Below are 69,770 nucleotides of genomic sequence, written 5' to 3' on the forward strand. Positions count from 1 at the left end.
TTTTGTGGTCACATGTGGATGGGAAATTAAAAAGGGGCGGGTGGGGCCCCCTAGTTGGTGGGGAAGACACTCTTTGTTCTGGGGGAAGGCCTGGCCCCCCCTGGTGCCCCTGCTGTGTAGGTTAGGGCCCCACAGTTACCCAGATGTAAAGCCAGGCCTGTCCACTGCTCCCAAAGCTGGGAGAGGCCCGAGGGTGCCAAGTAGCTGGCCACTGAGAGTGTGCACCAGTGACCCAGCCCTCCCGACACGGAGCCCGAAGTGCAGACTGGGGGTGTGACAGAGGCCCCCGGGTTCAAGCCACACTGTCCATCCAGCTTTGCCAGCCACTGAGCCCACACCCAGATACTTCTCATGGGTCATTTTGAAGTCTAGGGTGGGAAGAGGGAGGAACTCAGAAACCCACGCATTACGGAAGCACCTCGAAGGCCTGTGACTCGAGACGGCACCCACGGTCAGGGCGGCTGTGGGTGCTGCAGAGCGGGCTGCCCGGCCTGGCAACGGGGGTGCTCTGGGACAGATTGTCCTTTGTTGTGGGGCAGACCCGTGTACCCCTGCCCTCTACCCACTGGACCCCAGAACCCTCCCCCCAGTGGGACAAGCACAGGTGGGTCCAGGCACTGCCAAAGGCTGAGGGCCACTGCTCTCCAGGCAGTGAAGTCTGCCTGGTGTGGAAGTGAGCAGAAACTCCTCCAGGCTGAGCCTGGCTCATGGCTGCCTTCCCTGGGTGGCCAAAGGCTGTGATCAGGAAGACATCCACACTGCGACTGGGATTTGATAACAGTGGCAGGGTATGGGGGTGCTCCGACCTCTCTTGCCTTCAGCATAGGGAGAGTTCTGGGGATGGGAGGCTTGGTGAGGGGCCACTCTGCACTCACCTCTGTGGTCGGCCAGGCCTGGTGCTGGGCAGGCTGTGGCAGAGGGGGCTTGGCCTAAGGGCTGCAGGGCACGGAGCAGAGAAAGGCCCAGAAGCCAGTGGCCCAGATGACCCAGAGAGCAGGCTGAGGCTAAGGGGCCGGCTGGTCATGCTCTGGTCAGTAGTGCGGTGAAGGGGGGGCCCCCTCATCCATCAGACAGTTTAAAGCAGAAAATCAGACAGGATATGAATAACTTCCAAAATTCATCAAATTCATAGGCACATGAAAATCTATCCCACAGAAAAACTCATTTCAAATCCCTTAAATTTTAACTGTCACACTCAGTGAATTTCCAGGAAACTAAACACTGAATGTCAATAGCACTTCTAGTGTGAGCCATCCAATCTTAATTAAATCTGTACCACCCTGAATTACTTTAGCTATGATTTTCCTGCAGAAAGTATTGTGGAAAATCTATTCTCTCCTTGTTTTAATCAGATTTCACAATTTTCCAGGGGATGTGCTGGTGGAAAGGTTCTGCTTGCTCGGACATGGGGCAGGGGGCTGGGGCGTTCCAAGGCCCTCCCCGGTCCAGGAAAGGAAGGCAGGCCGTCTCTAACAAGACCCAGTCCGGTCTGCGGGTTAGCAAGGGAGCGGTAAGCCAGCGGAGAAGACGGGGCCGCACCTCATGGCAAAGCACACAGAGCAGAGCAGTAGCACATCGCCAGACAGCCCAACAGGAAAATGGGCGAAGCACTTGAACAGATGCTTCCCAAGGGAGCAGGTCCAGTGGTTAATACGTGACGAGGGATCTCTCTGGTATCAAAGAAGTGCAAGCTGCAGGAGCTGCTGCCGTATGCTGCAGCCCAGATCCTGGTTTCTGACCCCTGGCTGCAGCCCACGCTGGCCCATGGCTCAGAGCTGCCTCTCTGCTGGAGAACCTCCGGAGGGCAGGCAGAAGCCACCTCACCCCCAGCGGCTGAGGGCAGTGGTTGGCTGTAGGGAAGGGCGGCCCTCGCTGGCCCAAGGTGGAGCTGACTCTGGGATGTGGTTCACACTCCAGGGCCCCCTGTGGGGTCAGGCAGGGGCTGATTACTGCTGAGACCACCTCCTGAAAACCACGAGATTCACAGAAGGCTCTGCTTCCAGGACACCTGCCCTACCACACACATAAAAGCAGCATGTCCGTGAGGATGGCCAGTGTCAAAATGACAGAAACAAGTGTTGTGAGGCTGTGGAGAGACTGAGGGACCCTTGTGCACTGTTCAGTGCATCTGCTGTCCGGTTGGTTCCCAAAAGTTAACCATGGAACTACCATATTATGCAGTATTCCCCTTCTGAATATATACCCCCAAAAGTGGAGGCAGGTCTGGGACAGGTACTTGCTCACCACGCTCACCGCAGCACTAGGCACAACAGCCCAGAGGTGGAAGCAGTTCTGGTGCCCACCGACAGAAGGACGGGTGAGCACGATGTGGCCCGCCCACGCAATGGGGGCCACACAGCCCCCGAAGGGAGGAGATTCTGACCCGGGTGACAGTGGGCGAAACTTGAGGGTGTTATGCTGATGGAATGGGCCAGGCAGGGGACACACGCTGTGTGACCCCACGGATCTGAGGCCCGTGGAGTCGCCGGAGCGTAGAGACAGAGAGAGTAGCATGGTAGGGACCAGGGCTGGGCGGGCAGAGAATGGGGGGCCAGTGTTTAAAGAGCACAGAGCTTCAGTTTGGGAGGATGGAGAGGTTCTGGAGGTGTGGGGATGGCTGCCCAACAGCATGAGTGCCCAGGGCGCCCATCTGTTCTGACGGCAGGCCCCTCGGGGGCAGCACCAGCTCTTGCATCCTTGGCCTGCAGACCGTGAGCTCCTGGGGTCGCTCCTGTTGTCACCTCCGGAGAACGTCCCGGACACGCCAGCCACCGGGAGTGCCTTGACTCTACGCCCACACGTTGCTGGCAGGAACCCCGGGGCACAGCTGTCAGGAAGACCATCTCTGTTATGAAGTGGAAAGGTCTAGAAATGCCCCCAGGAAACAGACACCAGGCCGCAAACAAACGTAGGAAGATGTTCAACGCCGCATGATTTATAACAGTGGAAACGTGGAAATGTCTTGCGTATTTAATACTCCCCTCACCCTGTAATTGAAAAAAATAAGTAAACAAAATCAGTAAGGACATAGAGGACCTGAGCATCGCCACCGAACACGTGACTCAGCTGACATTCTGGGAACCCTCCCCCACAAGCAGCAGAACACACATTCTTTCCAAGTGCACTTTTGAACCGAGATTAGACCATATGAAGGACTGTAAACTGACGCTTTGTAAGTTTAAAAAGATTCAAGGAATACAGAATTATGTTCCCTAACAAAAATGGAGTTAAAATAGAATCAATAGCAGAAGGATATCTGGAAAAGTCACAATAATTTGGGAACGAGAAAGCACATGTTTCAATGACCTGTGGTTCAAAGAGAAAATCAGAAAGGAAATCAGCAAATTATTCGAGCTAAATAAAAAACAAAAATACACTGTGTCAAAACTTGTAGGATGCCTTTATAGCACTAAATGCTCTTTTAGAGGAAGGGCTCACACCGTTGACCTCAGCTTCCATCTTAAAAGACTAGAAAACAAAGAGGAACTGACCCAATGTTAGTAGCAGAAAGGGGAGAATCACGGTTAGAGTGAAAACCAATGACACAGAAAAAAAGGAAAAAATCTAGGAAATCCATGAAACCAAAAGCCAGTTCTTGGAGTAGATCAATAAAAGTGATAAATCCCTGGTCAGACTGATGAGAAAAAAAGGGAGAAGACACAAATCACCAATATCAGGAACTAGAGGTGACATCATGACAGATTCTACAGATATTAAAAAGGAATATTATGAACAAATTTATGCTAGTAAATCCTTAGATGAACCTTAGATGAAACACACAAATTCCTTGAAATTACCAAAGCTCATGCAAGCAGAAACACGTCTTAATAACCACATATCTATTAAATGAGTTGAATTTGCGGTTAAAAGCCTCCCCATCAATAAAACTCCAGGTCCGATTGGTTCACTGATGGGTTCAACCGAACATGAAAGGAAGAAATGAAACCCCCCTCAAGCTCCTCCAGCACACCAAAGGGGGGCGCGCTTCCCAGCACCCAGGAAGCCACGTCCCCTTGCTGCCAAAGCCAGAGACGTTATGGGAAAATGACAGGTCGTTGTCTCTTAACCAAACTTTATCCAGGCCGACCCGATGCTATAACAAAAAAAGTAATTCGGATGACTAACTGTAGCTTATACCAGGCCTGTTAGGTTGACTTAACACTCAAAAATTTATATTAAATGAAATGTTTTGTAAAAGATCATCTTAGTAGGTGCTAAAAATGCCTGTGACAAAACCCAACATCCATTCTTGATTAAAAAACAAAGCAAAACAAGCAGCCTCTGAGCAAATTACTAATAAAACAAAGTGTCCCAGCCTGGTGGAGGGCGCCAACGGGACGCAGACGTCATCTCGAGCGGTGAGGGGCACAGAGAGAGGCCTGTGCTCACCGCCTCTGTTCAAGGCCCAGCGGTGCAGTACGTCAGAGGAGAAACTAAAGGGTCTAGATTGGGAAAGAACGTGAACTGCGCTTAGGTAACCTGATCGTCCACGTGAGAACCCCACGTGTGCACACACAAGTCCCCGGAGCTACCAGTGGAGTCTAGCACAGTTGCAGGGCGCCAGACCAACCTATCAAAATAAACTATTTTTATATCCTGGAAACACACAATTGGAAGTTGACATTTAAAGAATAGCATTTACAATAGTACAAAAAACACAAAATATTTAGGAACAAATCTTTCGGGGGTACAAAACCTGTGCTCTGAAAACCATGGAAGTGACATTTCAAACTCATGGGCCAGAAGACTCGATGTGGTTGGAACACCAGCTCCCCACACTGTGATGGATATTGTCTGTGCATTCCCAGTCCGAAGCCCCAGGAGGGTCTTGAGGAAAATAACAAATCGATCCTAACATCCATACGGATTGTAAAGGACCTAGAATAGCCAAAACAACTTTAAAAAGATGGACAAGTTGGAGGACTAACACAATCTGGTTTCAGAACTTATTATAAAGCTTCAGTAACCAGGATGGTGTGATACTGGCACACAGACAGATTCAGTGAAACAGACCCACACATATATGGACAACTGACTCCACAAGGTGCAAAGACAATTCAGTGGTGAAAGGAAAGTTTTCAAAAGCAATCCCGGAACAATCGGGTAGCCACTTGGAAAAATATCTACACCCAGCAGTGGGGGAGGCAGGAAAGGTTGCAGGGTCACTAGCAGCCCCAGGTAACTTTTAGCAGTGACGGATATGGGCCATGTCTTGATTGTCATGACAGTTTTAGGAGTTACATATGTATCAAAAATGATCAAGTTGTACCCTTTGCTTATGCGCAGTTCACTGTGTCAAAAATTGTCTTAAAGACGTTATGTGGTCGGTCCTCATTTACCCTTTGACCTTGACTCCTTCAGCTGACCCTTGCACAGTCCTCCTGACCATGGAGGATGCTTCTGTTTCTTGGCCATGTACCTGCCCCAGGGCCTTTGCACACGCTGGTCCCTGTGCCTGGAATGCTTTTCTCCAGCACCTGCTTGGCTCACTCTCTCACCACCACAGCCCTCAGGTCCTGGCCCACATGTGACCACCCAGAGGCTTTCCCCAACCGCCCTATTTAGAATCAGCCCCCTCCCCTACCCCCAGTGCTCGCAGGCATGGACGCCCTCACACTGCGTTCAGTCGCCTGCGCACACCGACCCCGGGACGTGCCTTCACTCAGCAGGATGTTGTGCAGCTTCTGAGAAGGGGCCGCATGGGCTCACTCATATTGCTGTCCCCTCAGGCTTTATTCTAACAGCCTCTCCTGGGCTCTGCTGCCGGTTCTTGGTGGCCTCATCCCAAGGAGGCCTCTGGACATCCCACCACAGGCCAGACGCGTCTCCACCTGCAGCTCCCCCTCTGCGCCTGGCCCCCGAGCTCCCGGCCATGCCTCTTCCCCGAGTGATGGAGGAGTGGGCACCCCCCTTTTCCCCCCTCGTCCCTCGGCTCCCCAAACCTGATCCATCAGAAATGGAGGAGGTGAGGAGAAGTGGGAAGGGGCCAAATTACTATTATTTCCAACCCCACTGATTTTTTTAGAAAATTGAGGCAGGATTTTTTTTTTAAATTAAAATTGTTTTTTTATTTATAAGTAATATGATCAGGAAATAAAAGCGACTTGATTATGGTAAAAAAAAAAAAAGAAAATTGAGGCAGAAAAGTTTAACAAGTCAGAAATTATTCTGGCTTATTGTGTTTTGAGTCAAACTGAACTCTGAACATTAGGAAGAAGTGAAATCTAAAGAAAAAGTTCCCACAATTAGTAAAATCAGTTAAAATCCAGTCCCTTAATTTTTATTTCAACTCCAAGTTGAGTTAGTGCTAAAATGGAACCTTAAGACCTATGTCTCTGCGCATAGAAAGATGTCCAAGGCACAGCAGGTAAATCAAACAGGTCATAGAACAAATCCGGGGAGGATCTCAGAAATATCAAATAAACTACACATACGCAAAAGAGCATGTTGACGCCTGTTAACGGGGCTTCGCCAGATGGGGCGGGAGGCAGACCGGCACTTTTTTACGTCAGACACTTCAGTGAAGTTTGAATATTGCTCCTTAAGCGTGCATTTATCCTCACTGAATGATACCTGATGACACCTGTGCTTGCATTTGGTTATTTTGGTGGGGGCGGGGGCAGGGGATGCACACAAAACGGAGGAAGGAAGCATTTGTCATTATTCTGGGCATTCTAAATATTTCAAGTAGGCTACTTAAGAAGTTAAAGAACTAGAAAATTCTTAGTGTTTTTCCCTTCAGTGACGTGGGCTTCCCTTCAGGCTTGGGGATCGGGAGGGAGCAGGCGATGTGCTCTGTCTTCACTTTAGGAAGCCTTTTATTTCTGTCCTGTGTGACAAATTCATCAATAATCTGAGAAAATAAAATGTTGGACACAACTTTGCGATTGGACTGCCGCCTCACCACTGTGGCGTGGAGGTCAAGGGTACGAGGCTCCGCCTCCACCATGGTCGGCTGTGTGATGTGAAGCCTCTTGTTTTTGTGTCTAGCACCTCTTTGTTATTTTGGAATGCTTGAAAATATGTATTGCGGTCATCCCAGTTTCCCCTAAACCTCCCATTTGATATGCATTCTCTTCCTCCTGGCAAATGCCAGGGGACAAGTGTGTGGATCAAAGTTAAGCCTGGGATCAGAAAGAAAGCCTGTTTTCTCCCCACTGAGAGCCCAGCAGGGAAGGGTGAGGGTGCCAGAGATGGTGGAGGGCACCTCTCTGCGTCTGTGGCAGGAACGCTTCGTTAGTGGAAGCTGCCCCTGTAGGTGCAGCCTGCCCCAGGGGGCAGAGGGCACGAGGCCGTGGACTGTGCTGTGGCGGGAACTTCTGGGAACCCCATGAACCTAAACACTTCCATGGCGGTGGGGGGTGGCGGCGCCTGAAATCTGCCACAGAAGCCTCCCTGGGCAACAATAAAACGCTGTCCCAGAAGGCCTAGAACTCAGCTGCCAAAGCCTGATCAGCCTGTTTCCTGGAGCCATGGGTGCCCAGGGAGTAGTTTGAAGCCATGGGCACTGCTCCACCACGACACCTGCAGGAATGTGGCCCGTGTGGGACAGCCGTGGGAACTGCTCGGCACCCTGGGGCCAGCCGGGCTCCACGGGCAGGGCTGGAGGTGGGGGCAGGGCGGGCTCACCCTTCCGAGGTTCCAGAACCTGAAGGACCTCAGGTTTCTGGCCCAGCCCACTGTCTGCCTGCCTTCCTGTTAATGCTCAAAAAACAGTTCAACAGCAATGGTTGGCTCCCCTGTTTGTAAAATGAAGTCAGTCCCCCAGCTGGCACACTCAGGTTTCTGGCCTCACGGCTGTCCCTGGGACCCCCTGCCCTCAGTTCCTGGTTTGCTGGCAGGTGTCAAATGCTACCTGCTCCTGCTGACCAGAAACACCCCTTTACTCAAACCTACCTCTCCGTGTGTCGCACCCTTGCATGATTCCCTTGCCTTGGCTGTGCGTGGAGCTCAGCCCACACAGGGTGGCAGAGCCGACGGGGTCACTGATCCTTTGACTGTGGGCATGGAAGACTCAGGTCTCAGCAGACCGGGGTGAGAGTCTCCCACTGGGCCTTGAAGCAGCTGCTGTGGACCCTTCAGCCACAGGAAATGAATTATGCCAACAACCTACATGAGGTGGAAGGAAATCCTTCCCTAGTCAGGCCTCCAGATGAGAACACAGCCTGGCTGATACGTGGTGAGGCCTGATGAGACCTGAGCAGAGAATGCAGCCAGGCTGGGGCTGGATCGGTGACCCACAGGCATGGTGAGTGGGGTCTCCTTGAGCTGCTGCATTTGTGGTGATTCATTAGGCTGCCGAGAAAACCAGTGGGGGCCACCCACCCATCGGGCTGTTAGTGCTCAGACCCCCAGGAGCACAACCCCCGCATCAGTGTCCCCAGTGCTGGGCACACAGGGGAACTTCAGTGAGGTCCTCACCAACCAACATGCTGCATGAGGCAGACCCTGGCAGAAGGGTACAGCACGGTGGTGGTGGGGGGCACAAAGTAATACACATTTAAGATGCAAAGAGATGGCAGAAGATTCAGCACGGATGATGCCAGCAATAGGAGAATGGCCTCATCGTCCTCAGATGAAAGTTTTCATCTGAAAGAGAACTCATGTCTGATTCTATGGCCCTCAGACCTCAGAACACCCCCCGGGTCTCCATGAAGGCAAGTGGGGTCGAGCAGCTGAGTGTGGAACGCACAGGACACACGCCTGCCGCGGGTTCCCTTTGTGGAGTGATTTAGTATTTCATGCCCAATTAATAGCATAGTTTTCTTTTAAAAACCCAAGTGAAGCACCGGTATTTGATTCACACGGCACAGTTAAAGAAATTACTACCCAAAACCAGGCCAGGAACCAAAAGGCAATTTGATCATAGTTGAGTCTTTCATCTTTTAACCAAAACTGAGTGCATGAAAATATGTGAATAACGGAATCACCTTTTTCACAATTAACTTGGTCATATAAACACCTTCTGCATCAGGCTTAAAAATCAAATTCTCAATTGACTCGATAATGTTGACTTAATAAAGCAGCAAAATACATCTCAATTTAATAAACAGCCCTGGAATCACATCGTTAACCACTCGCCACCTGAGACTAAAGAAAACTAAGCATTCAGCCTCTTCAGAAAATCTAATCTCCCAGCATTTCTACTCGGAGCAGATAAAAATCCACGGCTCCCAGCAGGCACGGCTCCCAGCAGCGCCTGGCACAGAGGCAGCTTGTCTGCGTGGCTGCTGCCTACGGGCTCCTCTGGGAATCAGAGCTGGATTCCGGGGAGGGTGGAATGTCCTGCACATGAGACGAAGGTGTGGCTGGGGGTGTCCGGGCTGACCCTACTGGTCTCTCACCTGCTCGGCGAGTTCAAATCCCAAATCCCAGGTGCCCAGGGCCTCAGGACACCATATGGTGTCCCACCTGGCCAGTGCACTTTTTGAAGTAAAAGAGGGACGCTTAATAGTCATGCCAGGGCCACGGACACTCACAGGCTGCCTTGGGAGTCGGGGTGCACAGTCACCATTCCCATGCCGATGAAGGGCGTGCACCCCGTGTCCTCCCTGTGCCCGCCAGTCACACCGGCTCCTGGCAGGCGCTGGGCTCGAGCTGGAGCAGAGGCGGAGGAAGGCAGAGTGAGTGGAGACCCCCCTACGGTCAGCCCTGGTCCCTGTACTTGCCAGGCAGGGGCCCCCAGGCTGATGTTTCCTTGATCGCAAGACAGAGCCCCGAGTTTCCAGGCCGCCCTGCCAAACACCTGTGTTTACAGGTGGGCATTCCAGGCCAGACTCTAGATGAGGGGGCCTCAGGCTCTGGGACAGTGTTGGTGACCCAGCTCCCAGGCAGGATGACCCGGGTCCTCTGACACCGATGCTGGGTGGGCTCGTGACCAGGGAGCATGCGAGTCTCTCCAGGGTGTGAAGTGACCTAGGAGATCAGCCACGTTTGAGCCTGGAGGTCATGTGGGGTCACCACCAGCAGGTCTGGTCACAGCCGTGTCCTAAGGCCAGACACCAAGCTCGGGGTGGGGCGGTGGGCCTCAGGAGGAGAGAGAGCAGACACTGGAGAGGGGAGGACGGGGGGCGGGCGGCAGCCTCTGGTAGCCTTCCAGGGCCCCCCGCGGGCTGAGTCCTGCTACAGGTTCCTGCGGCCCTCCGGAGGCTCTGGCTGCCTTCAGTGGCTGTCCTGGCACCCACGCTCCTCTGAGGGTCTCTCACTCTTGCAGGTAGCACCCAGTTCCTCTTTGTCCTGCTGCAGACTGCTGTTTCTAAGGGGCACACAGCACGCTAGGCCTCTCTGATCCTCCCACCTGGGTGCAGGTGAGGGCAGGCAGCCTGCCCGAGTCCCGTCACTGACACACGGAGGAGCCAGAACTCCGACTCGGACTCGGGCCACGTGCTCCAGGGAGCCCATGCCCCTCCACGCGTGACTCTGCCCTGCCAGCCCGCCCTTGACAGACCCCAGCAGGGTCAGCTTCCAGGGTGCCCCACGCTGGGCCACGGACTCTCGGGGCCCCGCCTGCCACGTGGACCACGCCCGGGAGCCCACACTGGGAGAGGCTGTGTCCCAGCCTCTGCTGGCTGGTGCGGTCTGAGGTCAAAGCCGCACACTGAGAAAGCAGGAGATGCTCCCTGGGATTTAGGGGCACTAGTTCTGAAGCGCTGATTCGAGGCCTCATTGATCTCATGCCCATTGATTGGAATCTGGCTTCCTGAAGAGATGTGTACCCGAGACACCCCCTAGGGTGACCTGGCAGGGAGCAGCCCCTTCCACAGACCCTCCCTCCTGCAGATTTATGGCATCTGCTACCCACCGGCCTGGGGCAAGGAAAACAGCTTCACGGTGACAGCATTTGTCGCACTTGGGGCAGCTGGGGGGTCGTTCCCTCAAGTCCACACTGCCCATTGGCGGCCCTGGATTGCAGGGCTGAGCTCTAAAATGCATGCCCGGTGCAGAGGGCATCACAGATGGCTCCTGGTGGAGCAGGATGGCTCAGCCAGGGCAGCCAAGGCCCCTGGAGTGCCAGGCCAGCCCCTGGCCACAGGTGGGACACAGCAGTCCCTGAAACTGGCCCCTCACCAACCCTCCATGCCTCCCACCCTGGTGTTGGGGCTCAGCCTGCTTGCCGATCCCACTTGGTGGCCACCACCCTCCCCGTGCCTGCCCAGGGAGCTGCCCGGAGTCCTGTAGTAGACATGGGCTTGGATGAAGGTTGGGTGCAGGCTGTGCCCCAGCCGTGCCCTCAGAACAAGATGCGCAGTGGTGAGGACGGTCCCACAGGAGCCACCCCATCAGGACACTAATGTTGGGTCACTACTGCCACTCGAACCTCTGACTGTTAAACTTGCTGCCATCCCCAAATGTCCCTACAGCCAAAACCATGTGTCCATTCAGCTGTCAGGCCTCCTGAGCCTCCTTCCACCAGGCAGGGCTTCCCATTGTCCCTTGGCTGTGCTGACCTCTCTCCAGGCCTGCAGGCAGGTCATTTTGTGGCCTGTGGATGTTCCCCCCTGGACCTCGAATCCAGGTGCCCGCACGGGGGCAGGCATCTCACAGTGGGACCCGGCCTTCCTGCTGTGTCCTGTCCACTGGCACATGGTGCTGGGTGCCCGTCGCTGATGGGATTCACCTTGATCGCCTAAGTTGGTGTCCACAGGCTTCTAAACTGTAGTTACTGTGTTATTACGTAACTGTAAAGTGTCATGTAATTAACACACATTTTGCGGAGGTTTTTTGAAACTGTGTGGGCATCCATCTGTCATCAGACTTACCGTGAGCTCACCTATTCAGGTCCGTGTGACTCGGTTTCCTGCCTCTCCACGACCCTCACCCACGGCTGCTCACTTGGGTGCCGAGCGCTTCCAGGCTTGGCCGGGTGGCCAGGGCCGGCTTCACGGAGGAGAAGGCTTGAGTCGCCTCTTGAAGAAGAAGCGCCTTCTGGGCCGAGTCCCCCTCAGCCAGCTCGGAGAATGCTGCACGCCTGAGGGGGGTACAGCCCCTAAACGCAGGGGCTCCCCCGGGCACAGGAGGGGCATCGATCTCCCGAGACTGCTACACACAGGCGGGGGGCTGAGAGCGACCAGAAAACATTCTCCTGCAGTTCTGAGGCCAGAGTCCAAGGCCGACGTGTTGGAAAGACCCTGCTCCCCCCGGAGGCTCTGGGGCGGGTCCTTCCACCTCTCCCACCTTCAGATGGCGCCGGGCATCCTGTGGCATGTGGCCACATGTCTCCAACCTGCCTCCGTCTCCACATGGACCTCCCTCTGGGTATCCTTGTCTAAATGTCCTTCTTCTTGAAAGGACAGCAGTCATATTGCATTGGCCCCCCCCCATCTCCTGGTAGCCCCATCTTACCCTGACTAATTACATCTGTAATGACCCTATTCCCAAAATAAAGCCCTGGACTAGGAGCTGCGGAGCTGGGGTCCAGCGTATCATGCTGGGGACACCACTCAACCCTAAGCGGGAGGCGCTGTCTTCTGCCCCATGCTCGACCCTTTGTTCCTGCAGAGGCCTCTGGGGCACGGTCACTCACGGGTCGGGCAGGTGCTTGGTCTGGCAGCAGAACGAGGCTCAGCATCCCGCCCTCTGCACCAGGGCCTGCACAGGGCCTTACCCTCCAAGGCTGACCTCCTCCCTTAAAAATCCTGCTGTCCTGACCCCAGGCCCTTTCCTCTGCTGCCCCTTCCCACAGCTGTGCCCAGAAGGCTCTGCCTCTGTGGCTCTGACCTGCAGTGGCCATCTCCGCAGACCCCCTCCTGTCTCTGGCGTCCACTCCCTCTCTGCTCTGAGGCTCTTCCAGGGCCCAGCCTCGGCCCTCACCAGCCCCGATGACCCCACCCCCATTCCTGGTTCTGCGGGTGACCACCTGTGACTCACATCAAAACTGCTGCGTACAGCCCCGGGGTGGGCCGAGGGTGCTGACGGCAGCTGGGCATGGAACCTCCTGCCATGGGTGACCCCGGCCCCAGGCCCCCTTCTCCAGCCCTGCCTGGTGACTCCAGGAGGAAAGCCAGTCTCAGGCTTCATCAAGAATGAGGCCATCAGTCACCATGCCACCCGCTAGGCAATTCACCAGAAATCAATTCCCTGAAAGCCAGTTTGCTGAGGCCCAGTGAGCCATCTCCGAAGGCCACCCAAGACCCCCGCGGGAGGCAGGACACCTGTCAAAGGGGGACAAAGAGCAGCGAGGAGCGCAGGAGGGGGCTGCACACAGCATGTAGGTGGGAAGCAGCTCTGTCACCCTGAGCTGGGGCTGGGGGCTGGCTCGCGGGGCAGTGCCTGGGTCCCTCTGCCTGGCTCAGTGGGGCCCTTGACTTGCTCTGTGCCTGAGGACAGGGCCCAGTGACGAGGACACTCCGGTGTCACTACACAGAAGAATCAACTGATGCAGGGAGGCTGGGCTCTTCTTGAGGGGACAGGCGGGACGGTGTGTGTGTGTGTGTGTGTGTGTGTGTGTGTGTGTGTGTGTGTGCGTGCATAGGTATGTACATAGGTGTGTACATGAGTATGTCTGCTCAAGAGCGTGTGTGCGAATATATGCACAAGTGTGTGTAAGTGCAGTCATGAATTTGAGCATGTGTGTACACATGTGTTCGCGTGTGTGCATTTGTGTGTGTGTATGTGATTGTGTGTGCAAGTACACACACACTCTAGGCAAGGACAGTGGGGGGCAGGCTGATTCCCTGCAGCACACTTCCAGCCTTGGCCATTGAGGACCCTCCTTTCCCTGCGCACCTGAACCTTGCTCCAGAAGATTCTATCATCTGAGGATACATTGGTGGCTGGTTCCGTGGGTCCTCCCCTGATCCTCCAGAGCCTGCCCACGTGCTCGGCCCATAGGTATGGCTGCTGCAGGCTCACCCTTCCCGTCAAAGAGGAAGAAATGTCCCCTGCCCTGGCTGAGCACACATGCAACGTCTCTGTTGCCCCCCGTGGCCCAGGCGCTGAAGTCCTACTTCTGGTGTACTTGTGGCACCCTGAGGCTCTGTCTCCTAAGAAGCCTGGACTCTGCAGTCACTCCAATGTGAGGGACACCTCGTGTGCCCTGGGGTCAGCGTGCCCATCTCAAGGGGGCCCAGAGCGCCAGCCCTGGTGCTCAGACTGCCCCCCCTTTCCTCCTGCCTGCCTGCGGCCTTGTCCTCACTGTGGTCCATCACTCACTCCACACTGCCGTGGGCAAGCCAGGCCCGGGCCTGTTCCCACAGGGCTGACCTTTTGGGGGCAGACAGTGGCCAAACCCCCTGGAGGAACAGTGTAAAGAGAGGCTGAGCAGCGCAGAAGGTGAGGATGAAGACAGACAGCACCCAGCTGCCTGCAGGGGCCGCCTTGGCCAGAGGAGGCAGGTGTGGGCAGCCACCCTGGGCCGGGGGACGGCTGGCAAAGCTGGAGGGTGGCAAGGACGTGTGGCCACGCAACCTGAGGTCACCAGTCATAACCAGTTTTATTGCCAAGGGACCTGTGCACATTTATGGGTCCTAGCGCCCCAGCAGCCGCAAACAAGCCCTGACAGGCAGAAGCACGTATTCATGAGGCGGGAGATGCCACTGTGGTTTCTGCAGACTGGCAGCCAGGCCCTCCCGAGCCGGGGTGCCCCTGAGGTCATGGATGCCCACTGCATGTGAACTGAGCAAAAGACGGCATGACTTCAATAGAAATGCAACGTGTGATAAACAATTTCTTACCAAAAAAGTCACAAATTAGACCAAAGTACTTTACAGCATTTACTACAGACACCATGAAAACTGCCTTCACTGACGCTCTTCCTGTGTGCACTGAGCCTTGGGGTGTTTTCAGGCACAACGGGGCTCCTGGTGCAGATGCACACAGATTAGTGTCTCCAAATAACCCCCAGCACGTGCCACCAGCCTCCCCAAGACCCCATGGTGGCCCCGAAACCCTGGTCGGTTTTGGGGTCCTGGGCCATCCACCCCCTGACCCCTGGACCAGACACATGGTCAGTTCTGTGCTTGAGAGACTGGTGGGTCTGGTGAGCCTGGGAGGCACCGAGGGAGGGGAGAGGCAGGCAGGGCAGAGGTTTGGGGTTCTATCCCAGACCCTCACGTGTGGAGAGATTCAGGGTGAGGATGGGTGTTTGTCAGATTGGTGGGAGGCACTAGGGGAAAGCGAGGTGCTCTCCAGGCTACAGGCTCTGTGTGGGGTTGGGGCAGGAGGGACAAGAGCCACTGGATTTGCAGGACATTCTGGAGGCCGACTCCGGGACTCAGCATAAGTGCCTCTCCTAAGACACCTGCACTGGGGTCCCCAGGGTGGATCATGTGACGTGTGGCCTGACCAGTGACCCCACGGCACCTTGTGCACCCTCTCTCGTCTGCAGCCGCCAGACTGACTGGGCTGATGTGTGGGGTAGGCCAGGTGCGGTGCTGGGACGGCCGTGTGCCCATGGAGCTTCAGACAGGGGCCCCTGCCTTTGGAGTCCCATGATGAGTTTGCTCCGTGTGTCTGTCCTGTGGACCCAAGGCCTCTACAGCTCTATCCTGCCCTCTCCCAGTGGAGAAGGAAGTGGGTGGCGGGTGTCTGAGCACCGAGTGCACCAGTCAGTGGCCTGCGGGCTGGGAACCAGGAATGCCGGAGCTGACATGCAGTCCAAGTCCCCAGCCTGAGAAGCAGGTGACTGGTGACCGAGGGCGGAGCCGGGGGCTGCCCCAGCCAGCAGGGTGCAGATGCTCCTGGGTGCACCTTCCTGCTCTGGGGGCCCCCACGGAGGGCATGCCACCCCCACCTGCGTTACTCAGCCCAGCTATCTCCTCTGAGGCATGCCCACTGAGGCACACCCAGGCACGCCCAGAGGCGATGTTTGCCTGCTCCCCTCCTCCCTGGCCCAGTCAGGACCGCCCAGAAATGAACCCTGACACGCGGTCTGTGGTTGGAGAGGGCTTGCGTTTTGCCAGCCCAGAGGTGGGGATGGAATCCTCCACTTGGAACGGTTTTCCGGAGCAGCTTCCGGCTGTATGCGCGTCCAGCTCCTCCACCCACACTTACTTCTGGTACCAGGCGCCATGTGGAGACTTCATAATGGGACGTGACCTCTGGTCCTGGCCCCTGTGTCACTGGCCCAGGAGAGCAGTGTACTGGGGGTGGGACTATTCCTTCAAGGTCATCTCTATCCCAGGGCAATGAGTGATGCCGTACCTCTGCCCGTAAGTGGCTGTAGACCCCATAAAGTGTCCTGAGAACCCATGCAGGAGGTCCCCTGCACAGTCCCCAAGCCCCACAGCCAGCCCACCATTGCGCTTCAGGCAGCAGAGCAGACAATAGGCTTAACTGGTTGGCAGTAAAATAATCAGGGTTTGTTTCGTTTTTTGTTTTCTGCAAAATGCACAAAACCAGGTGACTATGTGAGCGAATGGCTAGGGCCTTCCAGAGCTCTGGAAAAGTCCACACAGTTCTGACCCTGCAGCTGCATGAATTCAAGTAAGTCTGCCTTTGTGGCAATCAATCCTATAAAGCAAAACCATGAATATAAGATATGGTTTAAGATGTTTGCCACGTTGTCGCACAGACTCACAAGGTCCCTGAGACACCGGGATGTTTATCACAGGGCCGCTGATAAACGTGGCTCGGGCCGAGCAGGGGCCTCAGACTCTCCCAGTTTGGACCCAGGGACATGCGACAGTGGAGACATTTGGGGGGTCCTGACTCCGGTTGCTCCTGGCACCTGAGGGGTGGAGGCCATGCTGCTAGTGGTGCCCCACTGCCAGGCTGGCCCCCGTGCCAAGGCTGAGAAGCTCCCTGCTAGAGGATGATCGGCTGTTGGAAGGAATGGATAGATCTGATCTAGAGACCTGGCCGTTGTGCTGTGTCATCAGTGAGTCATCAATGAGGAGATGCAGTTTGGACAAACGTGTGGGGTCTGAGCTTGTTCACGCAGCACCAGACATCAGCGCACCCTGGGTGGGAGTCAGGGCATGGGGAGGGTCTGTCCATGCCAGGCTGTTCATGCTGAGGATTTGCTCAGAGGAGGGGAGGGGACGGGGTATCATCTTTTTTCTTTTCTTACCTTAAAAATACTTCTCAATTTGCAGTGTGTGCTCATTATTCCTCCAGCTTATTTGGGGAGTGGCTGACTTCTCCCTGGGAGCAAAGCGGGAGGTGAGGTTCTGCTCTGGAGGTCGGCGGGCTGCCTGCAGCCATCCAGGGAGACAGATTTAGCGCATATTTCAAAGGCACTTCCAGCCCTTTAATTCTGAGATGCCATTCTTGGCCCAGCTGGACCCCTGCCCAGCGCCAGCCTCCTGGCCCCACATCACCGTTCACAATACCTGCTTCTTAGATGAACCAGCGAATCCAGGACAACCAGCCAGGAGTGAAACAGGCACCAGCTCTTTCATCAGGCTGTTGGCACCGACACCGGGGAGGGGAGAGAAAGTGGGGGGAGGCCAGGTGGGCAGCCTGCCAGAGGAAGCGGGCGGCTGGTGCCCAGCTCCCCGCAGACACTCACAGGCACGTGGGGTCCGGAGCCCCGAGGGCGGTGGGCTGGGCCGTGCTGCTCACATGCCTCCGCCAGGCTGAGAAACACGCAAAGCCGCGGTTCCCATAAATCTGGCTTTTATGTGGCAATGAATAGGGGTAAACAATGGATCTATTTCAGGCACAGGGAACCCGGCCCAGCCTGGGATCCCTCCCACAGGCCGGAGCCTCAACACGCGGGTCCTGAGACCCGCCCGGCCTCTGTGCCCTGCATACACAGATGCCCTTGGGTTTGGGAAGGGGAGCCACCTTCCCCTGGGGTCTGCTGCTGGCAGGGCCCCTCGCCAACCACAGGAGGAAGTGCTGGTGGTGCCCCAGCCGCCGGTCCGTGAGCACAGTGCTGAGCCTTGGCCTCGGGTGGTGGTTCCCAGCTGCCCCCCGACCCTCATACACCCTCATACATGGGGCAGCCTCTGCCCACTCGCCGGCCCAGCAGACGCCTCAGGGGCAGCGCCTGCTCCGTCGGCCCCCATGGCTTCCGGGCTCTGCCTGTGGTGCTCAGCCTGCCCTACCTGGGGGAACACGGGGCATGTTGGGGAGCAGGCATGGGGGGGCGAGTCGGCCATGTCTACACAGTGGCCCTCCCAAACCCCAGAGGCCAAGATGGTACAGGAACCCTCCCCACTGCCCATTCTCCCTGCCGGTGGCCAAGTCCTGCCAAGCACACGCTCTCCAGCCTGTTGTCAACCTGCCCTGACCCTCCCCCGCCCCCGCTTCAGGGGGGACAGGTTTTGCGGAGGGCCTCAGCACACACCACCCTCCCTCAGCTCTAGCCTGCCTGGCTCGCGGGCCCCTGCCGCCCACCCCACACCCAGAGCTGCGGGGAGAAACGCTGGCGGCTGGCCTCCCACCTCCCTGCCTCACCGCCCGGAAGCACCTGTGCTCAACTGTATTAGCTGTGCATCTGGGCTTCACCTGCGTGTTTCCAGAGACTAGGTCTACACCTTGCCATGGTTATTTTTTCTTCATGTGGGGGTTTTAATACACTGATTAAAGGCCGTGTCTTGCCAATAGGTCTCAGCCCTGGGCAAGTTCACTATGTATTCAATGAGACCAAAGAAATGACAATGGAACATTCTTGGGGTGAGAGGGTTTATACCCAACTTTATTCCCAGGGTGGCAGGTCCATCACTAGAATCCCTTCCACTCAGAGTGAGCCCGCAGGCAGCAAGCTGGTCTCTGCCCCTGGGCCTCTCTGCCTGCACAGCTGTCCTCTGGGCCTCTACACCCGCCCTGCAGTTGTCTCAGTCTCTGTTCTCAGCGCTGCCACCCCTCCAGCCTCTGCTCTGCTCTCCTGCAGCCTTGCAGCCATGCCACCATGTTGCCCAGAGCACTGGGCAGAGCTCTTTATATCGAGTCAATAATGATGTATTGCCCACACGTGTGTAGTGAGCTAGCCGACCAGGGCTAGGTGGGAATCTCGGCCACAGGAACCTTCACTTTATCCACACTGGCCATTAGCTATAAAAGGATTGTGTGTTTAGCTCTTAGTGGGTTAGGTTATCTTCTTGAGCCAGTCGTACCCAGTTACAGGTTTCTAGGAACTGGCCCACTTCATGTATGTCTGCAACCTTACTGACAGGTTCATGGTACTCAGTCATCACTTTACACCTGGCCCTATATCAAGTCTGGGTATTTTGGTGTCATTTGTGTCTTGTCTTTCCTTCTGCTCAGTCTTGCCAGAGATTCATAGGTTTTATTAATGCTTTCAAGAAAACAAATTTTTGAATTACAGCACTTTTTGATTCAATCAATATTTGTCCTTATCTTCATTATTTCCTTCCATTCCCTTTGGTTTTCCTGTGGTGTTATTTGACGTTCTGGTTTGATGTTTGATGTTTCATTCATTCTTTTTTTCAAGAATTGAGGATAGTTGACATACAATATTATTATGGTTTCAGGTGTACAACACAGTGATTCGACAATTACACACATTACAAAATGCTCGCCACAGATCTGTCAGCAAAGTTCGGACAATACTATTGACTATATTCCCTGTGTTGTACTTTCATCTCCAGGATTTGTTTTTTGGAAATGATGGTTTTTTCTGTGTGTCATCTTGGCCAGGCCACAGTGCCCAGCTGATTGTTCAAACACCAGTCTAGACATTATTGTGAAGACACTTCTAAATGAAAGCAGATGACTGTAGAGAAAATGGAAGTTCTTATGGGCAGGATTCTCACCTGGCCCTGGTGGGCTTGCTCACTGCACACGTGTGGGCAGTAGGTTATTACTGACTCTACATAAAGAGCTCCGCCCAGGGCCCTGGGCTGCACGGCTGCAGGAGAGCAGAGAGGCTGGAGTGGGGGGGGCAGCACCGAGGACAGAGGCGGAGAGGCCCAGGGGCAGAGACCGGCTTGCTGCCTGCAGACTCGCTCTGAGTGGACAGGATTCTAGTGGTTGACCTGCCACCGTGGGAATAAAGCTGGGTATAAACCCTTTCACCCCAAGAATGTTCCATGGTCATTTTTCAGTCTCATTGAATCAGGAGTGAACTTGCCCCAGGGCTGAAACCCACTGGCGAGACAATGACCCTCCATAATGTGTGTGTGTGGGCCTTGTCCAATCAGTAGAAGACTTAAAGAGAAAAGGCCAAGGTCCCCCAAAAAGAAAACCTGTCCCAAACTGTCTTTGGGCCTAAAGCTGCCACATTACTCCCTCCCTGCATCTCTGGCCTGGCCATCGGCCTGTGGTTTTTGCACTGGTGGCCTCCACAATTTCGTGAACTGATTCCTTAAAGTTAATCCCCCTCTGCTCGCCGTACACACACCCTGTTGATTCTGTTTCTCTGGAGAAGCTCTTTGACGCACAGCCCTGTGGTCCCGGTGGCCCTTGGCGCTCATGCCCTGTGTCTCCCCCGGAGCGTGGGCGGCCCAGCACCGAGGCACAGCGGCCAGTGGGGCGCCAGTTCCAAGGTCAGGGCGCAGAGACCCCCATCTGCCCGCCCTCTCTCGTGCTCTTTCTGGGCTCAGGGCCTCGCTCTGGGGGAGCCCCAGGTCTGCAGTGTAGACTACCCTCCGGGGAGGCCCGTGTGGCGAGGAGGAGAGGAGGCTCCAGCCAGCAGCCATCAGTGCACAGTCACGTGGGTGAAGGGACCCCTCCCCAGTCGGCCTCCCGCCCTGCTGAGAGACCCCGAGTCAGAGGCTGGACTGCTGACCCACCCAGGCGGCGAGACGAGGGTCGTCTGCAGAGCAGGGCTGTGGTTTGGGGTGATTTGTCACGCTGGGGGAGGTGCCTCACGAAGCCGTCTCTGTATCGATTTAGACCGTGACTGTTGCATCCTTGCTGTGGCCTTTCGCCTTCCTGCCAGCACGGCCTCATCAAAGTTTGGGTCGAGTCCCCAGCACCCACCTCACAGCGCTGTGACCGGCGAAGAGGACCCACAGCCGAGCTGAGCAGGGCGCTCTGATGCTGGCTCCGGCTCTGTGCCTTCCCCAGAGGTGGGTATTCCTTGGCTTTTGTTTTATTGTTTTTTTAAAAGCTTGGTTTTCCATGTTCCTATTTATAATCCAAATGCTTGAACACAATTGTCAAATGCCACCAAGACTTCCAATGCTCAGACGCAGCGGGTGACCGACTGTCTTGATGTTCCTTCCTTGACGGCCTCCCCCCGGGACCCACGGTCGGTCCTCGGAGGCCTGGCTCCCTAGACCGGCCGCACACTTGTCACTGGGGGGACACCCTACACCCATCTGCGGAGCTTGGCGGAGGGGGACCTGAGAGCTGGGCAGGGGCCTGTGAGCCAGGCCTGAGGAGGGGGAGCCTCTCCCCAGGGACCCCACCAGCCCCGCCTCCCCTGCTCCTCCCTCCCCCTCCCCCTGCCCCTCTTTCCCTCCTTTTCTCACTGAGGCAGGCCTGAAAGTGGGCCCCATGGCCTGTCACCTCCTAGAACCCAGAGTGGGACAAATTCAACGTGGTGACTCTCCAGGAAGCTGCTGTCCTCAGGGCGCAGCCACTGTCTACACCCTTCAGTTGGTTTCAAAGCCATGACTAACAAGCCCTCTGGGCCGTGTGAACAGACACCTGGCAGGGTGGCCTGCCCCACTGCAGTGAGTCCCCTCAGCACCTAGGAGCACGGGCTTCCTGGGAGGGGCCGGCGATTCTCTCTGGGCAGCCCGCTGGACACAGCAGCTCCTTGAAGACCAGTGGCATGGCGATGCCCGGGGTGCGTCAGGAATGCCAGAGCCTAGGCCAGCCAGGACCTCTGAGCAAGACTCTGCAGAGGGGACGGGTGTGCACCCAGTCACAGCGCGTGATGGCACAGGAAGGAAGGTGGTCTGACTCTCCTTGCGGGGCCACCCCTGGCCCCCGCCTCCCTAACCTGGAAACCTGTTTTCTCCCCTGTAAGATGGGCTCTGACCACATGGGGAGCCCAGGGTTTCTGAGGATGGGCCACGGAGGGACCTGGCACAGAGGGACTGCTCGGAGAGCACTGGCTGTGACAGTGCCAGGCCCGGAGCAGGTGAAGCAGGTTCCGTGGGTGGAGGACACCGGGGACAGGGTCATCCGGGAGGGCGCCCCATGTGTCACTGCACACGGGGGGCACGGGACGCCCCCTGAGGCTTCCTGTGCTCTGGCCCGCAGGCCGCGGCAGTCTGACTTGGGCAGAGTGTAGACTGGGTTCTGCTCCGAGTCGACTCTGGAGCGCTGGGCTTTGTGTCCTCAGGGACACGTGGGCCTGCAGGACTGAGGCAGAGCCAGGTCCCGGGCAGCTCTGAGCCCACCTCTCTTCTCCACCACCCAAGTCAGCTTCAGCCGAGGGCAGGGTGACCAGCCCCGAAGCCCCGCTGCTCTGCACCCCGTGCCCCTGTGAGACCTGGCACTGGACGCCTGCAGGACCTGGTGGGCACCCTGCACCTGGAGTGGGGGAGTTGTCCCCCTTGGGCCACCCCCAACCAACGGGGGCAGAGGACAACAGATAAACACTTTTCCTTCTGGTCTGAAGATGCCCAGGGAGGGGCACGGGCTGCGCAGCAGAGCCACAGAGCGCTTCCCACGGAGAGAGCAGGCGCCCTCACAAAGACACCCATGAAGCCTGTGTTCCTGGGGTGTCACCCTGGAAGGAGGAGGGGGGGAGCGAGGGGCTCTCCTGAGTGGGCACTGGGGCTTCTCCCTTCGGGTCCCTTTCCTGCCCCCCCCACCCCCTGCCCAGGGCCAAACCTCTGGCCTTGGACGTGATCCCTGCACCACGGTGGTGCTGCGGCCCTGGGCTGCCTTCCCAGGGAGTAGTTCCGGAAAGGAGACCCTGGTTCTCAGACTCGGGCCCTAGTGCGAGTTGTCCAGCACTGGGTGTGAGGCGGGATCCAGGCACCGCCCACATCGCCCACATCCTGCCCCCTGTGACGAGCCCAGCTGGGCCAGGCGCCTCGCTGGCCGGGGAAGGTCAGGCCACAGCCTGCCTGCCTGTCCTGCAAAAGGACTGCAGCCCTTCAGCTTCGGGAGGGAGTATGGAAGAGGCCCTGCTGTGGACTCCACTTCCAGGGCCATGGCCCCATCCCACGCCAGCCTGTGCCCACAGCCTCGGCTCTTGGCTGGAGCCTGGGTGTGGGTGTGCCAGGCTGGGCCACCGGGCGCTGCGCTGCACAGTATGTTCAGATTCAGCAAATAAAGACGCAGGTCACTCAGTGAGATTGGGATTTCAGATCGTCCATGAACCTATTTTAGTTTTAGGGCACCCTGCTGTCCTGGGCTACAGGCCGGCCTCCACTGCCCTGCCGACTCCCTCCACCCAGGCCAGGTAGAAGCCTTCTCGTGGGTGGAACTGGAACCTGGTCAGAAATTCCCACGATCAGCTGGAGAAGGGAGTGATGTTCACGAAGAATCGCAGGGGCCTTAGACGGTTCAGCCTGCAGGCCTTGGGCCAGCTGTTCTCCGGGCGCGCGGGCCCTCCGGGCGCAGGTGCACGATTCCAGTGGGAAGGGCGCCCCCTGGAGCCCGCTCCCTGGCGGCGCCGTGGTTCCGCTTGGGATCCCCGACCAGGTCGAAGGGTGGGTCCGGTTCTTAGACTCTGGCTCCTGTCTTCAGCGGTGTCATGCTCACATCTAACCTGACGGCAGTTTCTAGTAGTTTCACCTTGAGGGAGTCTTTCCAAGACAAACGTACTTTCATCCACAAAACTCTGTTCACGTTCTTTGCATTTCATGATATGTAATTCAATCGTTTCCTTGAAGTGATGAGAACAGTGAGAATGTGTGGGTTTGGGAAAAAGATGGGTGGCTGTGAGAGGCCGTCCCCTCCTGCTGCGGGAGCCAGCAGGTTTGTGGGTTGGAGGACAGTACAGCCAGGGGCTGGCTTGGACACCCCAGGACAGCCGAGGGGGTAGCCTGCAGGGTGCTAGCCTGACCTGTGTTCCGTCCATCAGCACCCTCACCAAGCACACCCGCCCGGGGCCAGGACTCACTCCAGGCCTGGGACACTTGGGTACAAGGAGACACAGGCTCAGAAAGGAAGTGGCCAGAACATAGCCAGGCAAGAGGGCGGTGTCCCTGCTGGGACTGAGGACATGGGACCGATTGGCCACCGTGGCTCCAGAGGAGGCAAAGTTCCGGGGCTCAGGAGGGGGCAGCAAATGAGGGTGAAGCCGCCCGGGAAGGCAGGCTGGCCAGAGGAGACCCCAGCAAGCCAACAGCCAGGGCTGAGGTTCCCAGGCTGCCCCGGGAAGCAGAGCGCAGGGGAGCAGTGTGTGGGAGCCCGTATGGCTTTAGGACTTAACGGTGAGCAAGGGTTCGGCTGTTGTGGGGACAGCGAAAGGGCTGCGACCCAAGGGGCCCTGCCCAGGAGACGGGAGGTGGGCGGGGTGCTCCCTCTCCCGGCCCGGGCGTGTCTGCTGGTGACCGGTGACCTCAGCCAGAGGCTGCGCTTGGCGTACCCCGCACCGGGCAGCAGGGGGCGCCCCGAGACCGCCTAATGGGAGTATCTTTGCGGCTGGCTGGGAGACCTCCCCCTCCTCCCCTGGTCTAGGTGAGGCAGCTGCGCCGGGAAGGCTCCCAGGCCCGCCGCCCTGGCTGCCTCCCTCCCGCCCCTCTGCGCAGCCAGCACCGGAGGCACATGGGGTGTGTTGCCCTGTCTGTGCACAAGACCGCTTTGTGCTTCCACAGCTTCTCATCACGGACAGGAGGGGCCTTCAGGGGGCCTGCAGGGGCCTCCAGTGCGGCCACACGGAGGCGTCTGTGGGGCGGGGGCGGGTCAGGCTCCAGGGCGCTGACCCACCTCCCAGGCAGTGGCAGTCAACCAGGCCACAGAGCAGACCCCCCGGAGGCTGACAGACACTGGCCTGGGCCCGTCCCTGCAACTGGTCCTTCGCATCAGAGTCCCACCTTGGGGGGAGAGGGGGCCTGGGAATTCCGCCCACCTGAAGGCTCTGCAGGTGATCCTGCCATGCAGCCGGGGCTGAGCCCTCTGCTCTGGACAGTGGCTCTGAAAACCAGGCCCTGCCCCTGCTCACCAGCCCTGGTAGTGTGATAGAAGTGCAGAGTCCCAGGCCCACTCCTGAGCTCTTGAATCGTAACTCTGAGAGGTGTGGGCCCAGGGATCCGCATTCTAACATGTGCCCTGGGTGATTCTGACACTGTCCAGGCTGAGGACCTGCCCATGCCTTGTTACCCTAAATGTGCTCTGGGGGCCAGCAGCATGGCATCCCCCGGAACTTGTCAGGAATGCAGATTCCCAGGGTTGCTGGGGAAGGCGGTGAAGGGGTGGTCCCCAGGGGCAGTGGAGAGGGTCTCCAGGTGGGACCAGGAAAGGTCTGTGTGCAGGCCAGCGAGGGAGGGCGGCAGGATCAGAAAGAGAGAAAAGGCGTGGGGGTGGCAAGGGGCCGGTAAGGTGGCTACAGAAGGCCCGAGGGGCAGATCCGGGACTGGACATGAGGATGCTGAGTAAGGTGGTTGCCAGTTTTTTCCCCCTACATAAAAATAACAAATTAAGGACACACACACACACACACACACACACACACACACACACACACACACACACACACACAGACACAACACACACATATATATACACCCAGAAAGAAGAAAAAACATACACACCCATTGCTCCACCACCCAGCACCCTCACTGCTTATCACCTGTAGAGTTTTTCTAGGTACAGATTTTTTGTTGAATAAATAGTTACAAAGATACAGTACATGTAATTTTATTTCATTTTCCCTAACACGGGAATAACCAACTGTGCATCATCTTCAAACACGGACTTGTGCGTAATGGACGACTGTTCGGTGAAGCCTGGTGGTGGCGCCCAGCTGATCCTTGCTGTCCTGCACCCCCCGTCGTCCAGCCCCACACCTCCCCTGGTTACCAGAGGAACCTGTCCTCTGGCCCCACAGAATGGGCTGTTTGCAGGGGGGCACTGCAGCCCACGGCATGAAGTGCAAGATGGGGTCACGGAGCCAAGCCCCTTGGAGGCCTTGGGCAGCCAGGAGGCTGATGCTGTTGGCCACTTAGTGGACATTCACAGCCAGTACTGTGGGGCTGGCGGGTCGCACCCAAGGATGCTGGAGAATTTGGGAAAAGAAAACCATGAGCTCAGAGCTTAAAATCCCTGCCCAGGGGACAGATAGGGAGCAAGAAAGCTCCCAGGCTGTGCTGATGCGGGTGACAAGCAGGCCCATAGCCCCTGGGCAGGGCCCCTGTGAGTTGGCATCCCTGGCTGCAGCCCTACGTGGAGGAGCAACCTTGCTGTGCCTCCAGCTTGAGCAAAGCATGGGGGTGCCGAGTGCCTGCTTCCTCTGGGGCATCGGGACTCTTCCCAAGCAGAGGAGAGGGCCCCCCTCGACCGGCCCCAGTGCACTCTGGGTCTGCGTCTCTGATGGGCTGCCCCGGTGGACTGCACCCACACGTGGGAAAATGAGGCCAGTCCCATGTGACCCCAGGGGAGGGGTTCTGGAAGCTCATGCCCGGTCTCCCAATCTCTCCCCAAGACCTTTCCCTTTGCTGGGCTTTATGCCATTTCTGCTCCATCCCAGTGAGTCCTGGGAGCCCCCTGCAAGCCTGAGGTAGTCCTGGGACCCCTGGCACAACTGCCCGAGAAGGCCCAGTGATGTCCTGGCACCACATCCCATTTGTGTTGTCAGAGACCCAGCGCGTGTGTGGGGCAGGCCGGGTGGAGATGACACCATTAGGGGTCAGCCTGAGGCGCTGGCATGGGCCTACTTGGCAGAGTCTGGGTTTTCAGGGTGATACGGTGACCACACGGTGCCCGACCCTGACAGTGGGGCTGCCCCAGACATGCCCCTGGATTCGATGGGCAATGGGAACCCACGGGGCAGGGCTGAGAGGCATGATCAGAGTGGCCTTACCCATGGGACCTTGGTGTCCCTGTGGAGTCCGGGGGCTGGGGACACCCAGTCACTGAGTAAGCAGGAAGGCTTGGGGGTGCAGATGGGGAGTTGTCTGGATGCCCACACTCCCTGCTCAATGGTGTCCTGGTGGCAGGGGCCACAGATCCAGGGCCCATGGCTCCCTGAGGGTCCCGCCCTGCCTGCCTGCCCCAGGGCAGCTCTGCGGTCCCCCTGATCCCGTAAGGGGCTCTCAGCCCCAGTGCAACCTTAGAACGTCTTTCTTTCCTGGTGGAGACGAGTCCCAAAATTGAATTCAGTCCTGAAAGCTGTAGACATGGGCTGGGCAAACATGTTTTCCTCCCGGCTGGATCTTCGGATCGCATTCCTGAAGGCGGCTCCTGCGATCCTGCTGTCAGCAGGGCTCCAGAAGCCCTCGGTCCTCCGCTGGGGATAAGACACAGCCTGACAGCTCACGTGGGTGACGTCTGCATCTGCGCCCCTGGCCTTTTATAAAGAGGAGTCTGTGTGCTGGCAGCAGACACCCCCGGGCTGCACGGCTGGCGCTGAGTGGACAGGACTTGAGGGTAACTTCTGGGGAGGCAGACTGTGCCCTCGGGCAGGTGGGGGGGCACCGTTTTTAAAATTGTCAAAATTAAATGAGGCCTGAAGCCTGGGTTAGCCCCTGAATAATGATCTGAGGCCGCTGGGACTGAAATTGCTGTGAAAACACTAAGCCTGTCTTCCCTCGTCCCCGGCTGTTTCCCCAGGACTTGCCCCTGGCCAGGGGGTGCAAGGAAGCCAGGGCTGTAGGGAGGGGGCCTCACCCTCCGGGTTCCTCCTGCTGCAGGCACACTTGAGGCACCTGAGTCGTCGGGACGCACCCGGGAAGATGAGCCCCTGCTTGGCACCTGGGATGGCCCTTTGCCTCCTGTTGGGGACTCTGGCAGGTGAGGGCAGCTCTGTCCCTGCCCCTCCACTGCCTCCTGGCCACCTGGGAGCTGGGCTGAGGTGGGCCCCACCTTGGGGATCCCCGGGGTGACTGCTCCCTCTTCTCAGCAGGGGCCAAGCCTGTGCAGGAGGAGGGAGGTATCGTATTCTTTCTTCTTTTGGGGTGTGTCTGGTGAGTCTGGGAGAAGAAGAGGGAGCTGGTGGGAGCGGATGAGGCAGGAGACCTGGCAGCAGGCAGAGGGACTGGGGCCCCTTCCTAGGCCTGCCCGCTAGCCACCGGGGGACACACCAGGCAGGAGGGGCCCTCCGAGCCCTGGCTTGGCATTCCTGCCTCCAGACTGTATCACCTGGGGTGCTCCCTCCAGAGCCTACCTCAGTGCAGGAGAGCCCAGACTCCAGGGCTGGGGGCTGTGGCCTCTCTGAAATCCCACTGGGTTGCCTGCACCCTCCCCGCGGCGCTCCCTCCCTGCGCAGGGTCTCCAGGACCGGCCGGGGCCCCTGAGGCAGGCTGTCGTGTGTCTTTCAGACCCCTATGCCGAGCTGCCCGCCATGCCCTCCTGGCCTTTCTCCACCTCTGACTTCTGGAACTATGTGCAGTACTTCCAGACTCTGGGGGCCTACCCGCAGATGGAGGACATGGCCCGCACCTTCTTTGCTCACTTCCCCCTGGGGACCGCCCTGGGCTTCCATGTCCCCTACCAGGAGGAGTGAGCGATCCCCCCCGCCTGGTGCCTCCTGGGGAGCTGGGCCTGGCCTCACACTAAATAAACTCCTGACTTAAAATGCACAACAGACACTTGTTGTTTTCTTTCAAGACACAGCTGTGCTCGGGACCCATTTTTTTCCTTCCTTGACATTAAATTAGCCTGGCTCCTTTTGCCCACTAGTGCCCCCTTCTGAGCACACACGGTTTCTGCCCACAGAGCATCGGCCACGGCTCTGGCTCGGGACTCGCTGCTTCGCCTCTCACCTGGCATCTAAGCCTTGCAGGGCCCCAGGAGGGGTGCTGCAGGCCCCCTGGAGTGCAGGTGGGGACACTGAAGCAGACCACCACGAGGTAGTTGCCTGCCTTGGGGCGGGGATCCAGTACCCCATCCAAGCGGCCACACCCTGCAGTCCTGCTCTTCACCACTGGGCTGGGTGGCAGCGGGTCTGCAGCCACCACCCTTCATGCTCAGCACGCCCTTGAGGGCGGTTCACATCAGGGGGGCAGGAGCCCCGTCTGTGAGGGACGGCAAGGGGCCTGAGGGCACTCAGTCTGCAAGGGGAAGGCCCCCGATGCAGGAGCTGGACACCCTGCACGCCAGACCTCATCAGATGGTGAAGAAGTTGGTTGAATGGCTGCAACCAGCTTTTCCTTTAAAATAATAAAAGGTACTCTCTATTTAGACATAGATACTTGTATTTGAACTAGCACCTACCTATAATAAGAAATACATAGGGTTTTGTGGAATTAATGTTTTACACATTGTACTTGGGTGGAAATATGTGACGGGAGATGGATTTCATCCTGTGAGTGCCTGGAGGTTTGGCAGGCGGTCATTCAAGTGACAGAGGCAATTTCTGCTGAGGAGTGAGATTCACGCTGGTATGTCAGTCAGGAGGGATGGCGTTTAGGAGAGGTACCCTAGGGACAAAGGGGACTCTCAGGAGGGCCCAGACACCCCACCGGGCTGGGAGGTACCTGGAAAGGCAGCCGCACCTTGGGGGGTTGCTCTCCCCCCTCCAGCCAGGCTTCCCCTGCCTATCTGTCCTGTCGCCCCCAATCTGCACCCTCTCTCCAGTGTCCCACGTTGAACTCTGCAGGGGAAGTACTGGGTTAGTTCAGCCAGTCACTTTGGGAAAAGCCAATACATTCTTTGTCTCTTTCTTTGCCTCCCTTGAGGTAGTTTGAATTTGGTTTCTGTAAATAAACTGCCAAAAAAAAAAAAAAAAATCCTGATTCGTACAATGGCTGGGCTTGAGGATTGTCTTAAATTCCCACTGGGGACAATTGGGACTGGACCAAACATACCAGACAAAAGACAATACAGCAGGATTTCAGGGGGGTTAAACTGCACGTTGATTCATGTGCGCATGTGAGCATTTATGTACCACTGGGATTTTCACCTTCCTGGTTAGGGAAAGCCTTCAATTCAAGGACAAAGCTCAGCTGCCTCTCTGTGGGCTCCTCCTTCTCACATTCTTTCTAAAATTATAATAAAATACATATAACATAGAATTTACCATCATCTATGTTTAAGTGGCATTAGTGCATTCCCAGGGTGTGCAGCCATCACCATCCATCTCAGACTGTCTCATGGTCCCCGCCTGACACTTGGTGCCTGTTAACCACTGACTCCCCATTCCCTCCCCCAGCCCCAGTCCCCACGATTACTTTCGTCTGTATGAATCTGACTTTTGGAGCAACATTTGGGTGGAATCATAGAAGATTTGTCTTTTTGTGGCTGGTTTATTTCACTCAGCATGTCCTCAAGCTTCATCTGTGTTGGAGCAGGGTCAGAATTTCATTCCTTTTTAAGGCTGAATAGTATTTCACTGTGTGGACAGACAGCACTTTGCTCATCCACTCAAATGTGGAGGGGCATCTGAGCTGCTTCCCTATCTTAGCTACGGTGAACAGTGTTGCTCTGAACAGGTGTGTGTTTTCAGCCCTTTGGGGTGCAGACCCGGGGGATGGCTGGGCCACCCGGTGATTAGCTTCCGAGGCCCTCCACACTGTCCTCCAGCCGTGCACCCGTGCTGCCGCGCTCCATGTCCCCGCCCGTGCACCAGGTTTGCAGATTCCCCGCCTCCTCCTCGAGACCACGCCGCGCTAGCAGCGGCCCGGCGGGTGTGGGGTGGCGGCCCCTGGCGTTTGACGAGCGTTTCCCTAACAGCCGGGGATGGTGAGCATCTTTCCACGGGCTTAGTGGCCACTCGTGGGTCCGCTTCGGAGAAACGTCCCTGAGCCCTTCGCCCAGTTTTGACTCGGCACGTTTGTCTGGCTGCTGAGGTCTTCGGTTCTCTCTCCGGACATCGGCCCCGTGCCAGACACACACCACCCGGAGGTATTTTCTCCCGTCTGTGGGCTGACTCTTCTCTCTGTCCGTTCGCTTCCGTGTTGGGCGTTCTGGGGCACCTCCGTGCGCAGGCCCCGTGGGCCGGCCTGTCCGCCCCTGCGGACGCCCACGGGGTCCCCGCGCAGCCTCCCTAGCTGACCTGGCCGACCCGGCCGGCGCTGGAGAGGGGGGAAACCATAGAGTCGGCGGGCCTCCGGAGTCTAGACCTGCCGCGGCGGGGCGCGCACCGGAAGAAGCGGCGGCGGCCCGGAAGTGAGCCAGGACGCTTGGGGCGCCGCGGGAGGAGATGAAGCCGGCCGTGGACGAGATGTTTCCTGAGGGCGCGGGGCCCTACGTGGACCTGGACGAGGTGAGGCGGCGGCTGCGGGCCCGCGCCCCTGGCCTTCCACGCAGCGGAGGCGGGCCCGAGCAGCCGGGGCGGGGTGGCGGCGCTGTCCGCGGGCCTGGGGCTCCCCGGTCGGGCGTCGTGCCCCCTGCGGGAGCCGAGCGCGAGGCCGGAGCGGGGGCTGCGGGGGCGGGCGTGTGGCGCCTGTGCGCGTGGCGCGGGGCCCTGTTCCGCAGCCACAAGAGGCTGCGAGGCGCCCTTGCGTTTGTCTCGGCCCGTCCCGGGCGCGGGTGATCCCTGGCGTTGGTGTTCTCGGGAGCGGTGCCACCACCGCGCGGGCGTCGGGCCTCCTTTCCTCTCCCTCCAAGCCCAGCCGGGGAGGCCAGCGCGCCTGCCGCCGGAGATCGCGGCGTGGCGGGGCCTGAGCGCTGCGGTGCTGAGTGTGGCGGACGGTGGGAGAGGCCTTGGCAGAAGCGCCCTGGGGCCCTGGGGCCGCCCGCTGCCGCCCACAGCCGGTGTCTGCCACGTCCACGAGGGTGGAGGAAGGCCCGGCAGGGGCGGGGTCCCCGAAAGGGAGGGGCTGCCGTGGAGTTTAACACCGAGGGCCTTAGGGGGCCGAGGCGAGGGGGCGCAGCTGGAGAAGGTGGCAGGGGCGCCCAGGAGGCAGTCCAGCCGTGCCGCCCGCTCCGGAAGGCCCTCCGCCCCACCCCGGCGTCTCAGCCCGCAGGCGGTGTGGAATGGCTGGAGGGCTTCACGGCGGGGGGAGACAGGCTCTGGCTCGCTTCAGAGCGTGGTCGTTCTGGAGAGCTCGGGGACTGGGTTCGGGGGCAAACAGGAGAGCAGGAGACTTGAGGGTCTGAGTGAAGGCAGGACCTGGAGATGGAAATAGGACCAACGCAACAGGCTACGGAAACTGTGGGATCTGCGCGCCTCTCTATGGTAACGGGAGGAGGCAGGCAGGCTGGGGGCACAGGGAGGAGTCGGAGGCTCTGGGCCTTTCTCTGAGGTTGCTGAGAGCAGACATGGAAGGGAACACGGGAAATGCTCAGCTACTTGAGAGCAAACAGCCCGGGGAATATTGGGAGTCCGGGCCGCAGCAGGGACCTCTGGGCCTGTGTTCTGGGGTGGTGACCTCGGAGGACTCTGCCTGACCATCACCGGGTGACCGTAAAAGACTCAGAATCCAGAGCGCGTGAGGTCGCCCAGCTGGGCTTGTGGCATGGCTTTGCTGCCTCCAGCTTTGTGGCAGTGCGAGCTCCTGCGTTGGCAGCCCCACCAGAGCCCTCGGTCGGCAAGGGAAATGGTTGGATTCTCAGAAAAGCAGGGATCAGTGCGCCAGGCTGATACGCCCTCATCCGGGGCCTCCGCGGCAGCATCCCATCCAGCAGGGAGTTAGAGCTCTACCAGAGGTTTTCAGAGAAGTGCGGGGCAGTGGCAGGACTACTGAAAAGTCGGGGAGGGATCCAGGAATGTAAGACCCGGAGACTGCAGATAATCCCTCAAGTGCCCCTCCTCCACCCCCACCCCACCCACCTTCTCCCCTGGAACCAGAGTTTGGCTCTGACGTGGGTCCAGAAAGTCCCTCCCCTTCCTCTGCCACCGAGTGTGGGGGCCCCACGAGGCTCTCGGCTGTCTCTGAAAGTGCCACTGACACAACCTTGCCCTTTCCCTTCCCCAGGCCGGAGGCAGCACCGGGCTCCTGATGGACTTGGCAGCCAATGAAAAGGCAGTCCATGCAGACTTCTTTAATGGTAAGGATGCTGGCATTGGGGTGCCAGTTTTAATCTGGATGTTTCTTCTGCAAGTTATGCACTTGAGCAACTTTGTGACGAGTGATCTGGGTCACAGAACAGTAAAGCCCATTTCCTGTGCCATTCTTGGAAGGCAGTACAGTTTCTATAAAATGATAGCATTTCATACAACACTGCTGGCACTGGCAGTTAGCCCTGTTTTTCAGGAAAAAGAAGTAGCATGAAGCGCCCCCAGCCTTACACGCGGTAGTTGAGTCTGAGCTGCAGACACACTTCTGGGCGCCTGACACTGGCAGGGTCTGGTCCATTGCCACAGGGACAGGAGGCCTGGGCATAGGAGCCCCTTGGCTTCCTCGTCTCCATCTCCCCTGGGTGGCTGGTTGTCTTCCCTTTGCCCATTTGCCCGCTGGGTTCTTGGCCGCTTGGCTGCCTTTGTAGAGTAACAGCCACTGTCTAACTTTCCTGACCGTTTTCTCTGAAACCAGTACCCTTTTGAATTTTAAGAGCTTTAATGCTAGTTACCAGGAACATGGGTAGAGTTTTACCAAGTAAACTGTAAAAGTAATTTTACATGAAGCCTAGAGAACTAGAGAAATGCCATTCCGTTCTCAAGCCAGTTCAAGCGCCACCTCCCTCCGTTCTGACACACAGGGGTGGCAGGCAGCATGTGCCTGAGGGCAGCAGCCGGACTCCCTGGAAAACTGCACCTACTGGGTGGCTGGTTGTCTTCCCTTTCCCCATTTGCCCCCTGGGTTCTTGGCCGCTTGGCTGCCTTTGTAGAGTAACAGCCACTGTGTAACTTTCCTGACCCTTTTCTCTGAAACCAGCACCCTTTCGAATTTAAGAGCTTTAACGCTAGTTACCAAGAACATGGGTAGAGTTTTACCAAGTAAACAGTGTAAAAGTAATTTTACATGAAGCCTGCATACATGCTGGGGGTATGTGCTGTCTGCCATTTGACAGGGCCTTGCCCTACAGGGATGTCGATCTTTACTGAGGGTTCACATTGTAGGTAGAAACCCAGGGTGGTCTCAGGAGAGCTCTGCAGTTTTCTCCCCTTGGCTCCTTCCATCCGAGGGACTGTGCTGCAGAGACTCTCGGTACTGGTTAGAGGCTGCTGGGCTGCTACCTGGCCGCATTGGTTACTGTTGCACCTCAAGCCTCCAAAGCCTGAGTCCCTGTTACTGTATCTGTCGTCTTCTCAGCCTCTTGTTGCTCAGAAAGGAAGTCAAGCTGCTTCAGTAGGTGCAGATTTCTGGGGAGCCCGGCTGCTGCCCTCAGGCACATGCTGCCTGCCACCCATGTGTGTCAAAACGGAGGGAGGTGGCACTTGAACTGGCTTGAGAACGGAATGGCATTTCTCTAGTTCTCTAGGCAATACGTTGCTCCCCACAGAGGCATGTGTGCTGTTCAGAGCTGCCCGTGTGAGGACACCAGCTCACGTGCCGGGCTGTGTGAGCCCCTCACCAGCACGATCTGCTCACATGTGCTAATGCCCTCCGTCAAAGCCCCACTGTCCCTCTGCCAGCCCTGAGGGCTTGAGGCAATTGCCTGTGCTCTAGTGTTCAAGTGCTCGTGATTTCCAGAAGGAGCCCTGTAGTTCTATGAGGACGTGTCTGAGAGGCCCCAGCTGCCCTGTGGGGGGCACTTAGTCACACGGGCAGTTTAGGCCCTTTCTCCCTCTGAGTCAGCTGACCAGCAAGGGGCACCAGAGAGCTTTGCGCCTGGGTCATCCTGCCCCTGACTCCCTGATGGTTTCCGGGGTGCTCACTGCCCTGTCAGGGTGTGACAGTCCCATGTGAAAGCTGCCTGGGCTGTGGATGGGACTCCTAATGCGTTGTATCCCCTGCACAGAGGTGCTGCCGCCCTCTTTTCCCCAGATAGCAGGGTCTTTGCCACGAGCGAGGCTCACCCTCTTCACTCACTGTGTTTCACAATGGGACGGAGTGCTGGACAGGGCAGGCAGTGACGTTCTGTGGCAAAAGCTGCAATGAAGGGGGGCAGCCCAGTTCTCAGGAGCACATCAGAGGGCAGGTTTCTCGGGAGGTGTGAAGGCGTGAGGAGTTAGCTAGGGAAGGGGCTGGCAGACAGCACTCAGAGCTGCAGGACCGCAGGCTGGGCCACTGCGGTGGAGCCAGGACCCCACCTTGCCCGGGTCTGGAGACGTGGGGCAGCTGCCTCTTCCCGTGCCCACCCACACGCTCCCACTCACCACTCGCCCTGCACGGATGCAGGGCAGGTGCCTGTGGGTGCGGTTGTTCTTTTCACCTTGTGTAAGCAGTGCGTGCCCACTGTGGGGAATTCAGAAAACACACCTAGAAGTGAACAGATAGAGGACTCGGGCCTTGACTGCCCATCGCTGTTGGTGGTGTTTCACCCAGTGGGCGGGTGGCTCAGACCATGTCTCAAGTCTGACCCTGGGCTGGGCCCCTGTACAGGGAGCCATTACCATGGGGCACCGTCCTTCCCGGCACGCTCTCCCGCCTGCCCTCTGTGCTGTTGTCCCGGAGTGGTGGCCGCTCGTCCTGCGTCCCTCCAGGGCAGCAAAGCAGAGCCTCGGCCTTGGGGCGCCCACAGGTGCAGGTCCAGCACCAGCACGTCACGTGCTTGGTCATGGCTGTGAGCTCACCGCCCCTGGGGTCTGGAGCACACCGCATGTGCTTTCTTAACACTGTCACCCGAGTAGGAACAAAGTGAAAGGTGCGTCTCTTCCAGATTCCTCTGTCACCCTGGACTGTCTGAACCCCGTTGGCTGAACTGGAGTCTGTCCTGGGGAAAATCCTTTATTAGATTGTTTACTCTTTTCTCTCTTCTGTGAACGAGCATATAATTCAGTTATCTTCTCAGTCATTTTCCTCATTAATACGTGGTTCTGTTCATTACATAGATTTTGAAGACCTCTTTGATGACGATGACACCCAGTGAGTTGCTGTCCCGCGGCGCCTGTGTCCCGTAGCGGTGCAGAGCTCCCGGAAGGACAATTCAGATGGCTCTAAGGAACTGTGAAGTCAATTTAAACTAGGAGATGGTTAATCAGGAAAGGTGGTTTTGACGATTGGTATGAGGCCTATTAATCTGTGAATGTGACTGGCTTTTGTCCTTGCTTCAATTAAAAAAAGGGGATGTCACCTTTTCAGGGTAGCTAATTCTTGCCATTTTGAATGGACATTACGGTTGCTCTGAGTCTGTGCATGCGTGTGTGGGCACGCTGAGAGAGAGACCCGTTGGCCAGCATAGAGAAGCACGTAGGGCCCTTTTGTCAGTATTAAGTAGTCCGGAACCTTCCAGCCTGCTAGGTGGTATTTGTGTCAGGCCAGTGAGCTGAGGGCTCCTGCAGGCAGCCCCAGTAGCAGTCTTAGACCCTTGACTCTGGGTCACCCTTACCCTGTGGGCAGATGCCCACCTGTGTCTTCACAGAACCCTTGCGGCTTGTCAGTGTCATGAGGCCATGACAGAATGTCCACCACCTCCTCTTAATGACCTCCCTGGGCCCTCGCTGCCCCCCACACCCCCACCCCTGCCCGGAGCAGTATGTACCTCAGGCTGCAGCCTCTGCTGACCTCCTACCTGGGCCGATGCCTCTGGCTAGACTTTGGCTGTTGTCAGTCATGTTTTCGCTGATAGTGAAAAAACATAACGTTTTCTCACTTTTTGTGCCCGTTGCCTTGATCATAGAGACCTGTATGCCAATCTGTGCTACATTTAGAAAGCCCACTCTGGGAGGAAGTCAGGCCACATGCTCAGCGATGGCCACGGTGCAGAAATCAGGAAGGAAGCCTAGCTCTGGCTGGATGCCAGCCAGCTGCCCGGAGAAGAATGAGCTGTGGGTGAGGGAGACCTCAGGAGGCTTGGAGAGGACTGGAGGGAGAAAAGGCAGCATTCGGCATCAGGAATGTGCTGGGAGGCCTCGGAGGGTCAGGCAAGCCGACAGCGGGCCCTGGACTCGAGGACCCTGCATGTAGGCCACCTGTCGCCCTGCCCTTTGGCCTCTGTGCCCCTCGGCCTGTGTGCCCCATGCACGCACTCTTCAGAAGGCCCCTCTGTTAGCAGTCCCCTGCCCGGGCCTGTTTGCCATGGCCACACTTTGGGCTGGGGAAGAAGGTGACAGCACCCATTCAAACCCCCTGCGTGGGGGCGGAGCCTTTCTATGGCAGGGAAGGCACCCAGTGGGTGACCGCTCAACGGCTGTGATGGGTTAGTTGGAGAATATTTTCCACCAACATTAAGTGTTTTGGGATCCTTGTTAAGCTGCTGGTTTCCAGGAGTGAGAATACTGAGAAGGGCCCTTTCTAAGCTGTGGCAGCCACACGGCTAATACGGGTTTGGTTCTTGAGTATGGGTTTGGCGAGGTATGGAGAATAAATGGTTTCAGTGTTCCAGTCAAAGCCTTGGAAGGAACCACCTGCTTCCCTGCCCTGGCTTCTGGCCGGGGAGGCCTCCATCACATGCTCTGCCTCCACGCTGGTCTGGCCGTGCGAGCAGAAGATGCTTGCGGCCTGTGTCAGGGCTCAGGAACCTGAAGGAGACAGGCCTCCGAGCTCTCGGACGGACACTGAGCAGCTGGCTTGGGGCACTTCCAAAATAAGCCACATTCTTAAAAGAAAGCGTCACCAAGTTTAGAAATGCTGCTCCCGTGAGAAGCTGCTCTGTCCCCCGGGGCCAGATGCAGGCACTCGGGAGCGAGGCCTCGCCTCCCACCAGTGGGACCTGCGGAGTCTCGCCGAGTTCAGGCCCGAGTGCCTGCGCAGGGCTGTCTGTGGCCTCCCTGGACAGCACCCAGAGGAGAGGCAGGGCTCCTGCACGTCTTCTCCTGCATGTCAGCAGGGTCTGCTGGGCGGGCCTAGCCCGCTGTGACATCTGGGTGCCCGTGTTTTGTGTGAGTAACTGTTACCTCCAGCGAGTCACAAATAAAGTGTAAGTGTGGTTTAAATGGCTTTTGTCACTGTGTTATTCTTGAGGGCATGTGATTGCGTGGGAACGGTGAGGGCTCTAATCAGGTGTTTGTCCCTTAGACAGGGGCGGTGGCATGCAGCCCAGGACGGTCACTTGTAGGGTGACTGCCCTGGAGGCCCAGCTTGTCCCTTTGTCCCCATTAAGTGAAGTGTCACATCAGAATCATGGGCACGGGGTGCTGAGAAGACCATTGACAGAAGAACCAATGGCCCATGGCAGTAAATGAACACTTACAGGTTCCCCAAGTGACAAGAAGTTGGTAAAATGGCAGTTAAGACAACAAGACCTCCCTTTACTTGCCAGAGAGGCAGACAGTTTGAGAGGGAGGGCCACCCCTTGCTGGTGGGGTGGGGAGGACCCCCATTTGCTGCGGTGATGAAATAAGCTCATGTGCCCTGTACACAGTGGGTATTTGTTGGAGTAGTTTTTCCTAACAGTAAAAAAAACCATGGAGACAAGATGAATGTCCCCCAGCTGAGAAAGGGATGGTGCGTGCATGCTGAGGGGGTCTGGCAGCCCCTAGACAGAGTGGCTGCAGCTTTGACTGGAGAGGAGATTCCACAGGTCCTGTGGACGGGACGGTGAGGCACAGAGAGGCGGGTGCTGTTACCTGCCAGGTTTGCACCTGTTTGTCTATTAATACCTATGATTTTCCTTTGTTGTGTGTATATATAGATCTGTACTTTTGGGGAGTCTGTATGTGGTGTGTACGTGTACATAGCCTTGCATACCTCCTCCTACACACCACGTAAGCCCCTGGTTACGGTAACACGTGTGTGTATGTGATCATATGTATGTGTGTGTGAACGCTTCACAAAGGACAGCTCACAGCCCCGCAGGGCAGGACGGTTAAATGAGCCTGAGAAAACAGTGAAAGGTGTGAAGGCAGGTGGCAGGCCCTTCTCCAGAGGAATAGGAAGGGGAGCGTCAGGAGAGGGCGAGGGGTCCCTGCAGTGGGGCGGCGAGGGAGCTGGGGTCTGGGGGGTGCCCGGGCGGCTCTCTTCCTGTGTTCCGGGTCTGCCCCAAGCTGCTGCTCTACGACAGGGTCTTTGGCTCTCTTCGCAGCAGAAGCAGAGGAGGAAGGCCTGGCCTTCAAGGTCAAGGACCATCAAGTCCCACAACTTCAAGGGAGGGATCGATGTAACTGCTGAATCCCCTGAGTCTGGAGAGATTGCCGTTGTCAGGGCCTGGCCAAGGCCGTCAGGCAGGTTGGGAGTTGGCCTGACGGAGGTGCCCTGGGCTCAGACATGGGCCCTGTCTTCTGAGCTGGAATTTGCCCTCCTGGCAATATTTTCTGCTCAGCTGAGAATCTATGTTGTAGCAATACAGGGATGAATTTGTACGATTTGAATCACTTGTGGGCTGGTGGGTTGAGGTTTTCTGAAGGAAGGGACCTGTGTGGGGACCCAGGATGATTTCTCCCAGCTAGCAGTCCTTGGATGGTGCTGTTGATTTGGATTTGTTTTTCCTTTTTTCCTTTTGACTCAATTTTGATTTTATTTTGCTGAGGCTGAATTTATCCTGTCTCTTGGAAGGCTCACTCTGTCCCCACCTGTGCCAAGGGCAACTAAGTAAATGCTGAAAGAACCTGCTGGAACTTTTGCTAGAGACAGGAAGACCACCACGCCTGCCATGGAAATAATATTTGAAACTGTGAGCTGTATTTTCTCTCAGCATCTTGCGGATGATCATAGTAATCCCAAAAGATGCCATTCATCGAAAGCCGGCCTGGAACGTAGCGTGCATATTTGATAAGAGTCACCAGGGCCTCCCAGAGGAGCAGGAGCTCAGCTTGCAGGTGAAGGCTCGTCAAGCTGATGAACCGGCGCGTTCAAGCAGTGGAGGATTTCTCAGCGGCGAAAGCAAGTGAGCTACCGAGCCATGAAGACGCAGGGCGGAGAATTACATGCATGTGACTAAGTGAAAGAAAGCAGCCTGGAAAGGCTACCTACTGTAGGATCCCAACTATGTGACATTTGGGAAGAGGGAGAACTGTGGAGAGAGTAAAAAGATAAGTGGTTGTCAAAAGTTTGGGGGTGGGGAAGGATGAAAGGTGGAGCACAGATATGTCGGGCAGTGGGAATACTCTGTGTGACGCCTTGAGGGACGCATGTCATCGTACGCTTGTCCAAATCCATAGGAGGTCCAGCGCCAGGAGTGACCCTAGTGCAAACTGTGGACTCTGGACCAGTTGTGACAAATGTCCCGTCTGGTGGGCGAAGCTGACAGTGCAGGAGTCTGTGCAGGAAGGGCAGGGGGTCCAAGGAAAATCTCTGTACCTTCTGCTCAATTTTGCTGTGAACCAAAAACTGCTTTAAAATACAAAGTTTATTTTGAAGAGGGGCATGAAGAAACTTTAGAATCAGTTTGTCCATGTCCACAAAATAACTTGCTGGGATTTTGCTTGGAATGGCATTGATGCCACAGGCCTAGTTGGGAAGAACTGACATCGTGATATTGAGTCTTCTACCAGGAACATGGGACGCCGTCCATTTGTTTACTTGATTTTTGTCAAGAGTTTTTTAGTTTTTCCCATATAGATCTTGTATATATTGTGTTACTTTATACCTAAATATTTCATTTTGGAGGGGGTGTTAATGTAAAGGTGTTATTTTAAATTTCAAATTTCATTTGTTAATTGTTGGTATATAGAAAATCAATTTTTTTATGGTAATCTTGCATCCTGCAACTTTGCTATTGTTGCTTATTAATTCCAAGAGTTTCTTTGTTGATTTGTTTGGATTTTCTACATAGGTGATCATGTCATCTGTGAACAAAGACAGTTTCATTTCTTCCTTCCCAGCCAGGATACCTTTTGTTTCCTGTTGTCTCACTGAATTAACTGGGGCTTCCAGTAAGACGTTAGAAGGGCGGTGACAATGCTTGCCTCGCTCCCGCCCGATCTCCGTGGGAAAGCGTCATGTCTCACATGTTGAGTGTGAACTAGCGGCAGTTACCCTGCAAATACTCTCCATCAGGTGGAGGGAGTTCTCTCTCCTAGTTCACTGGTGATTTTATCACGAATCGATGCTGGATTTTGTCAGATGCTTTTTTACATCTGTTGATATGCTCATATGACTTTGTCTTTTGCCTGTTGATGTGACAGATTGTATTAATTGACTTTAGAATGTTTAACCAGCCTTGCATACCCGGGGCAAATCCAGCGTGCTCATGATGTATAATTCTTATACATTGTTGGATTCAGTATGCTAGTATTTTGCTGAGGATTCTTTTATCTTTGTTCATGAGAGGTATTGATCTGTAGTTTTCTTGTAATGGTTTAATCTGGTTTTGATATTAGAGTAATGCTGGCCTCATACATGATGTTTGGAAGTATTCTCTCTGCTTCTATTACCCATAAAGGACTGTAGAGAATTGTTACAATTAATTCCTCAAATGTTTGGTAGAATTCACCAGTGAACTTATCTGGCCTTGGTACTTTCTGCTTTGGAAGGTTATTATTGTTTTCAGTTTCTTTAAAAGACACAGGTGTATCCACATTATCAATTTCTTCTTGTGTGGGTTTTGGCAGACTGTACCTTTCAAGGAATTGGTCTGCTCCATCTAGGTCACTAAATTACTTGGCATAGAGTTGTCTTCATATTCTTTTAATGTCTCTGGAGCCTCCTGTATGTCTCCTTTGTTATTTCTGGTAAGTACCTCTCAGTTTTTCTCAGCCTGGCTAGCTTATCAATTTTATTGATCCTTTCAAAGTGCCAATTTTTGGTTTGCTTGATTTACTCTATTGTGTTCTGTTTTTAATTTCGTTAATTTCTGCTACAATTTTTCTTTCTTTCCTCCTGCTTACTTTGGATTTAATTTGCTCTTCTTTTTCTGTTTTTCCTAAGGTGGAACCATACATGACTGATTGTAGATTTTCCTTGTATTCTGATACATCCAATGCTGTAACTTTTCCTCTAAGCAGTGTTTTCACTGCACCCTACAAATTTAGTTCAAAATATACTTAAATTTCTCTTGAGATTTCTTCTTTGACCCTTATGTTATTTAGAGGTTTGTTGTTTAATATCCATGTATTTGGGGGATTTTCCAGCTCTTTCTGTTACTGATTTCTATTGTTTACTTCATTGTGAGTTGTAGGCAGAAATTATATGGTTTCTGTTATTTTAAATTTGTTAAGGTGTGTTTCATAGCCCTCGATGCGGTCTATCTTGGTGAATGTTCCAAGCAAGTTTGAGAGTTATGTATCTTCTACCGTTGTCAGATGAAGTGTTCTACAGATGCCCATCGTGCCAACTGACCGATAGTGTTGTTGAGTTTAACTGTGCCCTTACTGATTTTCTGCCAGTTGGGTACGTGCATTTCTAATAGAGGTGTGTTGAATTCAGTAATCATAATAATGGATTCGTCTGTGTCTCATGACAGTTCTACCAGTTTTTGCCGCATGCACGTTGATGCTCTGCTCTTTGTTGAATTCATATTAAAGATTGTTATGTCTTTCTAGAGAATTGACGCCCTTATGATTACGTAGTTCCTCTCTGTCCTTGGTAACTTCCTCGCATTGAAGTCAGCTCTGTTTGAAATTAATGCAGCTACTCTCACTTTTCTTTTGATTGATGTTAGCATGGATTATCTTTTTCCATCCATTTAATTTTAGTCCATATTTTAAATGGGTCTTTTGCAGCAAGATATAATTGGGTTTCACTTTAATCCACTCCAATGTCTATACTTCAATTGGTGCATTTAGACCACTGATGCTCAAACTGATTAGTGACAATATTTGGACTGACATCTACCAGATTGTTACTGTTTTCTATTGTTGCGCTTGTTCTTTGTGCCAATTTTTGTCTTCCACTCTTTTTTTAAGTATCAGGTTTATTTCTTTTTTAAAACTTTTTTTTTAGTAGTTTTCCTAAAATTTTCAGTACCCATTTACAACTAATGGAAGTCCACTTTTAAATAACACAATACTGCTTCATGGGTACTGAATACTGAGTACTCTAAGAACTCAATGATCCTAATTGCTCCTTCCCATCGTTTGTATTTTTGTTGCCATTCATTTCGCATATACATAAGCAAGTATATAGATATATGCAGATATATGTAATTGAATACATTGTTGCTATTAGTTCTTTTTTTAAAAATGTTATCTGTTAGGTCAGTTTAAGGAAAAGAAAAATAAAAGTTCTTATTTACCTTCACTGATTCCTTTTCTAGCGGTTTTCCTTTGTGTAGATCTGGGTTTCTGTCTCACATATTTTTTTTTCTCACTAAACTCCTTTTAACACTTATTGCATAAACAGGTCTACTGGCATGGAATTCCTTCAATTTTTGTTCATCTGAGAAAGTTTATTTCTCCTTCACTTTTGAAGGACAGTTTCACAGGGTACAGAATTCTAGGTTGGTAGGTTTTTTCTCTCAACACTAAATATTTCACTCCAGTTTCTTCTTGCTTGAATGTAATTCTCATCTGTTCTTTTATAGGTAAGGTGTTTTTTTCTTCCCCTTTGACTTTTTCCTCCTGTCCCTGTAGCTTCTTTCAGGGGTTTTCCCCCTGTATTTTTGATTCTGAGTATGATATGCCTAGGTAGTTTTAAAAATCACGCTTAGTGTTCTCCGATCTTCCCGGATCTGTGGTTGGTGACTGCTATGGACTGAATACTTGTAACTCCCCAAATTCATATGTTGAGCTCCTGGTTCCCAATATGATGATGTTTAGAGATTGGTATTCTGGGGGGTACTGAGGTCATGAGTGTGGAGCTCTCATGAAGGGATAGGCGCCCTTATAGGAGACCTGAAAGCTCCCCTCCGCGCTCAGTCTTCCGTGTGAGCACACCAGGAAGACGGCTGTCTGCACCAGGAGGAGTGCCCTCGCCAGGCACTGCATCTTCTACTTCCCCTCCTCCAGAACTGTGAAAAATTAATGTTTGTTGTTTAAACTATCTAGTGTATGGAATTTGTGTTACAGCAGCTGAAGTGACTAAGTGCCTGACATTAATGTGGGGGAAATTCTTAGTCATTATTATTTCAAATATTTCTTCTGCTCCTTTCTCTTTTCTTCTTCTGGTAGTTTATTATACATATATTATACCTTTTGTAGTTGTCTCACAGTTCTTGGATATTCTGGGGGATCTTTCTTCAGTTTTATTTTTCCTCTTTGCTTTTCAGTTTTGGGAGTTTCTGTCCTTACGTCTTCAGGCTCAGAGATTGTTTCCTGCCCTTGTCCAGTCTACTGAAAAGCCCACTGAAGACAGTCTTTATTTCTGTTAGTGTTTTTTATCTCTAGCATTTCTTTTGGTTCTTTCTGAGAATTTCTCTCGCTGCTTGCACTGCCCGTCTGGTTCTGGACGCTGTCTACTTTATCCATCAGAGCCCTTAGCATATTGATCAGTCGTTTGAGATTTCTGGTCTTTTAACTTCAGGATCGCTGCATATCGGAGTCTGGTTCTGATGTCTGCTCACTTTGTGTAAAATGCTTTTATATCTCAGTGTGCCTTGTGACTCTTCCCTGATCGCTGGACGTGCTGTACTGGGTAAAAGGATAAGCAGGCGGGGAGTGATGTGAGGTGCGAGGCAGGGGAGGTGTCTGGAGTCCTGTGATTGCGTCTGTCTTTAGTGAGCCTGTGGCCCCTGGACTGTGAACCTCACATGTGCCTCTCAGTCGTTCTGTTTTCACACACATCTGTTAGGTGGTGCAGTGTGGCTGGACCAGGCTGGAGGGGGTATTCCATCTCCCATGTAGAAACCTAGAGCCAACTGGAATGGGCGTCTCCCTTCCCCCAGGCCAGTTCTGTTCTTCATGATACTTCGTCCGATTAGACTGGTTGGATCGTTTCTCCTGAGGGCAGATCTTATGAAGGAGAAGAGAAGGTTCTGGCACATTTCAGAATGGTTACCTTCCCCTCTCCTTGCCTGAAGCACCACGGCATTTTTTTCCAGTATTCATGTGAGAACCTGGTAGAGTCTAGAAGGTAAAACTCCCCAAAGTGTGGGGGCCCCCTGAGGACTGGGTTCCCCAGAGCTTTTATGTCTCAGACTTGTCCACACTAAGCCTCCAGTGACTCAGCAGGTATGGTTCAGGCTTACCTACCTGGTGCTGGTTCCCACAGAAGTTTCAGCTCACAAGTTTCTGCTCCGGTAAGTGGTGATTCTCTGTATTCTTCTGTCTCTCCAACTTTGGGAGCCGCAGTTTGCCCTGTGACCTCGCCCCTCTGATGGATCTAAGAAGAGCCGTTGCTTTTTCAGGTGGTCCAGGTTTTTACTTGTTAGGATGGAGTGGTGACTTAATGAACCGCTCACTGCTGGACCAGAAACCCAGAAGTCTTCATAACCATTTTTATTTCCTCCTTTTCACTTCCCTGGTCCTCTTTAGGCAACCACTGACTTGTTTTCTATATAGATCATTTTATATTTGCTAGAGTTTTATATAAATTGAATCATACAGTACACTTGACCCTTGAACAATGCACGGTTAGGGGCTCTGACCCCCTGTGCAGTTGAAAATCCATATACAACTTTTGGTTTCCCCAGAACCTAACTACTAATAGCCTGCTATTGACTGGAAGCCTTACCAATATCACAATCAGTCAATGAACACACATTTTGTATATGTATTATACAAATACACATATTGTATTCTTGCAATGAAGTAAGCTAGAAAAAAGAAAATGTTTTTCCAAATTGTCACAAGTCTCCAAAAATTTTCCATTGTATTTATTGAAAAAAATATGCATGTAAATGAACCTGCACAATTCAAACCTGTGTTGTTCATGGGTTAACTTTACATACTCATTTTCTGCCTGGCTTTTTGAGTTCAGCATGCTGATTCTGAGACCCATCCCTGTTGTGTGTATCAGCAGCTCATTAATTTTTATTACTGGTTGAGTACATTGAATGTTTATACTGTAAACTGTTTATGCATCTGTTCTGTTGATGTGCTTGGGCTGTTTTCCCATTCTTGCAGTATTACAAATGTGGATGCTCTGAACATTCATGTACAAGTCTTTGTATGGACATGTGCTATCATTTCTATTGGGTGAATATCTAGGAGTGGATTGGCTAGGTCATACGGTAGGTATATGTTTAACTTAAAAATTTTTTTTTTACTGAGGTATGATTGATATACATTCTTATGAAGGTTTCACATGAAAAAACAATGCGGTTACTACATTTACCCATATTATCAAGTCCCTACCCACACCCCAATGCAGTCACTGTCCATCAGTGCAGCAAGTTGCCAGAGATCCACTGTGTCCCTTCTCTGTGATACACTGTTCTCCCCGTGATCCCCCACACCGTGTGTACTAAACATAATACCCCTCAGTCCCTCCCTCCCCACCCGCCCTCCCCCACTCCTCCCCTTTGGTAACCACTAGTCCCCTTCTTGGAGTCTCTGGGTCTGCTGCCATTTTGTTCCTTCAGTTTTGCTTCATTGTCATACTCCACAAATGAGGGAAATCATTTGGTATTTGTCTTTCTCCACCTGGCTTATTTCACTGAGCATAATGTCCTCCAGCTCCATCCATGTTGTTGCAAATGGTAGGATTTGTTTCTTTCTTACGGCTGAGTAATACTCCATTGTACATATATACTACATCTTCTTCATCCATTCATCTACTGATGGACACTTAGGTTGCTTCCATATCTTGGTTATTGTAAAAAGTGCTGCAATAAACATAGGGGTGCATCTGTCTTTTTGAATCTGAGAAGTTGTATTCTTTGGATATATTCCAAGGAGTGGGATTCTAGGGTCAAATGGTATTTCTATTTTTAGTTTTTTGAGGAATCTCCATATTGCTTTCCACAATGGTTGAACTAGCTCACATTCCCACCAGCAGTGTAGGAGGGTTCCCCTTTCTCCACATCCTCGCCAGCATTTGTTGTTGTTAGTCTTTTCGATGCCGGCCATCCTTACTGGTGTGAGGTGATATCTCATTGGGGGTTTAACGTGCATTTCCCTGATGATTAGTGATGTGGAGCATCTTCTCATGTGCCTGTTGGCACATGCATCTGAATTTCTTCTTTGGAAAACTGTCTCTTCATGTCCTCTGCCCATTTGTTAATTGGGTTATCTTCTTTTTGGGTGCTGAGGTGTGTAAGTTCTTTATATATTTTGGATGTTAACCCCTTGTCGGATATGTCATGTACAAATATATTCTCATGTTTAACTTTAATGAACTGCCAAACTGTTTCCTTAGAAATCGTATGATTTTACCTTCTCACCAGCAATATAGGAGACTTTTTGTTGCTCTTTGTAATCAGACTTTAAAGTTTTAGCCATTCTAGTGAGCATACAGTGGTATCTCATGGATTTAATTTGTATTTCCTAATTATTAATTATGTTGAACATATTGTCAGTGTGCTTATTCCCCAACTATATGCCTTCTTTGATGACATAAATATTAAAATCCTTTGCCCATTTATTTGTCTGTCTTATTTAAAAGTTTATGTATTTATAAACTATATATATAAGTATACATACATATAAGCTTTTAAATAAGGACTGGTATCAAATGTAGTCAAATATATATACATATATATGTCAAAAATGTAATTGTCAAGTATTTTCTTCCAGTCTGTGACTTACGTGGTATGTAGGCGACCTCTGATATTTACGCTATTGTTTAATCCCCTTCCCTTGAGGGCAGGCTTGACTTGGTTACCTCCTTCCAGTGCGTGGTGTGTGCAAAGACTGGGTTCTCATTTGGTCTCTCTCTCATCGTTTTCTCTGGGGTCAGACAGCTTTCGTATTCTGACAACACTTGGGCACCACGGAGAGGGAGCCACTGGGCAAGGAGGGGAGTCGTCCAGTGAGGAGCTGGCATCTGTCAGCCGTCACAGGGCAGGCCCAGCAGTGCAGGTGCAGTCAGCACCTCGACTGGGTCCGTGAGTGACCCTGGGAAAGGATCACCCAGTAAGCTGCCCCCAGATCGCAGACCTGCAGCGACTTTGTGAGACAATATGTGTTTTTGTTTTGAACTGCTAAAATTCAGGATATACAGAAGCATCACTAGATAACTGTGAGGGGGACAATAATAAATCATCACTGGACAGGCCTCTGAGCCCCCAGAGTCATACCAGCAGAGATCAAGGTGAGAGAGCTGTTCAGCTAAAGCACTCTGTGCCTTTCCTGTGGGAGGCAGATGGCTTGAAGAACAGGGCTGAGAGCTCGGAGGGCAGAGCCACGGGGTATGATCCCAGGCCATCGGTCGTCATCGAGGAACTTGGAGCAGTCCCAGCTGATTTCAAAACTGTGCTGGTCCAGTGACACCTTGTGCGTCCCGTTTCCCCCATTTTTGAACAGGAATGTCTACAGAAGTTTCCCCCATTTTTGAACAGGAATGTCTATAGAAGTTACCCTGTGTCTGTCCCATCATTATATGTTGGGTGTGTGGAAATTCAAATAACCTCTAATTTCACAAATCTACAGATTGAAAAAACCTGAACTCATGGGCTGTAATTAAGGACCTGTGTCTGAGGAGCCTCACCCATACTTGGTCTAATGTCAGTGAGGACGTTCTAGACTTGGAGCTGATGCAGCAATGAGATGAGATTTGGGGGAACCCTTGGATGAATGAGTGCATTTTTCAGTGGGGGATAAATTAATCAAATGAATACAGAATAGAATACAGAATACAGCAAGAATTATGGGGTGTTACTTCTAAGATTAGATTATAAAACAACTCTGGCTTCCATCTTGGGGTTTTCTCTCCTTGCCACCCCCCACCCCAACTCCCCACCTTGTTGCTCATTCTGGGGAAAGTCCACTGCAGTGTCAGTGGTCAGTCCTGTCAAAAGAGTTGCACTGGTGAGCTTGGAAGGTCTTCTGTGGTCTGTCCATGGACACGTAAGTGATCTTGGAAGTGGATTCTCCCCACGCTGAGCCTCAGAGCACCACAGCCCAGACCGACCCTTTGCTGCCTCAAGAGAGAGCTCGAGTCAGAACAGACTTGCTATGCTGTGTCCACATTCTTGACCCACAGAAACTGTGAGATGATGAATGGTTACAATTTTTAGCGTCTGAAGTTTTAGGATAGTTTATTAGCTGGTAATAGATAACTGATAGAGCTATTTGTGTTCCTATGTAAATTTCAGAATTAGCTCATCAATAGCTACCATAAAAGCTTGTTGCAAGTTTGACTGGGTTTGCACTGAAACTATAGATGTAATTTGGTTGAATGGATATCTTAACAGTATAGAGTATTCCAATTCATGAACACCATTTCTCTCACCATTTATGTAGGCTATCTTTAATTTTTAAAAATTTTGTAGTTTTACACAAACTTATCTTGTGCTTCTTTTGTTAGATTTATGTTGAAGCATTTCATTTCTTGGTACTATTGTGAGTGGCACTTTTAAAATTTCAAATCCAATTATTTATTGCTAATATATGGAAATATTATTGATTTTATGTGGTGACTTTGTATTCTGAGACTTTGCTAAACTTATGTATTGTTCTAAGAGATAGTTTGTAGATTCTTTAAAGTTCTCCATGTAAACAATCGTGAAGTCTTAATTTGCATTATCTCCTAAAGTTAAGCGTATGTAACAGTGACCCAGCAATTTTAGTTTACTGCCTTTTGCTCATGGCCATCAAAAGACATGCACAAGATTCCTCATAGCAGTTATCTGAGTTGTTCCATTTTTGGATCTCTCATGACGTTCACTTCTATGTCCACATTCCTGGCTCACAACTGTGAGATAACATGTTTGGTTTTTTAGACTCTATATTTTGGGGGTAGTTTATTAACTAGAAATAGATAACTAATAGAGCTCTTTGCCTTTCTCTATAAATGATAGAATTGGCTCATCAATATCTACCAAAAAAAAAATCATCGAGCCACTTCCTTAGTGTTTGTGTGTTGTGTATGGGGATGGATGAGATTGTAGGGGCTCAAATGGAGATAGTGACCTCAGAGAGCACTGGGTGGGGGGGCAAGTAGACTGCAGAGAGATGAGGGGCAAGGACGCCCCGTAGGGGCACTGCCATTTAAATGGCATGAAGGAGAGGGTCCAACAGAAGTGTCTGGGTAGGAATGATCAACGGTGTTTGGAATGAATGTGGATTGCTGAGCATCCCAGATACTAAAGGAGGAGGAGTGTGGATATCCGCATCTGCTCAGAGGTCATCGCTGATAATCAGGACTAAAAAGTGGCAGTTGACTTGGTGGCACTAGTGTGAGCAGTTAGATGCAGTGATGGGTGTAGAGTCTGATTTTAACAACTTGCATGAGGAGTGAGGGAGAGATTTAAGAAGACTATGGAGATGTCTGAGCTAAAGGGAAAGATGAGTGATATTTGGATATGTTTGAAGCCCTGAGGAGAATGAATCAGGAAAGAGAAAGGTCAAAATTAAATGAGAGAGAGGATGCTTGTTGGCAGAGAATCCTGAAGGAGCCTGGAGGAATAAATGTCGTAGAACTGTAAGCCTAGTATAGTATTCAGCCTTGAGCAGCATGAGGACAATTCATCCTGTGAAGCTAGAAGGAAGTAGGCAAAGATAGGGGTGCCATGGAGACAAGGCAAAATGTTGATGCCTGATAGCCCATGTTTTCTGTGAAGCTCGTGATGAGCTCATCTGCTGAGATGATGCAGTTCGGATGATTTAGTTCAGTTCAACATATATTCAGCATCCACTGGGTGCCGTAAGCAGGGGCAGATGTGCTCACTGTGCTTGAAGCACAGTCACACACGTACACAGAGCTGCCATCATTGTAACATGAAAATGCATTGGTAAACATTTCTGCAGGGAAGGAAGGGCCTGCGAGAAGAGTGCATAGATCTGCCTCGGGGTTGGCACTGGGCCTGTGCTGGAGGAGAGCACAGGGGAATGTGGTGGAGGCGTAGCCAGCAAGCTATGAAGGAGGGTCACTCTGGGCACAGCACAGACTTGTTACCAGAGGAGCGCTGCCTTTCTGTGACAAGGGAGGGACCAGGGTTGCCCAGACAGTGCTGACAAGGCCGACTTCTCTCTGCTTATCTTACAAACCTTACCATAGGAGGCGCTCAGATGGCGACCTGAGTAGGGTGGCAGAAATCTCCTCCCAAAATCATATATATTTTTGAAAATACAGCAAATATAGCTATTCCTAAAAGACACACAGTACAACAGCCAGGCTAGCTACATCTACACATCTGCGAGAACTCAGCATCTCATGAAAAGGGTAAGATACAAAGCCGTGACCCGGTGGGACCCGAGCACTCCCCCCACCCCAGCTCACCAGCCAGAGGAAAAGAATCAGAGTTGGGAGGGAGTGGACGCACAGGACTGCTGAATAACCAGCCCTAGTAATCCACACCAGGAGCACAGACACACATCGCATGGTGCACTGGATATTAGAGAAACGGAAAAGTAAAATCTGAGATGGAGACTGTGAGTGGATCCCCATAGCAGCTCCCCTGGGAAAAAAGAAAAGCAGGTGCTTTAAAAGTCTTAAAGGGACAAGGGTTTAACAGATGGACAAAATTGTCCTGGCACACAGCCCAGCAGGCTGGGAATCTTAAGGAACTTCAGGTGCCCTAACCAACGCAGCTCCAAAGCCCCTCATGGTGATAAGCGGCCTGCTGTTCTTTCCCCATGGCCAGCGCTGCAAGCAAATTGGCTGACCTGCCACTGCTGCAGAAAGGTGGGGAGCAGCCCTGCCCACAGCAATCACACAGTCTTGGCCCAGTGCGCACCTAACTGGGCCAGACCCAGAGGCTGCCGCCAGCACACAGCTACCCAGCACAGACAGAAGAAGCCAGTGCAAAGTCCAGAAGGCACAAAGGGGTGCCATTCTTGCAGGAGAACACACCCAGCAAGCCTGAGACACCTGGCAGTGTCCTAGACCATCCCGAGGACCACCCCGCCCACAGCAGCTCAGGGAATTAACCCAGAGACTGCTCCCTGTGTGAGGGTAACTGGCACAGGCAGTGGAGAAGGGCAAGGCAACCAGCAAGCAGGAAGGGACTTTGTTCTCCCAGCTGACACACGTGCCACCTGCCAGTGATCACTTCTATTGTCATGAAAAGGCAGAAGAACCTGGTCCAGTCCAGAATCACTCAGACAACCCCCAAGAGAGGGCCTGGGGAGATAGCTATAACCAGTCTTCCTGAAAAAGAATTCAAAATAGAAGTCATAACCATGCTGATGGAGCTGAAGAGAAATATGTAAAAGCTAAGGGATAAAGTCCAGAGTGAGATAACAGAAATGAAACAATCAATAGAAGGACTTAAGAGCAGACTGGATGAGGTGCAAGAGACTGTTAATGGACTAGAAATCGGAAAATAGGAACACAGAGAAGCTGATGCAGAGAGAGGTAAAATGATCTCTAGGAATGAAAGAATATTAAGAGAACTGTGTGACCAATCCAAATGGAACAATATTTGCATAATAGGGGTACGAGAAGAAGAAGAGAGAGAAAAAGGGATAGAAAGTGTCTTTGAAGAAATAATTGCTGAAAACTTCCCCAAGCTGGGGCAGGAAATAGTCTTTCAGACCACGGAAGCCCACAGATCTCCCAACAAAAGGGACCCAAGGAGGACAACACCAAGACATAATAATTAAAATGGCAAAGATCAAAGACAAGGACAGGGTATTAAAGGCAGCGAGAGAGAGAAAAAAGGTCACTACAAAGGAAAGCCTATCAGGCTATCATCAGACTTCTCAGCAGAAACCTTACAGGCCAGAAGGGAATGGCATGATATACTTAATGCAATGAAACAGAAGGACCTTGAACCAAGGATACTGTATCCAGCAAGATTATCATTTAATATTTGAAGGAGGGATTAAACAATTTTCAGATAAGCAAAAGTTGAGGGAATTTGCCTGCCACAAACCACCTCTACAAAGGATTTTAAAGGGACTGCTCTAGATGTAATTACTCCTAAGGCTAAACAGATGTCACCAGAGAAAATAAAATCACAGCACAGAAAGCAGAACAACCAAATACTAACTAAAGGCAAAAAATAAAATCAGCTATACACAAAAGCAGTCAAGGGAAACACAAAAGAGAACAGAATAAAACACCTAACATGAAAAGAGTAGAGGGGGAAGAAAAAGAAGGGAGAGAAATAAAGAATCACCAGATTGTGTTTATAATAGTGTAATAAGTGAGTTAAAGTTAGACTTTTAGATAGTAAAGAAGCTACCATTGAACCTTTGGTAACCATGAATCCAAAGCCTACAATGGCAATAAGTACATATCGATAATCACCCTAAATGTAAATGGACTGAATGCACCAATCAAAAGACACAGAGTAATAGAATGGATAAAAAAGCTAGACCCGTCTATATGCTGCTTACAAGAGACTCACCTCAAACCCAAAGACATGCACAGACTAAAAGTCAAGGGATGGAAAAAGATATTTCACGCAAACAATAGGGAGAAAAAAGCAGGTGTTGCAGTCCTTGTATCAGACAAAATAGACTTCAAAACAAAGAAAGTAACAAGAGATAAAGAAGGACATTACATAATGATAAAGGGGTCAGTCCAACAAGAGGATATAACCATTATAAATATCTATGCACCCAACACAGGAGCACCTACATATGTGAAACAAATACTAACAGAATTAAAGGGGGAAATAGAAGGCAGTGCATTCATTTTAGGAGACTTCAACACACCACTCACCCCAAAGGACAGATCCACCAGACAGAAAATAAGTAAGGACACGGAGACACTGAACAACACACTAGAGCAGATGGAATTAACATCTACAGAACTCTACACCCAAAAGCAACAGGATACACATTCTTCTCAAGTGCACATGGAACATTTTCCAGAATCGACCACATACTAGGCCACAAAAAGAGCCTCAGTAAATTCAGAAAGATTGAAAATCTACCAAACAACTTCTCAGATCACAAAGGTATAAAATTAGAAATAAATTGTATAAAGAAAACAAAAAGGTGCACAAACACATGGAGGCTTAAGAACATGCTCCAAAATAATCAATGGATCAATGAACAAATTAAAACAGAGGTCAAGCAATATATGGAGACAAATAACAACAACAGCACAAAGCCCCAACTGCTGTGGGAAGCAGCGAAGGCAGTTCTAAGAGGAAAGTGTATAGCAATCCAGGCCTGTTTAAAGAAGGAAGAACAATCCCAAATGAATAGTTTAAAGTCATGATTATTGAAACTGGAAAAAGAAGAACAAATGAGGCCCAAAGTCGGCAGAAGGGGGACATAATAAAGATCAGAGAATAAATAAATAAAATTGAGAAGAATAAAATAATAGAAAAAAATCAATGAAACTAAGAGCTTGTTTTTTGAAAAAATAAACAAAACAGATAAGCCTCTAGTCAGACTTACTAAGAGAAAAAGAGAATCTGCGCACATCAACAGAATCAGAAATGAGAAAGGAAAAATCACGATGGTCCCCACAGAAATACAAAGAATTATTAGAGTATACTATGAAAATCTATATGCTAACAAACTGGATAACATAGAAGAAATGGACAACTTTCTAGAAAAATACAACCTTCCAAGACTGACCAAGGAAGAAATAGAAAATCTAAGCAGACCAATTACCAGCAATGAAATTGAAGTGGTAATCAAAAAGCTACCCAAGAACAAAAACCCCAGGCCAGATGGATTCACCACTGAATTTTATCAGACATTTAGAGAAGATATAATACCCATTCTCCTTAAAGTTTTCCAAAAAATAGAAGAGGAGGGAATACTTCCAAACTCATTCTATGAAGCCAGCATCACTCTAATACCAAAACCAGGCAAAGACCCCACAAGAAAAGAAAATTACAGACCAATATCCCTGATGATATAGATGCAAAAATACTCAACAAAATATTAGCAAACTAAATTCAAAAACACATCAAGAGGATCATACACCATGACCAAGTGGGATTCATCCCAGGGATGCAAGGATGGTACAACATTTGAAAATCCATCAACATCATCCACCACATAAACAAAAAGAGGGACCAAAACCACATGATCATCTCCATAGGTACTGAAAAAGCATTTGACAAAATTCAACATCCATTCATGATAAAACTCTCAACAAAATGGGTATAGAGGGCAAGTAACTCAACATAATAAAGACCATATATGACAAACACACAGCCAACATCATAGTTAACAGCGAGAAGCTGAAAGCTTTTCAGGTAAGATTGGGAACAAGACAGGGCTGCCCACTCTCCCCACTGTTATTCAACAGAGTCCTGGAGGTCCTAGCCATGGCAATCAGACAAAACAAAGAAATACAAGGAATCCAGATTGGTAAGGAAGAAATCAAACTGACAGTATTTGCAGATGACATGATATTGTACATAAAAAACCCTGAAGACTCCACTCCAAAACTACTAGAGCTAATATCTTAATTCAGCAAAGTTGCAGGATACATAATTAATACACAGAAATCTGTTGCTTTCCTATATGCTAATGATGAACTAGGAGAAAGAGTGATCAGGGAAACAGTTGCATCAAAAAGGATAAAATACCTAGGAATAAACCTAAGCAAGGAAGTGAAAGACCTAAACCCTGAAAACTACAAGACACTCTTAAGAGAAATTAAAGAGGTCACTAACTAATGGAAATTCATCCCATGCTCTTGGGTAGGAAGAATATTATCAAAATGGCCATCCTGCCTAAAGCAATCTACAGATTCAATGCAATGCCTATCAAAAGCAACAGCATTCTTCAATGAACTGGAACAAATAGTTCTAAAATTCATATGGAACCACAAATGACCCCGAATAGCCAAAGCAATCCTGAGAAGGAAGAAAAAATCAGGGGGGGGATCATGCTTCCCAACTTCGAGCTCTACTACAAAGCTGTAGTAATCAAGACAATTTGGTTCTGGCACAAGAACAGAGCCACAGACCAGTGGAACAGAATAGAGACCCCAGAAATTAACCCAAACATATATGGTCAATTAATATATGATAAAGGAGCCATGGACATACAATGGGGAAATGACAGCCTCTTCAACAGCTGGTGTTGGCAAAACTGGACAACTACGTGTAAGAGAATGAAACTGGATCACTGTCTAACCCCAAACACAAAAGTAAATTTGAAATGGATCAATGACCTGAATGTAAGTCATAAAACCATAAAACTCTTAGAAAAAAACATAGGCAAAAATCTCTTGGACATAAACATGAGCAACTTCTTCATGAACATATCTCCCCGGGGAAGGGAAACAAAAGCAAAAATGAACAAGTGGGACTATACCAAGCTGAAAAGCTTCTGTACAGCAAAGGACACCATCAGTATGGGAGAATATATTCATAAATGACAGATCCGATAAGGGGTTGACATCCAAAATACATGAAGAGCTCACGCACCTCAACAAACAAAAAGCAAATAATCCAATTAATAAATGGGCAGAGGATCTGAACAGACAGTTCTCCAAAGAAGAAATTCAGATGGTCAATAGGCACATGAAAAGATTTTCCACATTGTTAATCATTAGAGAACTGCACATTAAAACTCCACAACCTCACACCAGTTAGGATGACCAACATTCAAAAGACAAACAACAAATATTGGCGAGGTTGTGGAGAAAGGGGAACCCTCTTTCACTGCTGGTGGGAATGTAAATTAGTTCAGCCATTCTGGAAAGCAGTATGGAGGTTCCTTAAAAAACTCAAAATAGAAATACCATTTGACCCAGGAATTCCACTCCTAAGAATTTACCCTAAGAATGCAGGAGCCCAGTTTGAAAAAGACATATGCACCCCTATGTTTATTGCAGCACTACTTAAAATAGCCAAGATATGGAGGCAACCTAAGTGTCCATCAGTAGATGAATGGATAAAGAAGATGTGGTACATATACACAATGGAATATTATTCAGCCATAAGAAGAAAACAAATCCTACCATTTGCAACAATATGGATGGAGCTAGAGGGTATTTTGCTCAGTGAAATAAGCCAGGCAGAGAAAGACAAGTATCAAATGATTTCACTCATTGTGGAGTAGAAGAACAAAGAAAAAAACTGAAGGAACAAAACAGCAGCAGACTCACGAACCCAAGAATGGACTAAAAGTTACCAAAGGTAAAGGGACTGGAGAGGATGGGTGGGAAGGGAGGGATAAGGGGGGACAAAGGGGCCGTATGATTAGCACACATAATGTAGGGGGGGACATGGGGAAGGCAGTACACCACAGAGAAGACAAGTAGTGATTCTACAGCGTCTTACTATACTGATGGACAGTGACTGTAATGGGGTGTGTGTGGGGGACTTGATAATGGGGGGAGTCTAGTAACCATAATGTTGCTCTTGTAATTGTACATTAATGATACAAAAAAACCCCAAAAACCTTACCATTAAAGGTCAGCCTGCTCTGAGCCTAAGGCATAGGCGAAGCTAGAAGCCCTTCCCAGGGACTCTGACAGACTCCATGGTCAGAGGCTGGGGCATTGGTGATTTGCAGAGGCCACATGGTGGGCAGTGGGAATACAGAACAGACCAAGTGGATGTCAAGGGGCAGAAATGTCAGGGCCTCTGGCTAGGGTCTATGCATCATCCAAGTTGTGTGCTCTTGATTTTCATGTTGGTTTGGTTATCTTATAGCTGTTTCTACATAGAAATTTTAAAATAATTTGTCCAGTAGTATAAAAAAATCCTGATAGGAGGAAAACAGCCTTGAATGTATTGGCTGTGTTGCATAATAAGGATCTTGTTAAAACTTGCCATCCATAAACATGGTATATCTCTCAATTTATTCAGTTCTCCTTTTATGTCTGTCAATAACATTAAAATTTTAATCTCTGAATATAATTGTACATCATTTGTTATTTATATATACTGAAGAGTTTATATTTTGCTTTTTAATCATTGAATTATAAAATAGCACAAGAATAGAAAAATACCCCAAAGGGACAGGATAAGAAACACCCAAATATGCAGGGACCCTTGATTTATGACAAAAGTGATACTATATTGCAGTGGGGGAAAAAGACATTAAAAAATGATAAGTGGTATAACCATATGGAAAAAAATGAAACAACCCCTACAGTACAGAAACCACAAAAAATAATACCATATTAATTATAGATACAAATATTAAAGATTAAATACAAAAACTCTATAAGATAGCATAAAAGTTTATCTCTTTGGATCTAATATAGGCAATGGCTCTTTAAACATGACACAGAATAAAGTAACCAACCATGAAGGAAAATGATGGATTAACCTTATTAAATTTAAGAACTTTTGTTAATCAAAAAAATTTTTTGAAAATCGATACAAGTGTAAATATGTAAGCCACAAAGTGGGAGAAGATAGTTGCAAATCAGACACCTAAAAAAGTGCTCCCATCCAGAATATATGACAATTTTTTCTAATGCGAAAAATAAAAGCAACACAGTAGAAAAAAATGGGCAAAGCATATATGCTTCCCCCAAAAGAACATCCAAATCGCTACTAAATAAGTGAAAATATGGTTAACTTATTAGTCATTAGAGAAATGAAAATGAAAGTCATGGTGCTATATGACTACAGACCCACTAGAATAACTACATTTCATTAAACAGGCAATGTGGCAGCTTCATGAAGATGTGCAGAAATAGCAACTCTTACCTGTTTGTAGGAACAAAAATTGCTGTAACATTTTTAGGAAACTGTTTGGAATTATCCAAAAATGATGAACTATCTTGCTACTAGAATGCACAACCAGAATTCATTCACAGCAAAAGACATGAAAAGAATTTCATAGCAGCAGTGTTTTAAAGTCAATAGTTGGGAGCAACTCGTGTCCATCTTCGCATAATGGAATCTTACATAATAATGAAAATTAAAGAACTGTTATACACACCACATGGATTAATCTCACAAAGATAATGTTAGCAAAAAAGTCACAAAAAGAAGACTGTATAATTCTATTCATAAGACGTTTACAGGCAAAAGCTCATCTGTGTGTTAGTGGCAGGATCAGATTGACCTTAGAGGGCAATGACGATAAGGCGGTAAGAGGGTGTTGTGGGAACTGAGTACATTTCTTTCTTGCTCTGGGTGGTGTTGAACTCCTTGAGTGTATATGACTTGAATATTTTTTCATTGGGACATAAAAATATAATCTGTAATGTTTGTACTTCATATCTTCCATCCTGCTACTATGAAGGTGATACCTTGGCTGGAGCTCGGGGTCATCTCTGTAACCATGTCTTCCGCGCCCTTCATGTGATGGCTCAGGAGCCCAGGGGAGTTTCCGAATACTGGAACCATGCCTTTGCCTCAGACCCCCGACCTGGCTTCTCCGTGAGGGAGGCCCTGGTTGTCAGGTCCGGACCACTCCAACCAAAGCTATTCCTACGAACACCAAACTCACCGTGGAGAATGCCTTGGCCCTGTATTTAAATTACCACTTGAAACAGATCTCTTTGGTGTTGCTGTTGAAAATGGACTGAGAAGAGGTGAAGTGGAGGCAGCAGGGCTTTCAGTCAGTGCTCGTGTCTGTGCAGGCCCGGAGGGGTGCAGGCAAATTGCAAGCAGGCATTTTCTTTTTTTCCAGGTTTGGTAAAATGCACAATCATCTGACGTCTCTCCTGCTAAAACCCAGTGAGTGACCCGGGGACCCATGCTCAGTACCGGGCAGGAGACCACACTGTGCGGACACTCAGCAGGTGGCCCTCTTCCCTCGGTCTCAGGTACTTGGTTTCATTGCTTCTTTGGACACTTAGAGGTCGGGATGCAAAACATCGTGATTCATCTGTTTGTTTCACACTTTGTGAACATCTGGTTTATGGAATGAACATCTGGTTCAGCAACATTGACTGAATGTATAAATGAATGAGATAATCAACATACCCAATTCCCCCTGGTGGTGGGATAGGTTTGAGGGCGCCGCGTTAGCTCGGGTCTTTCCTGAGACCTCCATCCAGCCCCCGGGCACTCGGACCCCTTCAGCCACATCCTTCACATGACCGTGAGTTTCTGGCTCAGCCTCCGCAGGGCCTCCTGCACGTCCTTGTTTCGCAGACTGTAGATGAGGGGGTTGAGCATCGGGATGACCAGGGTGTAGAAGACAGACACCACCTTGCCCTGCTTCATGGACTCCACAGCTCCCGGCTGGGCATACATGACAAAAAGGGTCCCATAAAAGAGGGACACGGCCGTCATGTGGGAGCCGCAGGTGGAGAAGACCTTGTGTCTCCCGGCTGCCGAGCGCATCCTCAGGATGGTCACTGTGATGTAGCCGTAGGAGATGAGGACCACGAGTGTGGTGCCCACGATGATGAGCCCACAGATGCCAAACAAGAGGAGCTCGTTGAGGGCTGTGTTGGTGCAGGCGAGCTGCAGCAGGGGGGGCACGTCGCAGAAGAAGTGGTCGATGTGGTTGGCGCAGAACGGGAGGCGGAAGGTGGAGCTGGTCTGCACGATGGCGTTGAGGCAGCCCCCACAGTAGGTGCCCAGCACCAGGCGGGTGCAGGCCGAGGGGCACATGGTGACGGGGTAGAGCAGGGGGCTGCAGATGGCCACGAAGCGGTCATAGGCCATCACTGCCAAGAGGAGAGTCTCTGTAGTAGCAAACAGGGAGAGGAAGAAGAACTGGGCAGCACAGCCCTCAAAGGTGATGGCCTTGGACGGGGAGAGGAAGTTGGCCAGGGCGTTGGGGGCGGTGACAGATGAGTAGCACAGGTCCAGGAAGGAGAGGCTCTTGAGGAAGAAGTACATTGGGGAGTGCAGTCGGGCGTCCAGGCTGATGAGCACGATCATGCTGAGGTTCCCCAGCACGGCCACCACGTACAGCGCCAGGAACACAGCAAAGAGCAGGGCCTGGGTCTCCCGGCCACCCTCAAACCCCTCCAGCACAAACTCCTGCAGGGGCACCACTGAGAGGCTTCCATTTCTGTGGGGTGGCATGGCCCTGAGCTGGGCAAAGACAAGGCAGGTGGCAGCGAGGGGGAGCAGGTCAAGGTCACAAGGTCACACCGTCCATGGAGCACAGTGACCCCCAGGCCCTCGATGCCCAGACCAAGAGGCACCAGCTTCCCAGCTCTCCTTCCAGAGGAGCTCAGAGTGACCTGAAAGGGCAACAGTCCTCTGGTCAGGTCCATGGCTGTGCTCTGGCTGCGTCGTCTGCAGGGGACCGAGCTGTGCTGTGAGGAGGGGCGCCAGGAGGCTGGCAGGGCTGAGAGCCTGTAGCTGAGAATGGCGCTGCAGCCCCACGCCTCCTCCTGAATGGACCCTCACCCTGCCCCCAGTGCCCGGAGCCATTACGTACCTGCTCAGGGACCAGCCCTGTGCTCCGGGCACCAGCTCCTTCATTTCAGAGATGCCGAGCGAGCATCTGCTGCCCCTCAGGATGGGTCAGGTGGTGGCTGCGTCTCCAGGCCAGGCTGGGAGCCAAGCAGAGATCAGCCCTGCCAGGCCAATGTGGGTGTCGCCTGCCTGGGTCCCCTGCAGCCTCTGAGCCCCAGCCCAGCACCGTCTCTGCGCCTGGACCGTGGTGGCATGCGGTCAGCAGAGCTGTCTGTGTCCTTAAGGATCTCAGGGCACTTCCTGGGAATGCCCGATGTCAGACAAATGGGGAGATGACGGCCCAGCCCCATGGTCTGAGAAGGAGCGGGACACGACTGTCACATGCTTGGGAGATGGACATGCCCTTCTGCTTTTTTGGCCACACCCCATGCTACTGGAGCCCCTCGGGGCCAGATGCTTTAATAAGGAGTGTGCTTTTCCATTTTAAGCAAGAGAATGGGAGGTTCTGTGTTACCCCACCTGCAATCCCCTGAACTCCTTCTGTTCCCTGTCTCTGTCACGGTGCAGACAGTTCAGAGTGCCAGGAGCAGAGCTGCACACAGCAAACTGTATGGTTCCAGGGGTGTGTTGCAAGTCCCAGGAGTGGTGGTGGGATGGGGCTGCACAGAGGGTGAGGTCAGGCAGAGAGGATCCCTGGGAAGGGCTGGCTGACCTCTGCAGTCATCAGCTCTCCTAAAGGGCTGGTCCTGGACACGGAGGGGTGAGCTCGTGGGGAGTGGAGGCGTGCGTGCTGTGGGGACACCTTCAAGCCCCTCCTAACCTAGGTTTCCTCAGGAGATGTGGTCTTCTGTCTGGTCAGGAAAATGCAGGAACCCGCAGCTGGATGCAGATGAGAGGATGGATCCCCCAGTTCCCCCTCAAGGCCGATTCACTCCAGGCAATCCAACCAGCAGGAAATGGGATCTCTAGTAGTGATGCTGAGTGCTGGGCCTGGCGGAGTGCTATGCTGACCAAGCATGGACAGAGCGGGTTCTGGGGCCTGCTCTGCATCCTGTTGGTGCCCCTTGGGGACCCCCTGCTGCCCACATGCAGAGCTGACACACACACCATGGGGACCGTGGTGGCTAGTGTGGCCCACCTGTCTGTGACTAAGACTAAATAGTAGATTTTTCTAAGTTTCTAAGTTTCTAACTGTGAACTCTAAGGTTTTGAGTTTAATGGTTTTGTGCTCAATTTTTCTTGACAAACCCTTAACGTGATAACTGACCATGTAGGGTGTCCTTGTGGTAAGCTGAAAATAAGAACATTTCTGTTCCCAGCAACATATTCTTTGCTTCATTTCTGAGCAATGAACAGGGGCCTCCAACTTGCTGAGGCGACCCATGGCTGTCCATGGGCATCAGTGTAACGAACTGTTACATTCCCCAGCCTGTGCCCTGAGCCTGGGGAATGCATGCAGGGAGGTGGGGGAGTGCTGGGCAGCTGGGCCCCTGAGGTGGACAGGTGACCTGGGCCAGGGAGCCCTGACCCCTCTTCCTGAGAGTGTGGTCCAGGACCAGGAGCCTTGGTGTCACCGGAGAGCCGGGTGGAAATGCAGAAGCTCCAGCCCCACCTGCCTCAGCTTCAAGGCCGAGGCCTGGCTGGCCAGGGTAGGAGAGTGGACATGGCTTCAGCTTCAGGGAGCGGCCCCCAGTGCCTGCTGCACAGCGTGTCCTGCCGCCGCCCTCACATGCGGCGTCCTCAACTCCTGGCAGCCCTGATGGGTGGCTGCCTGGGCCTTACCTTCTCAGGTGAGGGTTACAACTGGCGCGAGGCCACAGGCCAGGACCTGCCCTCCCAGGGTCTCCGAGCTTCTGACCTGGTCTGTGCCGATGACAATCAGGTGGCCCGGAGGAGCCCCAGCCCTCCCAGCTCAGCTCTGGCCTCCTGTGCAGTGAAGTGAGGATGGGGAAGAGGGCAGGGGGCCCTGGGGTCCTGGTGAGAGGCCAGCCAGGTGCTCACCTGCCCCTCCACGTCTCGTCCTGGCAGCTGGCTGGCTCGTCGAGGCCCCTGCACCTCCGGGTCACTCTGCTGGGGAAGTTCTCTCCGCCTGGCACGGCTGGGACTTGGGGCCTCGAATGGCCAATTAGGGGAGGTTGTTTGTGTTCTGGCCTGTGCAGTGCGCTGGGACCCCTGGTTCCTCTGGGTCCCAGGAAGCTGCAGGTCTGTGGCCAATCTTCCTCTGGTCCCCTCACCCCACAATGGGGGAGGCAGGAAGCCTGAGGTCCTTCAGGGACCACTGGGGGTGCCAATAGGAGAGAAACATGGGCAGCATAGAGGGACCCAGTGGCCCTCCTTTGACAGGTCTTCCTGGGGCAGCAAGTGTGACCTCCTGGCCCACAGCCCTTCCTCCACCTCCTGATCCATCCGCGAATGTTGGTGGGAAATCTGGGCCTGGGGAGGCAGCGGCCCTTGTGTGCCGCGCCTGTGCTCACGGCGCACCGACGCTAGGTTGTGGTTTTGGCCCTTTGGGTGGCCCTGCACTCCAGCGGGTAGAGTAAGTATCTATTAAAACGGAGTACTGTAAGCCTGAAAATAAACCCAAAACCAAAGTGTAAGGTTCATAAATGTTTAGTATGAAGTTACATAAAGTATAAAAGTAAAAAGCTGGAGAAAGCTTTATCATGGACATTCTAAGATGAAGAAGGCTGGTGTGGCTCAATAAGTGTGAAATAAAGTAGATTTTAGAAGAAAAGGATATTTATTAAGGGGCATCTCTTGATGAAAATATTCAATTGAATGAGATGATGTGAAAATTAAAATTTGTGTACAACTAATAAATATTTAAAATACAAGAGGTAAAAACTGACAGAATTAAAAAGAAATGCATACACCCAAGTCATGGTTAATATATAACCACACCTCTCAGTAACTGAATAAACTGGCAGATGAAGTTGTGGTCATTTGTTAGAATTGAACAAAAATACTAACCAAACGGACCTACCCGACGCACACAGAAGCCTGAGTGACGGCAGGGAGTCGGTCCCCCCGGAGCCCGCGGGCCCCACTGTGCAGGGTGAGCGCTCTCCCCGCGGTGAAATGTCCTTGGACACCCGGACTGCGGCCTTATCTGAATTAGGGTTATTCCAAGTGAACTAGGAAGAGGTCACTCTGGGTTAGGTGGGCCCTAGCCCCAGTGACGAGTGTCTGCCTAGGACAGGAAAGGACTCGAGACCCGAGGAAGGGGCGGGAGGGCCGGCGCAGAGCTTCAAGTGACGCAGCCACAGGGACAGAACCGCCCAGGCTGCAGGACCCCCAGAGGCTTGGAAGAGGCGAGGAAGACTTCTCCCTGGAGCTTTCAAGGGTAGAGGCCCTGAGGACCGCGTCATTCTGGACGTCCACCCTCCAGACCCACGAGGGAATGGATCGCTGCCGTCACAAGTCACGAGTCTGTGTTACTTTGTAATGGCCGCCCTGGCAGCTGACACGGGGCCATGGGACAGCCTGGGCCCTGCTGGCAAGGCCGTGAGACACCTGCACCGACCCTCGCAGGGGCGGGTCAGTATCAGTATGACTGTTTCCTCTCGGGGTCACTCCGCCCCGGGCCGGAATCTGGTCACCGGTCCCAAGTCCTTCCCCCCCGTGCCAGGTTATTTATGCACTGTTTTCAACATCATGTAAACATATTCCAGTTCACTTGTGGAATCTTCTTTTGAGAGACATTTAGGCCCTTTTCTTTTTTGAAAATGAACATTTTTTTCCTCAAAGGTGTATTTCTAGAAATGGGCTCCTGAGTATGAAGAGACATATTTTTTCTTCTTTTAAAAAATTAATTTCATTAGTTTCATATTAATCTTTCATCCTAGAAGCCCCTCCCATTGCATCTTTCTTCGTTTTTGCCGATTACACTCCTTGGCTCTAGAGCTAAGAGCCTCCCCTGCTAACATGTCCTGGCCACGCGGGGCAGAAGCCACACCTGCAAGCTGCTCGGGCGACTGTGGTGTGGGCCCTGTGGACACGGGGCGTCAGTGCCACGCCCGGGCTCTTCAATCCCAGTTTACTTGCCAGCTCTGTGGGCCTGGCCTGTCTACATTCATGACTTCATGAGAACAGGGGGCTGGTTGTCCTTACATATATCATTCTGGCTTTTGACTCTTCTTGGTGAAATACTGCATCACGTAAAATTCTCTATGCATTTACTAGCCAATTTCCTCTCAATGTGAATTTTTTTGTTAAGATATCATAGATACACTCTTATGAAGGTTTCACATGAAAAACAATGTGGTTACTACATTCACCCATATATATCTTCAAGTGCCCCCCGTGCCCCATTGAAGTCACTGTCAATCAGTGTAATAAGATGCCACAGGGTCACTACTTGTCTTCTCTGTGCTACACTGTCTTTCCCATGACCCCCCACAACACCATGTGTGCCAATCATAATGCCCCTAAATTCCCTTTTCCCCCCCTCCCCACCCCTCTCCTTCCTCTAGTCCCTTCTTGGAGTCTGAGTCTGCTGCTGTTTTGTTCCTTCAGTTTTGCTTCATCGTTATACTCCACAAATGAGGGAAATCATTTGGTACTTGTCTTTCTCTGCCTGGTTTATTTCACTGAGCATAATACCCTCCAGCTCCATCCATGTTGCAAATGGTAGGATTTGTTTTCTTCTTATGGCTGAGTAGTATTCCATTGTGTATATGTACCACATCTTCTTTATCCATTCATCTACTGATGGACACTTAGGTTGCTTCCATTTCTTGGCTATTGTAAATAGTGCTGAAATAAACAGGGGAGCATCTGTCTTTCTGAGTCTCAGAACTTTTCTTTGGGTAAATTCCTAGGATTGGAATTCCTGGGTCAAATGGTATTTCTATTTTTAGTTTTTTGAGGAACCTCCGTATTGCTTTCCACAATGGTTGAACTAATTTACATTCCCACCAGCTGTATAGGAGGGCTCCCCTTTCCCCACATCCTCACCAGCATTTGTTGTTCCTAGTCTTTTTGATGTTGGCCATCCTAACTGGTGTGAGGTGATATCTCATTGTGGTTTTAATTAGCATTTCCCTGATAAGTAGCAATGTGGAGCATCTTTTCATGTGTCTGTTGTCCCTCTGAATTTCTTCTTTGGAGAATTATCTGTTAATATTCTCTGCCCATTTTTAAATTGGGTTATTTGCTTTTTGGGTGTTAAGGCATGTGAGTTATTTATATATTTTGGATGTTAACCCCTTGTCGGATATGTCATTTACAAATATATTCTTCCATACTATAGGATACTTTTTGTTCTGCTGATGGTGTCCTTTGCCATACAGAAGCTTTTTAGCTTGATGTAGTCCTATTTGTTCATTTTTTATTTTATTTCCCTTGCCTGAGGAGATGTGTTCAGGAAAAAGTTGCTCATGTTTATATTAAGGAAATTTTTGCCTATGTTTTCTTCTAAGAGTTTTATGGTTTCATGACTTACATTCAGGTCTTTGATCCATTTTGAGTTTACTTTTGTGTATGGGGTTAGACAGTGATCCAGTTTCATTCCCTTATGTGTAACTGTCCAGTTTTGCCAGCACCAGCTGCTGAAGAGGCTGTCATTTCCCCATTGTATGTCCATGGCTCCTTTATCATATATTAATTGACCATATATATCTGAGTTAATGTCTGGAGTCTCTATTCTGTTCCACTGGTCTGTGGCTCTGTTCTTGTGCCAGTACCAAACTGTCTTGATTACTGTGGCTTTGTAGTAGAGCTTGAAGTTGGGGAGCAAGATCCCCCCCTCTTTATTCTTCCTTCTCAGGATTGCTTTGGCTATTCAGGGTCTTTGGCGGTTCCATATGAGTTTTTGAACTATTTGTTCCAGTTCATTGAAGAATGCTGTTGGTAATTTGATAGGGATTGCATCAAATCTGTATGTTGCTTTGGGCAGGATGGCCATTTTGATGATAATAATTCTTCCTAGCCAAGAGCATGGGATGAGTTTCCATTTATCGGTATCTTCTTTAATTTCTCTCATGACTTGTAGTCTTGTAGTTTTAAGGGTATAGGTCTTTCACTTCCTTCATTAGATTTATTCCTAGGTATTTTTATTTTATTTTTTTATTTTGTTACCATTAATCTACAATCACATGAAGAACATTATGTTTACTAGGCTCCCACCTACATGCTAATTATATGTGCAAATCGTAATACCCCTTTTCTTTTTCCTGCCCTTATCCCTCCCTTCCCACCCATCCTCCCCAGTCCCTCTCCCTTTGGTAACGGTGTGTCCATTCTTGGGTTCTGTGATTCTGCTGCTGTTTTGTTCCTTCAGTTTTTCTTTGTTCTTATACTCCACATATGAGTGAAATCATTTGATACTTGTCTTTCTCCGCCTGGCTTATTTCACTGAGCATAATACCCTCTAGCTCCATCCATGTTGTTGCAAATGGTAGGATTTGTTTTCTTCTTATGGCTGAATAGTATTCCATTGTGTATATGTACCACAGCTTCTTTATCCATTCATCTACTGATGAACACTTAGGTTGCTTCCATTTCTTGGCTATTGTAAATAGTGCCGTGATAAACATAGGGGTGCATATATCTTATTATTATTATTTTTAATAGTAAGAAAAATCATTTATTTTGCTTAGTGTGACAATATACAAATAGGAAATGTTTAGTTTTTAAAGATACATTCTGCTGTATTTACAATTATGAATCATGTATTTTTAATATACTTTTTTTTGAGAGGGAATCTCATATTTATTGATCAAATGGTTGTTAACAACAATAAAATTCTGTATAGGGGACTAAATGCTCAATGCACAATCATTAATCCACCCCAAGCGTAATTCTCGTCAGTCTCCAATCTTCTGAAGCATAACAAACAAGTTCTTACATGGTGAACAAATTCTTACATAGTGAATAAGTTCTTACATGGTGAACCGTACAAGGGCATTCATCACAGAAACTTTTGGTTTTGATCACACATTATGAACTATAAACAATCAGGTCAAATGTGAATATTCATTTGATTTTTATACTTGATTTATATGTGAATCCCACATTTCTCCCTTATTATAATAATAATAATAATAATAAATTATAATAATAATAATAATTATTATTATTTTAATAAAATGTTGAAATGGTAGGTAGATGAAAGATAAAGGTAGAAAACATAGTTTAGTGTTCTAAGAGAGCAATTGTAGATGATCAGGTGTGTGCCTGTAGACTAAGTATTAATCCAAGCTAGACAAGGGCAACAAAACATCCATGGATGCAGAAGATTTCTCTCAAAACAGGGGGGGGTGAGGTTCTGAGCCTCACCTCTGTTGATTCCCAATTTCTCACCTGATGGCCCCCCTGCGACTGTGCCTGTCTTAGGTTGTTCCTCCCTTGAGGAATCTTACCCGTCTAAGGCTAACCAGTCATATTCCGGGGCCATACAGGGAAATGTAAAGTTGGTAAGTGAGAGAGAAGCAATATTGTTTGGAAAGGTTAGCTTTTTACTTCTTTGCAGATTTATGCCCTGTGGCTTCTATGCCCAGCATTTGTCTTAAGGTATCTTTACCTCTTGGAAGAATTATGATACTCGGTATATTCGATATGAGGCACGAATTCTATTTAAGGGTTGTAATTGGGAAGGAAGAAGAAAAGCTATAGAAGTAGCAGACGGAAGAAAACATGGGAAGATTGATTATTTCTTTGACATATCTTCTTGTAGAGTAACTTAAACATGTATAGGTTTTAAACTACTAATTAAATTGCACACACACACACATTAACATAATAGGAATACAGTTACATAACCAAAGCAGACCTATAATTACCAGCCATCTCCAGTGAAACCAAGAAAACCAGTTAGGTACCCTAGGTATTTGTGAAAACTTATCAGTGATATGATGGATATTGTCCAACTGAACTTGAACAGTCTTAGAGAAATCAGACAAATTAAAACAACCCATTCTTGGGATCTGTTCACATCCCATATGTTCTTTTAACAGTAGATAGTCTGTAGTTGTAAGATTTTGGAGCGCTACACCTTGCAGTTCTCCTAATTCTTGGTTGAGTTCCAACAGTATAGATCCAGTCAAACTTGTTGTTTTACTGAAAGCACAGGCCAGCTTAGATAACTTCATCTTCATTACAGTGGCAAATCCAGGAACCAGTGGGATGGATGCAGCTACAACTGTGGCATCGCCTGGATCTTTGTTGAGGTTTTTTGATGATCATCTTCTGGAATGACTCTTCCAGAGGATGTTGATGTTGGAAGTTCTTCTTCATATTGTATCTTAGTTCATTTTCTGGGTAGCCAAATTAGGCTTTGATCCTCTGTATAAACACAAACAGACCCTTTGCCCACACTTTGATATGCCCTTTATACCATTGCGTAGAACTCATTGGAGGTCACCACACAGGAACTGCATTTTTTTTTTAAGAGAAAGAAATATTATCAGAAAAATGTACCTCCATAGCCAAACATCTGACACCCTTTAAATGATCAAAATTAAGGATATTTAAAGCATGCATTAATCGTTGATTTACAGTTAGTTTTATCCTATCAGGGAGTAATCCCCCTTTTCTTTCTTTCTTTTTTTTTGTAATCATTAATCTACATGTACATGAAGAATATTATGTTTACTAGGCTCTCCCCTATACACATATATCTTTTTCAAACTGGGCTGCTGCATTCTTAGGGTAAATTCCTGGAAGTGGAATTCTGGGTCAAATGGTATTTCTATTTTGAGCTTTTTGAGAAACTTCCATACTGCTTTCCACAATGGTTGAACTAGCTTACATTCCCACCAGCAGTGTAGGAGGGTTCCCCTTTCTCCACAACATCGCCAACATTCGTTGTTTGTCTTTTGGATGGTGGTGATCCTTACTGGGGTGAGGTGGTATCTCAT

General features: G+C 51.2%; 3 protein-coding genes and 1 long non-coding RNA gene across 10 annotated transcripts; 2 read left to right on the plus strand and 2 right to left on the minus strand.

Moving 5' to 3' along the window:
* Window positions 1-14,705: 14,705 nt before the first annotated feature.
* LOC118970781 (uncharacterized) lies at window positions 14,706-17,544 on the minus strand. 3 transcript variants are annotated; one of them, XR_005058886.2, is made up of 5 exons: window positions 17,450-17,544; window positions 17,271-17,343; window positions 17,009-17,082; window positions 15,991-16,156; window positions 14,706-14,798 (listed from the first exon to the last, which is right to left on the minus strand). It is a non-coding gene; the product is annotated as an uncharacterized lncRNA (long non-coding RNA). The 3 variants fall into 3 exon arrangements; XR_005058884.2 differs by having other exon boundaries at window positions 17,271-17,520; XR_012123203.1 differs by having other exon boundaries at window positions 17,009-17,132; window positions 17,271-17,520.
* A 3,240-nt stretch (window positions 17,545-20,784) lies between these two features.
* OTOS (otospiralin) lies at window positions 20,785-28,490 on the plus strand. 5 transcript variants are annotated; one of them, XM_073217752.1, is made up of 4 exons: window positions 20,785-20,918; window positions 27,609-27,708; window positions 27,818-27,847; window positions 28,236-28,490. In XM_073217752.1, exons 2-4 carry the CDS (start codon window positions 27,651-27,653, stop codon window positions 28,418-28,420), a joined length of 273 nt encoding a protein of 90 aa, XP_073073853.1. In that variant the 5' UTR covers window positions 20,785-20,918; window positions 27,609-27,650; the 3' UTR covers window positions 28,421-28,490. The 5 variants fall into 5 exon arrangements, with proteins under 5 accessions (XP_073073853.1, XP_036865832.1, XP_017497605.1 ...); XM_037009937.2 differs by lacking the exon at window positions 20,785-20,918 and adding an exon at window positions 27,226-27,345; XM_017642116.3 differs by lacking the exon at window positions 20,785-20,918 and adding an exon at window positions 27,226-27,345 and having other exon boundaries at window positions 27,821-27,847.
* A 2,472-nt stretch (window positions 28,491-30,962) lies between these two features.
* On the plus strand, window positions 30,963-35,981 carry COPS9 (COP9 signalosome subunit 9). Its single transcript, XM_017642118.3, has 3 exons — window positions 30,963-31,120; window positions 32,775-32,847; window positions 35,735-35,981. The coding sequence occupies exons 1-3, from the start codon at window positions 31,058-31,060 to the stop codon at window positions 35,770-35,772; spliced, it is 174 nt and encodes a 57-aa protein (XP_017497607.1). The 5' UTR covers window positions 30,963-31,057; the 3' UTR covers window positions 35,773-35,981.
* Window positions 35,982-59,625: 23,644 nt separating this feature from the next.
* Window positions 59,626-60,573, minus strand: LOC108386327 (olfactory receptor 9S13-like). The gene has a single exon (XM_037009523.2). The coding sequence runs from the start codon at window positions 60,571-60,573 to the stop codon at window positions 59,626-59,628; it is 948 nt and encodes a 315-aa protein (XP_036865418.2).
* Between the last annotated feature and the right edge of the window lie 9,197 nt (window positions 60,574-69,770).

Source organism: Manis javanica, chromosome 12 (assembly GCF_040802235.1).
Source record: "Manis javanica isolate MJ-LG chromosome 12, MJ_LKY, whole genome shotgun sequence".
NCBI lineage: Eukaryota > Metazoa > Chordata > Mammalia > Pholidota > Manidae > Manis > Manis javanica.

What these genes read in the sequence shown, in the direction of transcription:
- OTOS (XM_073217752.1), top strand. Translation starts at nt 27,651, where the DNA reads ATGAGCCCCTGCTTGGCACCTGGGATGGCCCTTTGCCTCCTGTTGGGG. An exon ending in CCTGTTGGGGACTCTGGCAG is followed by an intron (nt 27,709 to 27,817) that starts GTGAGGGCAGCT and finishes CCCTCTTCTCAG; the next exon opens with CAGGGGCCAAGCCTGTGCAG. An exon ending in GCCTGTGCAGGAGGAGGGAG is followed by an intron (nt 27,848 to 28,235) that starts GTATCGTATTCT and finishes TGTGTCTTTCAG; the next exon opens with ACCCCTATGCCGAGCTGCCC.
- COPS9 (XM_017642118.3), top strand. Translation starts at nt 31,058, where the DNA reads ATGAAGCCGGCCGTGGACGAGATGTTTCCTGAGGGCGCGGGGCCCTAC. An exon ending in CCTACGTGGACCTGGACGAG is followed by an intron (nt 31,121 to 32,774) that starts GTGAGGCGGCGG and finishes TCCCTTCCCCAG; the next exon opens with GCCGGAGGCAGCACCGGGCT. An exon ending in CCATGCAGACTTCTTTAATG is followed by an intron (nt 32,848 to 35,734) that starts GTAAGGATGCTG and finishes TTCATTACATAG; the next exon opens with ATTTTGAAGACCTCTTTGAT.
- LOC108386327 (XM_037009523.2), bottom strand. Translation starts at nt 60,573, where the DNA reads ATGCCACCCCACAGAAATGGAAGCCTCTCAGTGGTGCCCCTGCAGGAG.